Source organism: Staurois parvus, unplaced genomic scaffold (assembly GCF_062004578.1).
Source record: "Staurois parvus isolate SC_StPar_1 unplaced genomic scaffold, SC_StPar_1.0 ptg002465l, whole genome shotgun sequence".
In the NCBI taxonomy this organism is placed as follows: Eukaryota; Metazoa; Chordata; class Amphibia; order Anura; family Ranidae; genus Staurois; species Staurois parvus.
The window spans coordinates 1-51,573 of record NW_028320261.1 but is presented as its reverse complement, the minus strand read 5'-3'; the positions used below and the strand labels follow the sequence as shown (position 1 = coordinate 51,573).

Below are 51,573 nucleotides of genomic sequence, written 5' to 3'. Positions count from 1 at the left end.
GAATTTCCTTCACAACCCGCTAAATTTAGAACTTGAGGGGGAAAAAAAAAAAAAAAAAAAAAAAAGAAGAGGGGAACCAACTCTGCAGCTTCTGCACAACCATACTCTACACCCGCCATTCTCAGACAGGGTTCCTCCACCTGCGACTAATGACCTCACATCTGATCTGGGGCCTGCATAGTCCTGGGACCAACACCACTTTGCAAGCCAGCAGCCTGACATCAATAAACTTGGCAGCTGACTTTAAAGAATGTTCCCCCAACGTTTCATACTCCTGATCTGCTCCTGCTGTACCATGTACTTGTGTTAAAAAGTCAACTGTTCTCTTTGTATTACTTCCTAGGAGTTAAATACCTGGTGACCCTGCCAGTCCCTCCACTCTCCTATTTCAAACTGACCACACTAGGCATAGAAGCTCATCCATCCCAGCGTGGTCAGTTTTCTGGCTGTGCTGGGAGCTCAGCCTGCCTGTCCCGCAATGTCCAATGATCAGACTTGTGCCAAAATTTTAGATGTTCCTCTGGGATAACAAAGGCTAAACTACGCTAAATGGTCAAGAATTTTGCACTCCTGACCGCCACACTTCAAAACCTTTTGGACATCCATTTCAAGAAGGCCATTTGTGTAGCCTTGCCCCCCTTTCATGGCTATACCATCCTTCACTCTTATTGGAAGACTTTCTCTGAGATTTTGAAGGGTGTCTGTGGGAATCTGCACCCATTTGTGAGGGCAGGTACTGATGTTGGAAGCCTGAATCATGGGGCCTCACGTTGTGCGCCAAAAAACATCAACATTCCAATTCATCCCAAAGGTGTTCAGTAGGGTCGAGGTCGGGGCTCTGTGCAGGACGCTGGAGTTCCTCCACAACAAACTGGTCATCCATGTCTTTATAGAGCTGGCTCTATACACAGTGGACAGTCATGGGGGAACAGAAATGGGTCTTCACCAAACCAGGTCTTTGTGGACTTGGACATCTCATTCCAAAAACCATGACCATTATTATGGAGTACCCCCATGGCCATTATTAAGGAGTGCCCCCCCTCCTTGCAGCTATAACATCCTCCACTTTATACCTATAGCAGACTCTGCTCATCTGGGAAGTTTCCACAAGATTTTGGAGGGTGTCTTTGGGAATTTGTGCCCATTTGTGGGGTCAGGTACAGATGTTGGATGAGAAGACCTTGCTCACCTTTGGCATTCCATCCCAAAGGCATTCAGTAGGTTGAGGTCAGGGCTCTGTACAGGACACTGGAGTTCCTCCACCCCAAACTGGTCATCCATGTCTTTATGGAGCTGGCTCAGGGGACAGTCACGGGGGGACAGAAAAGGGTCTTCAAACTGTTACCACAAGGCTGGAAGAGCGCAATTGTCTCCAATGTCTTTGTATGACGAAGGATTACCAGAACCCTTCACTGGAGACCCCTGAACTAAATTAGAAGGGGGTCCTCATTTTTAGCCATTTAATATGTACGAGATATAAAACACGATTTAGGATTTGTATCTTTTCAGATGAATTCTATGAAGCAATAAATGATAATTCCATCACTACAGAAATCTTCAGATACACCGTTAAAGTCAATAACGGTAGAAGCCCATGTGGGACTTTTATCTACCCCCTCCCCATATTGTCTGACATGCTCCCCCCCCCCAATCACTCACACTGTCGCCAATGGATCGCAGCTTGTAAAATGGTTGGATGTAGAACCAGGAGCCTTCATTGCCGGCCTCGTCCAGTGTTACCCGCATTGCGTTCTTCTCCAGCAGAGCCGGGAGACGCTTGTTCACCGTGAGGTACTTGTTACTCTTCAAGTGTAGCAGCTGAAGAGAGAAACCGTTCAATAAAATAAAACGTTCCTTGTGGAAGCAAGAATTCCAAAGCTGCCTTCCAGGTCTAATTATCAGATTTTCAGCCTTCATCAGATCCACAATAGAAGGTAAAGTGTATTCTGTAAAAGAACAAAGTCTTCAAAATGAGGGGCAATCCACTGAAGTGGCCATTGAATGGGCGCCATTGAAAGGTTCTCCCTTACCTTTTTTTTTTTTAATGGTTGAACTGGATGGACTTTTGTCTTCTTTCAGCCAGACTAACTATGGAACCTGCTTCTCTGGGGCAGCTGAAAAGTTTGGAATCACCATCACATTTTGCCAGTGGTCACCAGGACCAACAGAATGGGAATTCCCCCAGTGGGGACACAGCAATAAAACCTGACAGGGGGCCCCTTTCTATTCAAAACATACACGTGTGTAGGCTTTAAAATATTACTGTAGTATCTTTATATATTATACTTTACATTATGTAAAAGAACCATTTTTGTGTTTCCATGATTTTCAGAAAATGAAGATTTACCTCTGAAGTCCCAGCAAATTCTGTGCCACTGCTCCACCCACTGTTCACTCATTGGATGACTAAATATTGCCACGCCGGTGAAGTCAATGCTAAAAGCCCAACTAGGACCACCCCATGTCTCCCATCCACCCGCCTAAAAGGGAAGAAGCACACTCATTTACCCTACAAGCAGGGGGGAATGGAAAATTAAGAGTTCCAAATGTCATGGGGCCCAATACAGCTTGAGAGGGCCGCCCTGGCCACCCCACTCCTTCCCCAGAATGGGTGGGTGCAGTTTTTGGCCCCCAACACAGCTCCAGCTGCATGAACAAAACTCTCATTCTCACAGCTGGTGTACCTATGCAAATGAGCCCTTAAAGAAAAACAAAAAGGAACAAAAAAAACCCTGAAAAAATTTAACAGGACTTTGGGGAGGGGGGGGGGGGGCTCTGGTCTAAACAGACCCCTGATGTCTCACTTTTTAGAAAGATTTGGAAGACAGATACCCAATATTTTCTTTGCAGGCCTCAGCAGCACTACAGTTAGTCAGCTGCACTGTGGGGGGAGGGGTTGTTTGAACTGCGATCAGCCATCTTTGGGACTGCCTGAATCTAAAAGCTGCCCTCCATCCCCATTGTCCTGATGGTGGCCCTGTGCAGGTGCATCAAGGACCTTATAGGTAGCTATAGTTGGCATGTACTGTATGAGCCAGAGAAGCACATGGAAGAGCCATGGAAGATGAGTGGCCAGACCTGCAGCAGTAACTGCGTATATTTTTCTATCCCCCGAGGAACATGCAGTACTTGGTCTCATTTTCCTACATGTGAAGGAAGTCAAGCTACATGGCCAGACTGGACACCCGCCTTCCCCAAAACCCATCTGACAATGCAGCTAGCAAGACGATGGCTACACAGGTAGTCAGCGACCATCTCCAGCTCCAAGCATTTGTCCGAGACAGGCGTTGCCAAGAAGAATGAAGGGTGGTGGTGGTGGTGGTGGTGGGGTGGGGTGGTGGTGGTGGAGGTGGTGGTGGAGGGGGAGTGGGTGGTGGTGGTGGAGGTGGAGGTGGTGGTGGTGGAGGTGGTGGTGGAGGGGGTGGAGGTGGTGGTGGAGGTGGTGGTGGAGGGGGTGGAGGTGGTGGTGGAGGGGGTGGAGGAGGTGGTGGTGGTGGTTTATGAGGGGAGGGGTAAAGGTTTCCCTGGCAAGCTTTCAGCACATGCCTCCAGTATAAGGCAGTGACCAATCTTTGTGACTCTGCCAGGACTGATGAACCCCAACATGACCGAACACCCACAAAGTCACCCCCAACCCCCGAGAGAATACTGCACCTGAATGACATTCCCGTACTGGATGACTGTTCCCAAGAGCTTGCGGTTCTCCGTCTCGTTTTGCTTTTTCTCTAAATCTGCTGCATGCTGCAAGACACAATACGATGGATGACTACACTGAGGTCACTTGCACAGAGGGTGGTTGTAGGTCAGTCCGAGGACTTACATGTAGTTTGTTGAGGAGGACGGTGTCAGTCGTGTTACTGGCTCCGGGTTTTGCTGCTTTCCAGAACTGTTTCTGAGCCGAATATCTGTTCATGGGGCACAGCCGGAACAGGCAGTCTGCAGATAGAGAGAGGGTGGTAAAGAAGGCCCATCTTACCCACATCCTGTTAGTAGGATCCAAATCCCCAGCACCGCTCCAGACCCACACCTGCCATCCACGGACAGTCACAATGCCGGCTCCTATAGCCCGTCTCCGGATATGAGACGGGCTAAAGGAAATGAAAAGCCAAGATTCATATTCCAAAATTTGTTCTTTTTTTGGCATTTTTTGTTCCACCATCAATGAAGCAATTTAATACATAGCATCTCCACCTAAACATCACATTCCCTCCACGCGATTCACCTTGTGAGCAAGTCTACAGTTATGAAACGCGTTAAGTTGGTGTTTAGGGGGGATACTATGTAGGCAGTTGCTTCACAGGCAGTGGAATTTGAAAAAAATGCCAGGAAAAGCGAATATTGGAGTGCAGGTCCTGAAGACACTCCATCCTCATATCAATCATCAGGGGTTCATCATGTGGGTACATCTGACGGAGCAGATCGGACCAGGATTTCAGGATGTGCCGAACTATGGAGGTTCTGGAGCATCTGTAAGCCTACTACAATCACCTCAACTTGATCCCGTCTTCGTTCCTCCTCTGGGCCAACTCTACACTAAAATAATGGACCTACTCCATGTGTTCTACAGGAGCCCTTCAGGGAGGTTTTCAGGAGTAACACCTGGAAGCTACCAGAACCTCAAAACAGGCGCAAACACAGATTACATATGACCTCTACCAAAGGGTCCATCTCTCGGGCCCCCCCCCTCTCCATCTCTCGGGCCCCCCTCTCCATCTCTCGGGCCCCCCCCCCCCTCTCCATCTCTCGGGCCCCCCCCCCCTCTCCATCTCTCGGGCCCCCCCCCCCTCTCCATCTCTCGGGCCCCCCCCCTCTCCATCTCTCGGGCCCCCCCCCCCTCTCCATCTCTCGGGCCCCCCCCCCCTCTCCATCTCTCGGGCCCCCCCCCTCTCCATCTCTCGGGCCCCCCCCCTCTCCATCTCTCGGGCCCCCCCCCTCTCCATCTCTCGGGCCCCCCCCCTCTCCATCTCTCGGGCCCCCCCCCCTCTCCATCTCTCGGGCCTCCAGCATCAACTTCCAACAAGACCGTAATAGAATTAACCCGCGTGTCCCCTTTGAAATGCCCCCATGGGGTGTTTAAGACGAAAATGCAAAGATTTCACTCTTGGAGTCGGAGGAACAAAGCCAACTGGTGATAAAACCTCCGGCTGTATAAACTGCAATTATCACATCTGTAATTACACACCGAGAGAACAAAGTAACATACGCAGGTGAGGCCCGAGCTTCCAATAAGTAACACATTTGCTGCTTTATTCTTTGATTTGGGGGTTCAGGCGACCTTTATGGAGGAACGTACCTACATGAAGCCTTTTGCTGGGAGTCCCAAGCGACTGCTTCAAGGGCTGGGACCGCCTTCCATAAAATGATTTGTATCAATAGTAGTATATTGGGAACTCTGCACCCAACTTTAATTCAAGCGGAACTTCATTCCATTTGTAAAAAATTCAAAGTCAGCAGCTCCATTTACTGTAGATGGAGTATCAAGAACCAGGTACTTACCAGTCCATGGAGCCCAGTGCAGTCACCAGTGCCATCATCTTAGATTTGGGGAGACATGAGGCACGGCAAAAATAGGATTGGGGGGGGGGGGTGCAGGTAGTAGAGTCTCCTGCTCTAGTTACATCATCCCATCCGTTGTGTCAAGAAGTCTGCATAGGTGTTAATTATTCAACTCACATGGCTGAAGGTGTGAATCGCTGGTAAGTTGCTGTGATAGAGATGTTAGCGTGGCATTATGTGTGGAACCACGGTTGTCTGAGGACTCAGAGGTGCACATTGTGGACAGAGGACAGCTGGTTGAAAAGAAGAATGAAAGAAGCCATCTACATCAACCATCTCAGAACAGGGGTAGGTGCCTTCAGCACCATCTGAAGCCCTCAGCTAATACTGGAATCCTCTACTCTTCCAACCACTCCATCCCCCACAGTTACTACCTCCTGTACCATTCAGCCCTCCCTCCTAGATTGTAAGATCCCAGGATCAGCCCCTCCCTCCTAGATTGTAAGCTCCCAGGATCAGGGCCCTCTAATCCCTCTTGTATTGAACTGTATTGTTGCTGTATTGTCTCCGTTATATTGTAAAGCGCTGAGCAAACTGTCGGCGCCATAAATCCTGTATAATAATAATAATCTGTCTTCCACACAGAATGCCGGTTTAACGAGATGTTAACAATTCGCATCTTCAGCCATTGGAAGGATTAGCACTAAGGAGGAGCTTGGATTTGACCCCAACTTGGGTTTGGACTGACCTTGGAAAGTAGCGGGTACTCCAGCCCACTCCACCGCAGCCAGGGAAACATAGGCGTGGGAATGCTTGTGACATCACTGACCCAATACGGCCACATGGCCATAGGAGATCATGGCCGCCATAGGAGATCATGGCCGCCATAGGAGATCATGGCCACCATAGGAGATCATGGCCACCATAGGAGATCATGGCCACCATAGGAGATCATGGCCACCATAAGAGATCATGGCCATAGGAGATCATGGCCATAGGAGATCATGGTCAGTGACTTCATAAGGCCACATGATCATATTCGGACAAAGTCAAAAGCCCTTTTATACACATGCAGCCACAGGGTTGGCAATACCTTGGCCATAGCTGATTGGGGGCAATGGGCCAAGGAACGGCTTCCTTCCAGGTTCAGTCTGAACCCAAAGTTTAATCCACACCGGAGATCATCCTTCATTTAACACCTATGCAGACTATGACAAGGATGAAATGATGCAACACGTTGGGGGGGGGGGGGGGGGGGGGTTCCACAACTTTCACACCTCCCATCCTGTTCTTGGACAATCACCACCTGTTTGGACACCATTCCATGGAGATTGGATGAAGGTGTTGGGGCTACTTGTGTAGATGTAAAATGTTGGGGTATCTTCCGGAGACTCCGTACTGAAGAAATGACTTGGAGAAACTACAACTTGTCTGCAATGTTACAGAACAAGTTCAGATGACTATGACCAACGACTACGAGATATACCATAACCTGGAGAAACAACTTTGAAGTGGAAGCATCTTCTCCCAATCCCCATAAACGGTGATCCTCACACTGCTAGTATTAGTAGATACATAGGATTAGATTTATTTTTATACCTTTTTTTTTTTTGCACATTTCTTCAGCGGTTTCCTGGTTTCTAGCCTAGGCAAAATGTCACACATCCCAGGAGTCTTCATGGGAGGAGGGGCTTTCACAGCCAAGCACATCTTCCTGGCTGAACAGGTGGACACCAGGAAGTAAATGCTACACAAATCATATGCCCTTAATCAAGATGGCCGAAGCAAGAAATGCAAGAGGGGTGATTTTTAAACAAAAAGCGTAGATGGGCGGAAGGGTGGAGACGTGGATGGGGGGGAGGAGGGAGGACGGAGACGTGGATGGGGGGGAGGAGGGAGGACGGAGACGTGGATGGCGGAGGACATAGACGTGGAGTTGGGGGGGGGGGGGCGGAGACGTGGACGGAGGGAAGGGCGGAGACGTGGACGGAGGGAAGGGCGGAGACGTGGACGGAGGGAAGGGCGGAGACGTGGACGGAGGGAAGGGCGGAGACGTGGATGGAGGGAAGGGCGGAGACGTGGATGGAGGGAAGGGCGGAGACGTGGATGGAGGGAAGGGCGGAGACGTGGACGGAGGGAAGGGCGGAGACGTGGACGGAGGGAAAACTTTGAATATTATGAATGTTTGTTATGCCGGATAGTTTGGTTCGGCTTTATGTTGCTGTCGGTTTTTGTTGCTCTTTATAGCGCCTCGTACACACTGGGGGTATTTTAAAAAACATGGATAGCATTTGCTGTACAAAGTCACATAAAAACTTGAGTTTTGCCACGTTTTTGCCTGCTTGTCACCTTTTACCGCGTTTGCCAGCGTTAGAGCTTTTGTACAGCTGAAAATCTCCTCTTGAAACCCACTAGGTTTTTTTTTTTTGCCAGCCAGAAAACACCCCCGCCAATAAATGCTGATTAAAGCCTGTGTGTGAATGGACACATAGGATAACATGCTAGGAAGATAACTGACTGCAGAAAAAAACCCGGCAGAAGCCAAGCACAGCCGCTGTAAATCCCCCGGGGGGCACGAGGCCTACAACGTTCTTGGGAAGGTTTCAGAATTTTAGCACAGAGGGTTCCGAGGAGACAACGCAGGTCACCTCTGCTGTGCGCTCCGTGTACTCGCATCCTCCAGATGGGGGCGGTAGAGGCCACGCTCGGCCCAGAGAAGGAAAGGTGGATGCAGCAGACGGGATTAGCGGGGAGATCATGTGGACAGCTGGAGCTCACGGCAGCTTACGGTCCAGAGAAAGGACAGATAAATGGCGGTGATTGGTGCAGATTAAGACATCTGCAGGATTGATGTTCACTGGGGGGCAATGAGGCGTGAATGTCTACGTTCCCACAGGTTCACGATTCACCGCAGTGGAGGGGGGCAAGGGGGGTCCGGGGGGGGGGGGGGACGAACATAAAACTAATCGCTGTGTATGAGCCGACTGAACAGTTCATGAGAAAAGTCGGATAAATAATGGATTTCCTCAGCCTGAGTCCTCTGCTGTTCAACAACCATCATATCCTGATCCAGGGTGGTGGGGGCAAGAAACTCCGCGTCTGCGCACACCCGAGCGGACGCCACGCGCCTGCGCACACCCCAGCGGACGCCACACGCCCTGACCAACAGTCAGCACGGCGCTCAGTCCACCCCAACCGCCCGCACCGCACGCAGTCCGCCCCAACCGCCCGCACCGCACTCAGTCCGCCCCAACCGCCCGCACCGCGCTCAGTCCGCCCCAACCGCCCGCACCGCGCTCAGTCCGCCCCAACCGCCCGCACCGCGCTCAGTCCGCCCCAACCGCCCGCACCGCGCTCAGTCCGCCCCAACCGCCCGCACCGCACTCAGACCGCCCAAACCGCCCGCACCGCACGCAGTCCGCCCCAACCGCGCGCACCGCACTCAGTCCGCCCCAACCGCCCGCACCGCGCTCAGTCCGCCCCAACCGCCCGCACCGCGCTCAGTCCGCCCCAACCGCCCGCACCGCACTCAGTCCACCCCAACCGCCCGCACCGCACTCAGTCCACCCCAACCGCCCGCACCGCACTCAGTCCACCCCAACCGCCCGCACCGCACTCAGTCCGCCCCAACCGCCCGCACCGCACGCAGTCCGCCCCAACCGCCCGCACCGCACTCAGTCCGCCCCAACCGCCCGCACCGCACGCAGTCCGCCCCAACCGCCCGCACCGCACGCAGTCCGCCCGCACCGCACGCAGTCCGCCCCAACCGCTCGCACCGCACGCAGTCCACCCAAACCGCTCGCACCGCACTCAGTCCACCCCAACCATCAGTACTAGCGCTTTAAGGAATTTCTATTAGGCCGGGGATGGAATACAGACGACACAATTTTATTTGAACAACCAGAAGCTCCAACCTCTTAATTAGGTTAATTAACAGGAATGTCGCATCAATTATCTGCTGCATGAAAATACCGGCATGTATATCCTTCCGTATATAGAACGGACAGCGAGATTTACGGAACACAAGTCAACCTCCAAATAAAATGGAGGTGAGAGAATGGAGGAAGGGCCATGGCGGGGACACAAGGCCCCCAATGTAAGGGACATTCTTCCCACCGACCTCCAATGTAAGGGACATTCTTCCCACCGACCACCAATGTAAGGGACATTCTTCCCACTGACCCCCCAATGTAAGGGACATTCTTCCCACTGACCCCCAATGTAAGGGACATTCTTCCCACTGACCCCCAATGTAAGGGACATTCTTCCCACTGATCCCCAATGTAAGGGACATTCTTCCCACTGACCCCCAATGTAAGGGACACTCTTCCCACTGACCACCAATGTAAGGGACATTCTTCCCACTGATCCCCAATGTAAGGGACATTCTTCCCACTGATCCCCAATGTAAGGGACATTCTTCCCACCGACCCCCAATGTAAGGGACATTCTTCCCACTGACCCCCCAATGTAAGGGACATTCTTCCCACTGATCCCCAATGTAAGGGACATTCTTCCCACTGATCCCCAATGTAAGGGACATTCTTCCCACTGACCCCCAATGTAGTGGGGCCCTTCACCACCATTTAGGGACCATTTCAGTAACTGCTGTTCTATGGGGACACTACAGATTTCATGGTCTGTTTTTCGGTCCTTGGGTGCCCAGTACTCAGGTCTCAGGAGCCCCAAAAGGGAAATGGAAGTATAAGAACAAAGGGGATGGAGTATTTTAGGGGGCCCCTCCATGTCCTAGAGGTTGGGATCGGTCTCTCTGTAGCGGTTTCTTCTCATCTCTCAGACTTTACAGAATGACGATGTTTTGTTGATTTGGAACATTAACAGGAAATGGAAGCTCTGGCGGGGGATGGGCTGCTCACTGGAGCTGACAATCCGACTCCGTGGTCCCCGTCCCCCCACCCCCCTCATCCGACTCCGTGGTCCCCGTCCCCCCCACCCCCCTCATCCGGGAGCCGCATTCTCTCATCTCAATCCATTCTAATTGTATTTACAAATCACAGCAATTCTGATGATTTTATGTTCCTCCAACCGACTCATCAGAAGTCCTCCGGAGAGTCGATTCCACTTCTACCTACAACTCCACGCAGAGTACATTGTAGCCGAACGTCTGGGGGGTCCGGGGCCCCCCCACTTCGAGATTTCGGGGATCAGAATCTGCATGTCTGATGTCCATCCCACATTCTGTTATATTCAAAGAAAAAATTAAAATTTTAAAGATATAGCGGTCCGGAATGGTCCAATCACCTTCACCGTGGACACCATTGTGCAGGGAGTCTCACTCCTCCCGCTGCAATCTCCATCCAGTCACCTTCACCGTGGACACCATTGTGCAGGGAGTCTCACTCCTCCCGCTGCATTCTCCATCCAGTCACCTTCACCGTGGACACCATTGTGCAGGGAGTCTCACTCCTCCCGCTGCAATCTCCATCCAGTCACCTTCACCGTGGACACCATTGTGCAGGGAGTCTCACTTCTCCCGCTGCATTCTCCATCCAGTCACCTTCACCTCGGACACCAACGCCAAGATCCTTCCCACAGCTGTCCCTGATCCAGGCCTGGCCGCCATTGTGAAGGGAGTCTCACCCCTCCCGCTGCATTCTCCATCCAGTCACCTTCACCTCGGACACCATTGTGAAGGCAGTCTCACTCCTCCCGCTGCATTCCCCATCCAGTCACCTTCACCTTGCTGTCCCTGATCCAGGCCTGGCTGCCATTGGAAAGGCAGTCTCACTCCTCCCACTGCATTCTCCTTTTTTTTTTTTTCATGCAAGCTTATTGAACCCGATGCAGAATATAAGCCGAGCCGAGGACAGAGGCAAAGATCTGGCTGCTGGAAGCTGGAGCAGAAAGGCGGGCTTCTCCCGGGCTGTAGACGGAGCGGTGCATGCGCAGTTCAGCTTGCAGTGCCGGGCCCTGAGTGCCGCACAGGAGTGATGTCAGCACAGCTAAATGGACAGCATTTCCGTCACGCAGTACGAGGGTTGTTGGTTCGAATCCCAACCACGGCACCACCTGCCTGGAGTTTGCATGTTCTCCTTGTGCCTGCGTGGGTTTCCTCCGGGTACTCCTGTTCCCTCCCACATTCTAAAGACATGCTGGGAGGTTCATTGGTTCCGAACTACATTGGCCCCAGTATGTGTATGTATGAATGTGAGTTAGAGACCTTAGATGGTATGCTCCTCGGGGGCGGGGACTAATGGGAATGTAAGTTAGGGACCTCCAATTGTACGCTCCTCAGGGGCGGGGACTAATGGGAATGTAAGTTAGGGACCTCAGATTGTACGCTCCTCGGGGGCGGGGACTGATGTGAATGTACAATAAATATGTAAATTGACGGCGCTATACAAGTACCTGAAATAAATAGGCAGCACAGTGGCTGAGCGGTTAGCACTTCCGCCTGGCAGTACTCGGGTCGTTGGTTCGAATCCCAACCACAGCACCACCTGCCTGGAGTTTGCATGTTCTCCCTGTGCCTGCGTGGGTTTCCTCCAGGTACTCCCGTTTCCTCCCACACTCCAATGACATGCTGGGAGGTTAATTGGTTCCTGTCTAAATTGGCCCTAGTATGGGTATACATGAATGTGAGTTAGGGACCTCAGATTGTACGCTCCTCGGGGGCGGAGACTGATGGGAATGTACGTTAGGGACCTCAGATTGTACGCTCCTCGGGGGTGGGGACTGATGTGAATGTAAGTTAGGGACCTCAGATTGTACGCTCCTCGGGGGCGGAGACTGATGGGAATGTACGTTAGGGACCTCAGATTGTACGCTCCTCGGGGGTGGGGACTGATGGGAATGTACAATATATATGTAAATTGACGGCGCTATACAAGTATCTGAAATAATAATGTCACTCCCCCATCGGCCAATGAAGAGGCCTGAAGACCGGCACCTGAAGAAGATGCCAGCGAGGGAATGTCTGACAGGCGAAATAAAATAAAGGGGCGGGGGAGGGAATCCTCGGCACTCCAACTGTTGTAGAACTACAAGTCTCATGAGGCACTGCAAGACCGACAGCCGAGGAGGCATGATGGGATTTGTAGTTTCACTGCAACCCGCCCCTACAGGTAGGCATGTTGGATGGAGCTGTTACTTAAATCCAAGCCCCCCCCCCCACCTGCCAAAGCAAAGGTGACCTACAAGTCTCAGCCAACTGGGGGTACAGGGCCCCCCTAAGCGTCTCCTGGAGGGGGGGGGGGTCCAGGCTGGACGGATCAGATACCAGAACATTCTGCAGGTTTAGTTTACTGCCAACCAAAAGATCCAGCGAGGGGCATGCTGAGACTTTTGGTTCCTCTGTCTTCTTTGATGGGAACAATGAGAAAGAAGAATGTCTGCCGGAAGAGCGTGACCCCCCCCTCCCCCGGGCAGACATGAAGGGGTTAAGCCACTGTCATGCAGGGTTCCTCCTGCATGGGAATCTGGAGAGAGGCTGCGTCTGGGAACAGAGAAGGCAGCTCCGGGGAACAGGCAGCTAACTTACCAAATAAGGGCAGCGCAGTGCGCTCCGGGATGGAGGAGGGGGAGCGCAGCGCTCCGGGATGGAGGAGGGGGAGCGCAGCGCTCCGGGATGGAGGAGGGGGAGCGCAGCGCACAGGAGAGGATGGAGGAGGGGGAGCGCAGCGCTCCGGGATGGAGGAGGGGGAGCGCAGCGCTCCGGGATGGAGGAGGGGGAGCGCAGCGCACAGGAGAGGATGGAGGAGGGGGAGCACAGCGCTCCGGGATGGAGGAGGGGGAGTGCAGCGCTCCGGGATGGAGGAGGGGGAGCGCAGCGCACAGGAGAGGATGGAGGAGGGGGAGCGCAGCGCTCCGGGATGGAGGAGGGGGAGCGCAGCGCGCTGGAGAGGATGCAGGAGGAGATGAAGGAAGATGCACACCGGGTTATACAGGCTGGGGGGGATGTGATGGACGGGGGGAGCACAGGAGGGACCACATACTGCGGCGATGGCGTGCAAATACTTCCCCCCCCCCCCTGACTGCCTCCACTGTGGTATTTCATTCATTCAGAAGACTCGATCTCCACAAATGTGATATAAAAAGTGGAATTCGACCCCAACGGAGCGTAAGGTGCCTTTCACAACACATTCCCTGCAGGTGAATCTTCCGTGCGTTTCAAGTGACCACACGTGATTCCCCAGCAGTGAAAGTCACATTCACCGCTTTATATTAATCCGATTCGTTTGCTGAAACGTCGCAATGAAAGTTACTTTGTAAAACATTTTCTCTGTTTCTCGAATCTTTGCGCGGCTCATCTCCCGCAGCACTTCCCGTCCGCACAGACCCCAGCGAGGGCAAGTCTCAGGTGGGGGGGTGGGGGGGTTCCTGATGGCGACAACGGCGGCAGACGTCCAATTGGGAGACTGTTGTCACTCCAAAAAACTGAAAGTGGCAGAACAAGGATCTTCATGGCAGGATCACCGAGGAGGAATTGTAATTAAAGATTAAAGATCGGCGACGACTTACCGCACATTACATGAGATGTTCCTCATCGGGTTTAAATCTGATAATTCACCGTCTTCCACCCCGCCATTCCCGCGCCGGGCCCCATTACCAACGAGTGACCTCTCCACCTAATGATGCCGGTGCCCCGGCTCCTCCCCCACCAGCCTTGGACGGGTGCCCCCGGCTCCTCCCCCCCCAGCCTTGCACGGGTGCCCCGGCTCCTCCCCCCCCCAGCCTTGCACGGGTGCCCCGGCTCCTCCCCCCCCCAGCCTTGCACGGGTGCCCCGGCTCCTCCCCCCCCCAGCCTTGCACGGGTGCCCCGGCTCCTCCCCCCCCCAGCCTTGCACGGGTGTCCCGGCTCCTCCCCTCCAGCCTTGCACGGGTGTCCCGGCTCCTCCCCTCCAGCCTTGCACGGGTGTCCCGGCTCCTCCCCTCCAGCCTTGCACAGGTGTCCCGGCTCCTCCCCTCCAGCCTTGCACAGGTGTCCCGGCTCCTCCCCTTCAGTCTTGCACAGGTGTCCCGGCTCCTCCCCTTCAGTCTTGCACAGGTGTCCCGGCTCCTCCCCTTCAGTCTTGCACAGGTGTACCGGCTCCTCCCCTTCAGTCTTGCACAGGTGTACCGGCTCCTCCCCTTCAGTCTTGCACAGGTGTACCGGCTCCTCCCCTTCAGTCTTGCACAGGTGTACCGGCTCCTCCCCTTCAGTCTTGCACAGGTGTACCGGCTCCTCCCCTTTAGTCTTGCACAGGTGTACCAGCTCCTCCCCTTCAGTTTTGCACAGGTGTACCGGCTCCTCCCCTTCAGTCTTGCACAGGTGTACTGGCTCCTCCCCTGGTTACTCTGATGTCACTGCACAGTGGGAGTTTCTCACAATGTGCATTAGAAGCTGCAGCCAGTCAGGTAGAGCTCCGCCCCATTTCCTGGCAGGAGGACGTCCAGCATCATCTAGCACTTTCCTCCCCAGTCTGACCGGCCCCTCCCCTTTTCTTAATTGGTTTTCAATTAGAGGCTTAGCATAACATGTGGGCGTTACTTATGCAAATACATCATGCCTAGGAACACCCACTCCTTCAGACTAACACCCACTCACCAAGGCAGTCTGTTATTTGCATAACTCCTCCCACTGCGTGCATCAGGACTGAGGGCTCCTGAGAGGAGTACTGAGGCAGGGGGCTGGGATGTTTTCAGGAAGCCATGAACAGCTGGCCCCTCCCACCAGCCATGATATGCCTGCATTGCATAGAGAAGCACAAAGACCCAAGCTGGGACCAGCACCGAGGCTTTCACTGCACAATGTCCGTACCAAGGGAGACCGCATCCCCTGCAAGGTGAGACTGGGGGGTCCGTCACTGCTCCCCCCTCCCCCACAATGAGGGTGTACACGGCTCTGTGCATTGCCTATACAGGAGCCCCCCGGGAATCGTTCTGCTGATCTGCGGGGGAGGAATTCACAGAACCATCTATCAGAAGGAAGACGTTTCCCGGCCACCAATCCTGGGAGTGTCATCTGATTGGTGGAAGAGCGAGCAGAGGGTTCAGGAGAGGGTCCTACCTCCCGACATCAGAGGAGGAGGAGCTCAGAGACCGACTACTACAGAGGGATCGATTCACCTGCCGGACCCATCGTCCCATACATGTATTCGTGGTAAGTGCAGCATGCTGAGTAACGTGTCCGTGTGACCCGGCCAGGACTCTTCATCTGATCTCCTCTCCAGAAGGACGGCACCATGCATGTTCAGGCAGCATCCCAGGTCACCATCTGCGTCCTGGGCTCAGAGATGACACAATCATGTATATCCTGATGTCTGTGTTCACAAATGTCTGACACAGATCAGCCCCTGCTAGAGCCACACACCTTGCTACAAAGTTACAATGTACAGTCTGATCACTGGGGGAGGAGACTGAGGAAATGCCTCCTCCTCCTTCCACAAAGTTACAATGTACAGTCTGATCACTGGGGGAGGGGAGACTGAGGAAATGCCTCCTCCTCCTTCTACAAAGTTACAATGTACAGTCTGATCACTGGGGGAGGGGAGACTGAGGAAATGCCTCCTCCTCCTTCTACAAAGTTACAATGTACAGTCCGATCACTGGGGGAGGGGAGACTGAGGAAATGCCTCCTCCTCCTTCTTCTACAAAGTTACAATGTACAGTCCGATCACTGGGGGAGGGGAGACTGAGGAAATGCCTCCTCCTCCTCCTTCTACAAAGTTACAATGTACAGTCTGATCACTGGGGGAGGGGAGACTGAGGAAATGCCTCCTCCTCCTTCTTCTACAAAGTTACAATGTACAGTCCGATCACTGGGGGAGGGGAGACTGAGGAAATGCCTCCTCCTCCTTCTACAAAGGAACAATGTACAGTCCGATCAGTGGGGGAGGGGAGACTGAGGAAATGCCTCCTCCTCCTTCAACAAAGGAACAATGTACAGTCTGATCAGTGGGGGAGGGGAGACTGAGGAAATGCCTCCTCCTGCCTGCAGCAGACTGATGACATCCCAGCCTAGACACAGTCCCTGGACTGCAGCTGAAGGATGACGTAATGATCTTTATCCGGCTCCTGTATGCTGAGACCTGTCAGGAATGTGATTGGTCCAATTTAAATGCCATAAAATGGGTCCCCAACCCGGTACAAGTGGCCCCGTTCTCTGGCCCCGAGCGTCACTTTAATGTTGGTGACAGAATTCCATAAACCTTGTCCAAGCCTGGAGGATGGGGCCCTCCAATAGGACGGCTCCATGTGGAGTGCGCAGATTTGGGGCCACAGACACGGCGGTACCCAGGAAAGGTGGATGAGGACTATGGAGGGGAATCCAGGTTGAGAAAATCGCTCACAAAAAAAACCACCCAAATGGTCCCTGCAGGCGGAGGAGGGGTATAATCTGTGAGCGCCGTTAACCCGTCACATGGCATCAGCCGGGGCCCGGAGCCCAGGACAGCGGATTACGGAGCAGCCAGGGAAGGGAGGAGGGGGGAAGGGAGGAGGGGGGAAGATCCCTTTTATCTGACAAAAATCATCTGATTGGATATGACGGAGCAACTCAACGGAAAATCGCCCGGAATTAACCCTTCTGGGGGGGCAGCCAAGGCCGTCCAGGAGACCCACAAATGTGTCAATTCATTGAAGTCAATTGGTTTCTACTGATAGAAGCAAAATCGTTCATTCTGTCAAATCCCATCCCCCACCCGGCCATCGATGGTTCCTACAGTACAGACGGGGCCCCGCCGAGGGCCGTCATCTCAGTCCAGGAAGGGGACCCGGATGATGCCTGAACAAAGATGGTGCTGTCCTTCTGGAGAGGACAAGCAGATGAAGGCACTGACGGGGAGTCCTGGGATCGGCGTGGTGGGGAGTCCTGGGATCGGCGTGGTGGGGAGTCCTGGGATCGGCGTGGTGGGGAGTCCTGGGATCGGCGTGGTGGGGAGTCCTGGGATCGGCGTGGTGGGGAGTCCTGGGATCGGCGTGGTGGGGAGTACGGGGGGGGGGGGTTACACGGACATCAAAGTCTATCTGCTGACAGATCCACAGACAACGTTCATCTGGGGGGGGTCTTCTCTGAAGGTCTGGGGGGGACAAAACCTCTCAGGAGGGACTTCAGGAACTTCTATCCAGTCTGGAGGAAAGGAGGGAAAGGATGGACAGGACTGACCCCTACAACTACACGAAGGGTGGAGGAAGGTGCAGGAGGAACACGGCCTCGGCCTGGCAGGAGGAAAGGTCACAGCAGACGTTCCGGCAACAGGAACTACATCTCCTCACTGGGACACATGGAGGCCTATAGACCAAAGGAGGCTCCAGCCCGATTCTCACTTCTCCCACCACCCAGGAGAACTAGAACCTCCGACCCGAAACAGGAAATGAGAGGAAACCCCCGCAAATGAAGGGAACGCCTTGGGGACCCCCCACCCCCAGGTCACCGGAGTGAGAGCCCCCATTGGAAGATTTAGCCGACTTTTCTGGGGTCAACCCAAAATTTGGGATTTTCTTTTACTTTAAGTGATAATGGTCACCAGGACAAATAGAGGGGGAATCTCCCTGACGGGGGGCACAGAGGGGGGAGGGGAATCTCCCTGACGGGGGGCACAGAGGGGGGAGGGGAATCTCCCTGACGGGGGGCACAGAGGGGGGAGGGGAATCTCCCTGACGGGGGGCACAGAGGGGGGAGGGGAATCTCCCTGACGGGGGGCACAGAGGGGGGAGGGGAATCTCCCTGACGGGGGGCACAGAGGGGGGAGGGGAATCTCCCTGACGGGGGGCACAGAGGGGGGAGGGGAATCTCCCTGACGGGGGGCACAGAGGGGGGGAATCTCCCTGATGGGGGGCACAGAGGGGGGGAATCTCCCTGACGGGGGGCACAGAGAGGGGGAATCTCCCTGACGGGGGGCACAATCTCCCTGACGGTGGGCACAGAGGGGGGGAATCTCCCTGACGGGGGGCACAATCTCCCTGACGGGGGGCACAGAGGGGGGGGAATCTCCCTGACGGGGGGCACAGAGGGGGGGGAATCTCCCTGACGGGGGGCACAGAGGGGGGGGAATCTCCCTGATGGGGGGCACAGAGGAGGGGGAATCTCCCTGACGGGGGGGCACAGACAGCAACAAAACCTGATAGGGGGGCTAACCCCTCCCCCTCCATCCAACAGAAAAAACAAACAAGAAAAACCCCTCTTCTCTACAAGAGAGGTCTCCAAACTGTGACCCATAGGCTAGATAATGGGGCACTATTCCTCCCACTGACACCAATGATGGGGCGCTATTCCTCCCACTGACACCAATGATGGGACGCTATTCCTCCCACTGACACCAATGATGGGGCGCTATTCCTCCCACTGACACCAATGATGGGGCGCTATTCCTCCCACTGACACCAATGATGGGGCGCTATTCCTCCCACTGACACCAATGATGGGGCGCTATTCCTCCCACTGACACCAATGATGGGGCACTATTCCTCCCACTGACACCAATGATGGGGCGCTATTCCTCCCACTGACACCAATGATGGGGCGCTATTCCTCCCACTGACACCAATGATGGGACGCTATTCCTCCCACTGACACCAATGATGGGACGCTATTCCTCCCACTGACACCAATGATGGGGCACTATTCCTCCCACTGACACCAATGATGGGGCGCTATTCCTCCCACTGACACCAATGATGGGGCGCTATTCCTCCCACTGACACCAATGATGGGGCGCTATTCCTCCCACTGACACCAATGATGGGGCACTATTCCTCCCACTGACACCAATGATGGGGCGCTATTCCTCCCACTGACACCAATGATGGGGCGCTATTCCTCCCACTGACACCAATGATGGGGCTCTATTCCTCCCACTGACACCAATGATGGGGCACTATTCCTCCCACTGACACCAATGATGGGGCACTATTCCTCCTACCAGCACCAATGATGGGGCACTAATCCTCCCACTGACACCAATGATGGGACACTATTCCCCCCACTGACACCAATGATGGGACACTATTCCTCCCACTGACACCAATGATGGGACACTATTCCTCCCACTGACACCAATGATGGGGCACTATTCCCCTCACTGACACCAATGATGGGGCACTATTCCTCCCACTGACACCAATGATGGGGCACTATTCCTCCCACTGACACCAGTGATGGGGCACTATTCCTCCCACTGACACCAACGATGGGGCACTATTCCTCCCACTGACACCAACGATGGGGCACTATTCCTCCCACTGACACCAACGATGGGGCACTATTCCTCCCACTGACACCAATGATGGGACACTATTCCTCCCACTGACACCGATGGGACACTATTCCTCCCACTGACACCGATGGGACACTATTCCTCCCACTGACACCGATGGGACACTATTCCTCCCACTGACACCAATGATGGGGCGCTATTCCCCTCACTGACACCAACGATGGGGCGCTATTCCTCCCACTGACACCAATGATGGGACACTATTCCTCCCACTGACACCAATGATGGGACACTATTCCCCCCACTGACACCAATGATGGGACACTATTCCTCCCACTGACACCAATGATGGGACACTATTCCTCCCACTGACACCAATGATGGGGCACTATTCCCCTCACTGACACCAATGATGGGGCACTATTCCTCCCACTGACACCAATGATGGGGCACTATTCCTCCCACTGACACCAGTGATGGGGCACTATTCCTCCCACTGACACCAACGATGGGGCACTATTCCTCCCACTGACACCAACGATGGGGCACTATTCCTCCCACTGACACCAACGATGGGGCACTATTCCTCCCACTGACACCAATGATGGGACACTATTCCTCCCACTGACACCGATGGGACACTATTCCTCCCACTGACACCGATGGGACACTATTCCTCCCACTGACACCGATGGGACACTATTCCTCCCACTGACACCAATGATGGGGCGCTATTCCCCTCACTGACACCAACGATGGGGCGCTATTCCTCCCACTGACACCAACGATGGAGCGCTATTCCCCCCACTGACACCAACGATGGGGCGCTATTCCCCCCACTGACACCAACGATGGGGCGCTATTCCCCCCACTGACACCAACGATGGGGCGCTATTCCCCCCACTGACACCAACGATGGGGCGCTATTCCTCCCACTGACACCAACGATGGGGCTCTATTCCTCCCACTGACACCAACGATGGGACGCTATTCCCCCCACTGACACCAACGATGGGGCGCTATTCCTCCCACTGACACCAACGATGGGGCGCTATTCCCCCCACTGACACCAACGATGGGGCGCTATTCCTCCCACTGACACCAACGATGGGGCCCTATTCCCCCCACTGACACCAACGATGGGGCACTATTCCTCCCACTGACACCAACGATGGGGCACTATTCCCCCCACTGACACCAACGATGGGGCACTATTCCTCCCACTGACACCAACGATGGGGCACTATTCCCCCCACTGACACCAACGATGGGGCACTATTCCCCCCACTGACACCAACGATGGAGCACTATTCCCCCCACTGACACCAATGATGGAGCACTATTCCTCCCACTGACACCAACGATGGGCACTATTCCTCCCACTGACACCAATGATGGGGCACTATTCCTCCCACTGACACCAATGATGGGGCACTATTCCTCCCACTGACACCAATGATGGGGCACTATTCCCCCCACTGACACCAATGATGGGACACTATTCCTCCCACTGACACCAATGATGGGGCACTATTCCCCCCACTGACACCAATGATGGGGCACTATTCCTCCCACTGATACCAATGATGGGGCACTATTCCTCCCACTGACACCAATGATGGGGCACTATTCCTCCCACTGACACCAATGATGGGGCACTATTCCCCCCACTGACACCAACGATGGGGCACTATTCCCCCCACTGACACCAACGATGGGGCACTATTCCCCCCACTGACACCAATGATGGGGCACTATTCCTCCCCGACACCAACGATGGGGCACTATTCCTCCCACTGACACCAATGATGGGGCACTATTCCCCCCACTGACACCAACGATGGAGCACTATTCCCCCCACTGACACCAATGATGGAGCACTATTCCTCCCACTGACACCAACGATGGGCACTATTCCTCCCACTGACACCAATGATGGGGCACTATTCCTCCCACTGACACCAATGATGGGGCACTATTCCTCCCACTGACACCAATGATGGGGCACTATTCCCCCCACTGACACCAATGATGGGACACTATTCCTCCCACTGACACCAATGATGGGGCACTATTCCCCCCACTGACACCAATGATGAGGCACTATTCCTCCCACTGATACCAATGATGGGCACTATTCCTCCCACTGACACCAATGATGGGGCACTATTCCTCCCACTGACACCAATGATGGGGCACTATTCCCCCCACTGACACCAACGATGGGGCACTATTCCCCCCACTGACACCAACGATGGGGCACTATTCCCCCCACTGACACCAATGATGGGGCACTATTCCTCCCCGACACCAACGATGGGGCACTATTCCTCCCACTGACACCAATGATGGGGCACTATTCCCCCCACTGACACCAATGATGGGGCACTATTCCTCCCACTGACACCAATGATGGGGCACTATTCCTCCCACTGACACCAATGATGGGGCACTATTCCCCCTCTAAAGTCTGAAGAGTAAGCTGGCCCCTGTTTAGGAGGTGTGGAGACCCCGGGTCCAGGGCGAACGCTTGTTATGTTTTTCCTCTCCTGTGACTGGAACACAAAAGCCTTTTATTGTAACTCTGGAAATCCCGTTATCCAGTTTATACAAATTCCCAGAATTCAGGTGGAATCCGTCTTCGGGTGACAACCTGTCGGCTCTGTCTGGAGTCCTGACTATTATACGTGACACGGATCCAGGGGGGGGGGGCCTCCGGGGACAGGCAGTGTACAGCTGAGCACCCCACTATGGAGAGCAGCCCGGCTCAGGGGGTCTCGGCTGTCCGTGCCGGCCCAGCACCTCCACCCGCCCTCAGCCCCCCGCCTCGTGTCACCGTTCCAGCGAGGAGAATGCCAGGCGGCCGTCCCACAGCATTGTGCTTACATTACTAGGAAACGGCTCCAGGGAACCCCGGAGCAACAGACACTGGCGGGGGCCCAGCAGAGAGGGCGGAGGAGGGGCCACAACCTGCAGGGGAGAGGAGGGAGCGCAACAAGGGACAGGAGTGCAGGGAGATGGAGAGAGAGTACAGGGGAAAGATACTCAGAGCAACAATGTATCACATAGGAGGAGTGCAGGGGAAAGAGCAACAATGTATCACATAGGAGGAGTGCAGGGGAAAGAGCAACAATGTATCACATAGGAGTGCAGGGAAAAGAGAAACAATGTATCACATAGGAGGAGTGCAGGGGAAAGAGCAACAATGTATCACATAGGAGGAGTGCAGGGGAAAGAGCAACAATGTATCACATAGGAGGAGTGCAGGGGAAAGAGAAACAATGTATCACATAGGAGTGCAGGGGAAAGAGCAACAATGTATCACATAGGAGGAGTGCAGGGAAAAGAGAAACAATGTATCACATAGGAGTGCAGGGGAAAGAGCAACAATGTATCACATAGGAGGAGTGCAGGGAAAAGAGAAACAATGTATCACATAGGAGTGCAGGGGAAAGAGCAACAATGTATCACATAGGAGGAGTGCAGGGGAAGATTTAAAAGGAGAACAAAAGACGACATGCAGTAGTTTAAAAAAACAAAAAAATCCTTTATCACAGAAATGATGAACTTTGAATGTTGAAGGAGAGAGAGCAGAACGAGGAACGGGGAGAGATACCCATCGGGGTAACAATGTATCACATAGGAAGATTGCAGGGGAGATGGAGGCAGAAGAAACAAGGAATAGGGAAAGGCATTTCTCGGGGTAACAATGTATAAGGGAAGGCTAGTCGTCGGGGTAACAATGTAGCACATATGAAGTGTGGGGGAGATGGAGGGAAGAGGAATTAGGTAAAAATACTTGTCGGGGGTAACAATGTATCACTACGATGGGGCCCCAATATGGAGGACATAGAATCGGCCGTTATCGCAGATCCGCTGACTGAGCGATGATGCCGGTAGCAGAAGTGACAGTTGACATCATTTCTCCAGTGTGCAGATGTTTGCAGCAGAACTATAGGCGGAGCTTAGCTGGAAGAGGCCGGACTTGATGATTCTGCCGCTCGAGCGACCCGTCTCCTGAGGCTGCTGTGTTGGTGCCGACATGAAGTTCATTGATGCGTGTGCCTGCAGCCGCCTCTCGCCCCGACAGCCCGGGTGACAAGACCCGGCACTTCCACGCTGACAGTGACAAGCCGGCTGCACAGCCAACACTGCCGGCAGCTGCCAGAGCCGACCTCCAGCGGCAGACGGGCGCCTCCAGTGTGATGGACGCCGATTCTGACAGGTTCCCTTCATGAACATGCCTGAGCCGGCTGTCACTTCTCTCTATGGGCCCCATCCTGAATCCTGCCTGAATGGTACCGCTGCCAAATCACCATCATCACTCACTTCCCAAGAGATGGACCTCCTGCTCAGTAACGGGATCCACCACCAGGGATCCGCCACCGGGGGACCTGCCATCAGGGATCCGCCACCGGGGGATCTGCCACCAGGGATCCGCCACCGGGGGACCGCCCCCGGGGGATCCGCCACCGGGGGACCGCCCCCGGGGGATCCGACACCGGGGGACCGCCCCCGGGGGATCCGACACCGGGGGACCGCCCCCGGGGGATCCGACACCGGGGGACCGCCCCCGGGGGATCCGACACCGGGGGACCGCCCCCGGGGGATCCGACACCGGGGGACCGCCCCCGGGGGATCCGACACCGGGGGACCGCCCCCGGGGGATCCCCAGCCAGTCTCCTAAAATGTGTTCATTACTTCAGGGTGCAGTTTTGGTTTCTAGATTTAGAGTCGAAAATGAAGTTTTTCATCCAAACCTATTGTGTGCTGCAGCCAAACACGATTCGGGGGGCTACACGTCACCCCCTTCACCAGAGCTTAGAGGGTTAGGTCACCTTTACAGAAAATCTCTAACACTGGACCCCCTCCCCATCCCCCTCCCTGACTACCTTTGCTGGAGTCTAGCGATCCTCCGTTGTCAGGCACCAGCATGCCACCTCACCAGTCCGGGGATATGAAATCCCTGCAGCTTTCTCTCCTCTCCTTGAAGCGCTGACAGGACGGGCTGGAGGGATTCTGATTGGTCCATGTGACAGTGCTGACCAATTAGAATCCTTCTAGTCCGTACTGGCTAAGCGGTACAAAGGAGATGGAGCCGACGGGATCTGAAATCCCCAGACTGGTGGAGCAATATGCCAGGATCATGGGACTCCAGCACAGCGGGACCCCGGGGGGGGGATGGGAATGGGGGCCAGTGTTAGGTCACATGACAGATTTTTAAGGAAATAAAGAGAATTAAAAAAAAAAAAAAAAATATCTACTTATGTGGACTCCGATTTATAATCTGGATAGGATGTGAAAATAAACACACAAGGGGCCGGCACACAGGGGGCCCGGGCCGCCACACAAGGGGGCCCGGGCCGCCACACAAGGGGGCCCGGGCCGCCACACAAGGGGGCCCGGGCCGCCACACAAGGGGGCCCGGGCCGCCACACAAGGGGGCCAGGCCGGTGCGTATCGAGTCGGCACAGAACCGGTTGGGCCGCAACCTTTCTGCCTTAGGCCCTCGATGACCCGGTTCCGGCACGGCTCCCAAGGGTTGCACTTTAACCCCGTGACAACTGTAGCCTTGGGCTCCCTGGGCTCCGAGAACGCAGTTGTGACCCTCCTGTCACGCAGCGCCTCTGCACACTCCTAGTTCTGGGACTTGTTACTGCAGCTCTCAGAACATGAGGCAGAAGCCAACCGGTCCTGGATCATGTGATCACTCGGACAGCCATGGAGATGCGGGAGGGGTCCCCCCCCCCCCCCAATATTCTCCGGATGGCGGTTTGCAGTCTCGGTGCGCAGAGGACGGGGGACAGTGTTGGTAACCATTGAGGCGTAAAACCGTAAAACAGCCAAAACATTTCTGACACGTTTGTCTCAATAACAGGATATGTAATGAAACAATGTAACAAATAAAATCCTTCTACATCTGACAACGACAGTCCAATAAAAGAAATCTCGTCACATTCTCACCGGCGAGGACTCCCTAAGATGCTGACAACTGCGCCGGACTCACCTCGAAACTTCTTGGGGGGGTTGTTCAGGTCCCCGGCCTCCGGCTGCACCACACAGCGGTCATCCACCAAACTGCAGAGAGAGAGAAGAGATCAGAGAAGGGAAGAACCTGAATGGTTGGTGTATCTCAGCCAGGCAGCACTAGGTGGCAGAGCGGAGCCAGGACAAATGACAGTCCCATCCGGACCATTCCGCAGTCTGGGTGTCCCCCATCATCCCCTCCCCCCCATGTCATCCTCACAGCTGAGAAGGGTGAAGGGGCAGCAGGTGTGGACAGGGAGCGTACTGTACCGCTCCTTTACCGCCCCAATCACAGGCTGCAGGCAGGAGGACAAGTGTGTGATGCTTAACCCTCTGTACTACCTGGCAGAGCTACATAAATCTCATGACTGGATGGACAGAGACAATCCTTAGGCAGGTAAAGTTCCTCCCATGCACATCGATCGGTTGTATTGATCTGAAGATTAAACTCAAAGAAAACCGATCAATAATTCCATCAAGAATGTCCTGTAATTGGCGGCTCACCCCAACGTGCTGATGAATCCATTGACTGAGCCCTCCGCGTACAGAGAGACGATGTCCCCCACATGGAGGAAACTGGAGATCTTCTCCGACATCCTCACCGATCCTGCGAGAAACGAGCAAAGCCGTCAGCAAGGGCGATGTCAGGGGGTGTAGTTGTCGTTGTCCCCCCACCACCACCACTGTCATCCCCCCCCCCCCCCCCCCCCACCACCATCGTCGTCATCCCCCCCACCACCACCACTGTCATCGTCCCCCCACCACCACCACTGTCATCGTCCCCCCCCCCACCACCATCGTCGTCATACCACCACCGTCGTCATCCCCCCCACCACCATCGTCGTCATCCCCCCCACCACCACCGTCGTCATTGTCCCCCCACCACCACCACTGTCATCGTCCCCCCACCACCACCACCGTCGTCGCCCCCCCCCCCCACCACCACCATCGTCGCCCCCCCCCCCCCACCACCACCATCGTCGCCCCCCCCCCCCCCACCACCGTCGTCATCCCCCCCCCCCCCACCACCGTCGTCATCCCCCCCACCACCACCACCGTCGTCATCCCCCCCACCACCACCACCACCGTCGTCATCCCCCCCACCACCACCACCACCGTCGTCATCCCCCCCACCACCACCACCACCGTCGTCGTCATCCCCCCCCACCACCACCACCGTCGTCGTCATCCCCCCCCACCACCACCACCGTCGTCATCCCCCCCACCACCACCGTCGTCGTCATCCCCCCCCACCACCACCACCGTCATCCCCCCCCACCACCACCACCGTCGTCGTCATCCCCCCCACCACCACCACCGTCGTCGTCATCCCCCCCCACCACCACCACCGTCGTCGTCATCCCCCCCCACCACCACCACCGTCGTCGTCGTCATCCCCCCCCACCACCACCACCGTCGTCGTCGTCATCCCCCCCCACCACCACCACCGTCGTCGTCGTCATCCCCCCCCACCACCACCACCGTCGTCGTCGTCATCCCCCCCCACCACCACCACCGTCGTCGTCGTCATCCCCCCCCACCACCACCACCGTCGTCGTCGTCATCCCCCCCCACCACCACCACCGTCGTCGTCGTCATCCCCCCCCACCACCACCACCGTCGTCGTCGTCATCCCCCCCCACCACCACCACCGTCGTCGTCGTCATCCCCCCCCACCACCACCACCGTCGTCGTCGTCATCCCCCCCCACCACCACCACCGTCGTCGTCATCCCCCCCCCCCCCACCCCCCACCACTGTCATCGTCCCCCCACCACCACCGTCATACCACCACCGTCCCCCCACCACCACCGTCATACCACCACCGTCGTCGCCCCCCCCCCCCACCACCACCGTCATACCACCACCGTCCCCCCCCCCACCACTGTCATCGTCCCCCCACCACCACCGTCATACCACCACCGTCGTCGCCCCCCCCCCCCACCACCCCCCCCCCCCCACCACCGTCATACCACCACCACCGTCCCCCCCCCCCCCCCCCACCACCACCGTCGTCGTCATACCACCACCATCGTCCCCCCCCCCCCCCAAAACCGTCGTCATCCCCCCCCACCACCATCGTCGCCAAACCACCATCGTCGTCGTCCACCACCGTCGTCACCCCCACCACCGTCGTCATCCCCCCACCATCGTCACCCCCCCCCCCACCACCGCTACCATCGTCGTACCCCCACCACCACACCGGGGACACCCCACAGATGCAGCCCATCCCCACACCGGGGACACCCCACAGATGCAGCCCATCCCCACACCGGGGACACCCCACAGATGCAGCCCATCCCCACACCGGGGACACCCCACAGATGCAGCCCATCCCCACACCGGGGACACCCCACAGATGCAGCCCATCCCCACACCGGGGACACCCCACAGATGCAGCCTATCCCCACACCGGGGACACCCCACAGATGCAGCCCATCCCTACACCGGGGACACCCCACAGATGCAGCAATCCCTACACCGGGGACACCCCACAGATGCAGCAATCCCTACACCGGGGACACCCCACAGATGCAGCCAATCCCTACACCGGGGACAGCAGAGTCTAGCCTCTCCTCTGTTGGGGACATGACCACAAACGCAGCATCTCCACCCACCACCATCACAATGGACAGGACTTACCTGACCCGGCGTTTCCGGAAATCTGTCCCAATCCTTCAGAATCCGATATTCTGTAAAGACAAAAAGTGAAAAGTCAGATTCTAACCATCACAATGGGATGCAGAATTCAGAAGAAGGAATCGGTCACATGAAATGGTTTATCTGACATGCCTCGACTTCCACTGTTTCCTGGGGCCACATGCGGAGCGTCAGCCGCACTCTGTCCATTGTACTCATTCACCTGAATGGCTGACTCACACGGGAAGACGCAGAGCGCACAGATGCTACAATCGGCTTTTATTGTGCTCAGCGGCATGAAAGAACCACAGCGAGCCTTTCATACCCCGAGCCCAGTCCATTCATACCAGATGGAAGGCCGCCGCGCATGCAAACATCGTGTCCTCGGGGAGGTGAGATCCACTCATGGAGGCAACCAAGGAACAATGTTACTATTAATGGAGACAAATGTATATAAAAGGAAACAACGTCACATTCTCAATCAACCAATCTTACATCCTATTAGATATTTATAGCGTGCCAACAATACACACATCACAGTCCCTGCCCCCAGGAGCTCGCAATCTAAGGTCCCCGACTCACATTCATCATACTGCGGCCAATAGAACAGAAGCCAACAAATCCACCAGCAGGTCTGGATATCTATTTGTAGGGGTGCTTCACAAAGCATTACAGGGGCGCTTCACAAAGCATTACAGGGGCGCTTCACAAAGCATTACAGGGGCGCTTCACAAAGCATTACAGGGGCGCTTCACAAAGCATTACAGGGGCGCTTCACAAAGCATTACAGGGGCGCATTATAGGGGCGCTTCACAAAACATTACAGGGGCGCTTCTACTCATACAAAGAATGCTGGACGTGCAGCCTCTACAGACGGTCTGTCAGGTCAGAACTTTTCTGGGATGGGGGGAGAAAAACGAGGAAAGAAGAAAAGAACAAAGGATGGGAAAAAGTGAGACGGGAGCACGAGGGGGAAAAGGGAAGGGAGCGAAGAGAAGGGAAGGGAGCGAAGAGAAGGGAAGGGAGCGAAGAGAAGGGAAGGGAGCGAAGAGAAGGGAAGGGAGCGAAGAGAAGGGAAGGGAGCGAGCAGGGAGAGAAGAAAGAAGGGAGCACGAGGGGGAGGGAGAAGGGAGAGAAGGGAGAAGGGAGAGAAGGGAGCACGAGGGGGAGGGAGAAGGGAGAGAAGAAAGAAGGGAGAGAAGGGAGAGAAGGGAGAAGGGAGCACGAGGGGGAGGGAGAAGGGAGAATGGTTCTGCTGATGAAGAATTCCCTCTGCCTTCTGTCACTAGTGACCATCCTCCATGCTGCTCTCCCCCTCCCCCTGGGGCCCTACACATATAGAACCCCATTTGAATGTTTGGGAATGTATACAAAGCCCTCCGGGCCCCGGGATGGAGCCTTCATGGAATCGACTAATTTACGACGACTTTGCCGTGTGCCGTGTCCAGGCCTCCATCTTCGGAGAGATCTGACCAGTCCATACACATACAATTATTTTTCTCAGCTGGGCACCGATTCAGCCACAAGAAATGTGATCGCCGTTTGTATTTCCATCCTCGTTCTTCAATGTTTTGAATTTTTCTGCTCGGAATCCTTGGAGGAATCGTCCCCTTTAAGACGATCAAACATTCTGCAAATGACGATTCTACAGGTTGGGAGATGTGAAGACGACAGTTCTGTATAAAGAGATTCGGGAGATTCGGGTTTCATTCGAAGGTTCACCAGTCGCCTTCATATATGAAGTCATTGCATGGAGGTCGGCTTTAATGTTTGGCTGAAAAAAAAGACAAACCTGCAGCAAGCGCCATTACCTGCCCCAGGTAAATAATTACCCCCCCCCATCTCCTCCCCCTCCCAACTATTGTCATTGGAGTCATAAATAGGGGAAAACTGTACAAATGGTTCACTGAATGGATCTTCACACCTCACTGGCTTTTATTGCCGCCTTCTAAACTCCACGGAGAACGATCTGCTCACAGGAGACCTTAAAGGAGACGTACGCTGCGAAACAAACCGATGCGTAAAAGGAGCTACAAAGAAACAATGTTCATGTGGTTTGTTCTTTGAAGTTATTGGTCAATGCATAAAAAATATTGCTCCCCACAACCTGCCAACAGGGACTTCTCTAGGCTGTCCATCCATCTGCCAACAGGGACTTCTCTAGGCTGTCCATCCATCTGCCAAACAGGGACTTCTCTAGGCTGTCCATCCTTCTGCCAACGGGGACTTCTCTAGGCTGTCCATCCTTCTGCCAACGGGGACTTCTCTAGGCTGTCCATCCTTCTGCCAACGGGGACTTCTCTAGGCTGTCCATCCTTCTGCCAACGGGGACTTCTCTAGGCTGTCCATCCATCTGCCAACGGGGACTTCTCTAGGCTGTCCATCCATCTGCCAACGGGGACTTCTCTAGGCTGTCCATCCTTCTGCCAACGGGGACTTCTCTAGGCTGTCCATCCATCTGCCAAACAGGGACTTCTCTAGGCTGTCCATCCATCTGCCAAACAGGGACTTCTCTAGGCTGTCCATCCATCTGCCAAACAGGGACTTCTCTAGGCTGTCCATCCTTCTGCCAACGGGGACTTCTCTAGGCTGTCCATCCTTCTGCCAACGGGGACTTCTCTAGGCTGTCCATCCTTCTGCCAACGGGGACTTCTCTAGGCTGTCCATCCATCTGCCAAACAGGGACTTCTCTAGGCTGTCCATCCATCTGCCAAACAGGGACTTCTCTAGGCTGTCCATCCTTCTGCCAACGGGGACTTCTCTAGGCTGTCCATCCATCTGCCAACGGGGACTTCTCTAGGCTGTCCATCCATCTGCCAACGGGGACTTCTCTAGGCTGTCCATCCTTCTGCCAACGGGGACTTCTCTAGGCTGTCCATCCTTCTGCCAACGGGGACTTCTCTAGGCTGTCCATCCTTCTGCCAACGGGGACTTCTCTAGGCTGTCCATCCATCTGCCAACGGGGACTTCTCTAGGCTGTCCATCCATCTGCCAACGGGGACTTCTCTAGGCTGTCCATCCATCTGCCAACAGGGACTTCTCTAGGCTGTCCATCCTTCTGCCAACGGGGACTTCTCTAGGCTGTCCATCCTTCTGCCAACGGGGACTTCTCTAGGCTGTCCATCCTTCTGCCAACGGGGACTTCTCTAGGCTGTCCATCCATCTGCCAACGGGGACTTCTCTAGGCTGTCCATCCATCTGCCAACGGGCTCTATAGCCTATTCATCTGTGCTACCCATTGGGCTCTCCAGCCTGTCCAGCAATGCAACCCACAGAGCTCTATAGCCTGTCCATCTGTGCCACCCATTAAACTCTATAGTTTCATACATCCCACCCATTGGGCTCCATAGCTGTCCATCTGTCTGCCTATGGGGCTCTATAGCCTGTCTGTGCTACCCATTGGACTCTATAGAGAACTATGCATTTATCCACCGGGACTCTCTTGCCATCCATCTGATCGTCCATAGGGTTCTCTAGACAGCCATTTTTCCATTTGTCCTTGGGGCTCTCTAGCCATTCAACTGTATATAGAGCCCACTAGCCATCCATCTGCCTCATCCATAGGGCTCTCTAGCCAGCCATCTCCATAGTGCTTCTTAGCCATCAGTTCATCCCCGGCGCCCTCCTCATCCCCGGCGCCCTCCTCATTCCCGGCGCCCTCCTCATCCCCGGCGCCCTCCTCATCCCCGGCGCCCTCCTCATCCCCGGCACTCTCCTCATCTCCGGCACTCTCCTCACCCCCGGCACTCTCTAGCATTGTTTCTCAACCGTTATTCAGTCAAGACACCCTTTAAACGTATGGACAGTCCCGAGGCTCCCAATGCTAAAATGTGAAAAACTATCCTAAACAGCAACATCCACACATGTAGGACCCCCAACATTAGAGGGGATTTATTTTTCCAAAGAAAACACACTTTTGCACCCTGGTACTGACTAGTATTCCCATGTTTCTCTTCTCCCTCAGTTTGTCTCCATCACTGAGCTAATGTGACCCCAACACTGATGGAGAGGGGCGGGGGAGGGTCAAACTAGGATGCTGTGCAGGCAGCTAACATCCTCCTGATCAATTGATGGATGTCATTGGTTGTCAGGATGCCAGCAGTTAGATCATAATGGCGCACAATGGAAACCTGTGGCTTTGTGTGACTAAAAGGCCGGCTTGTTCTACCTGCTGGCTTGTATACAAGTTTTGGGCAATTTTTAGACATTTTGCCAAGGCACCCCTAAAGAAACCTCAAGGCACCCCTGAAGAAGCCTCAGGGCATCCCTGAAGAAACCTCAAGGCACCCCTGAAGAAGCCTCAAGGCACCCCTGAAGAAGCCTCAAGGCCCCCCTGAAGAAGCCTCAAGGCCCCCCTGAAGAAGCCTCAAGGCACCCCTGAAGAAGCCTCAGGGCATCCCTGAAGAAGCCTCAGGGCACCCCTGAAGAAGCCTCAAGGCACCCCTGAAGAAGCCTCAAGGCACCCCTGAAGAAGCCTCAAGGCACCCCTGAAGAAGCCTCAAGGCACCCCTGTTGAGGAAGGCTGCTCTATAGCCATCCATCCATCACATACTTCAGCCATCTGCCCTTCCATAGTACATTTTAGCCATCCATCTATCCATAGGGTCTGTGCACATCCTCGGCTCCATTCCTAGAACATACAGAAGGGGGTAATGGCCACACCAATTCTAATGTTCCCCTCGGACGACGTGCGGCTGCACGAAACGCGTAAGCAGGAGCCAATAACGCCGTGACGTCACGCCGCTGGAGCAACGTGGAGCTCCGGCGGCCATCTTTGATCGTGGACTGTTAGTCCTATTGACATCTCTTACACAGTTGTCTCTGCATACCTGGATGTTGTGTTTTACTTGGATACTTTTAATGACCCGAATAAATCATTGATTACTACACTATGGGCATATTTTTGCTTTAATTAATTTTCCAGACAGCCCAGTATTCAGCCTCCAGCGAGGAGCTTCCTGTAGGTGAGCTGCACCCCTCCATCCCTCAAAGGGGACTCCGGCATTCCTTTGATCTACACCTAAAGCCCCAGGATCCATACATTCTGTGAAGGAGTCATCCCCATCCCCGCCCCATTTCAGGTGACCTTGATGACATCAGGATATATTCTACAAAGGCGCATTATATTTTGCGCTCTGGTGAGTGCGCATTTCTTCCATACTAGATCGCACAAGCACCCAATTATAGAGAACGCAGGATTCCTGGGAGCACTTTATGAACTTTTACTATTTCTTATCCACGATGCCTTTTATATTTATCTTTTTATTGTCATTTATCTGAGCGCTGCACATTTTATACATTTTAATGTTCTGTGTATGGCTGTCAGGGGCACCATGAAGCCCATCTCCTGGTAGGCTGGACGATACGTTGTTCACATGCCGCTCTCCGCTTGGTTCCTCCGGGACTCCCGGCTGCCAAGTGACTGAAGATTACTGAAACTTGCAAAAGACCTAAAACAACCCGGACAGAGCTCCTCCATTCCAAACCCGGACAGAGCTCCTCCATTCCAAACCCGGACAGAGCTCCTCCATTCCAAACCCGGACAGAGCTCCTCCATTCCAAACCCGGACAGAGCTCCTCCATTCCAAACACGGACAGAGCTCCTCCATTCCAAACCCGGACAGAGCTCCTCCATTCCAAACCCGGACAGAGCTCCTCCATTCCAAACCCGGACAGAGCTCCTCCATTCCAAACACGGACAGAGCTCCTCCATTCCAAACACGGACAGAGTTCCTCCATTCTAAACACGGACAGAGCTCCTCCATTCCAAACACGGACAGAGCTCCTCCATTCTAAACCCGGACAGAGTTCCTCCATTACAAACACGGACAGAGTTCCTCCATTCTAAACCCGGACAGAGTTCCTCCATTCCAAACACGGACAGAGCTCTTCCATTCCAAACACGGACAGAGCTCTTCCATTCCAAACACGGACAGAGTTCCTCCATTCCAAACACGGACAGAGTTCCTCCATTCCAAACACGGACAGAGTTCCTCCATTCCAAACACGGACAGAGCTCCTCCATTCTAAACCCGGACAGAGTTCCTCCATTCCAAACACGGACAGAGCTCTTCCATTCCAAACACGGACAGAGTTCCTCCATTCCAAACACGGACAGAGTTCCTCCATTCCAAACACGGACAGAGTTCCTCCATTCCAAACCCGGACAGAGTTCCTCCATTCCAAACACGGACAGAGCTCCTCCATTCCAAACACGGACAGAGCTCCTCCATTCTAAACCCGGACAGAGTTCCTCCATTCCAAACCCGGACAGAGCTCCTCCATTCCAAACCCGGACAGAGCTCCTCCATTCCAAACCCGGACAGAGCTCCTCCATTCCAAACACGGACAGAGTTCCTCCATTCCAAACACGGACAGAGTTCCTCCATTCCAAACACGGACAGATGGCTTTTTTGGCAACTCTCCCCCATCGTCATTTAACTCTTCCTTGCGATGTCCTGCGTTTGGCTCCAGTCAGCTCTGCCGTCCACATGGAAGAAATTGCATCGGAACATCAACAGACCAACATCTCCAGCTGGTCCCTCAAAGCTTGCCAAAGGAACAGCCTTCAGAGGAGTCCCGAGAAGCCCAGTGAAGGCCGTCCAATGATCAGGTTATTGAATGACATTCATACAGAATCAAAAACAGCAGAACTTCAAGTTGCCCCTAAAGCCAAAAAAACTTTATTTAAAAAGTGGACGGTCTCCAGGATTACATCGGTGGAAGACTTTCCAAAGCCACCAACTCCTGGATCCATGTCCTCTGTACCTGCCCTTTGCCTTGCTCTCTATGGTCACCATCCAACGTGTCCCACACAACCCTGAGCCCACCAACGTCCAGGCAGGGACCATGAGAGGGAAGCTGTCCAGGACTGATACACAAGAGCATACAGAGTACGGGAGAACCACGATCAGCTTGCCACCAATTTGTTATACTTTGTTGCATCTCATTGCAGCCACTTCCTGTCTACATGCACGCCACCAATCACTGCAGGCTGACGATGACAACAGCGGGCCACGCCTCTGGAATGTGATGAAAAGGCCACCTGTAGTCTCCACTGGAAGTCCACGTGGCAGGGTGACAACACGAGTGCACAAACGAGACAAGTTGTCACCCAACAAGAGTGGGTGGGCAAGGACCTTCGCAGCAGAGCTCATTCACATGCGATGGCAGTAAAATTAGGCGACTGAGTGGTGGTTTTACCACCCTGCAACTGCCTCCCTTAAGCTGCAATGGTGGCTGGACAGGACTGTACACAAGAATTCTACCCCATTGTGTATTTGGTGGGCAGAACTACCCACTAAAATAACTGAGGGGGTCAGGCTGCAGCCATCAGGCCACGTGGGCTTTTCGGGGTTAAAAACCAGCAGTAAGGAGGCAACATCACCCAGCCGCCCATCGACTGCCCTGTGAAAAGCCATCCACCTTGGATCGCTTTTCAGGGGACAGCAAGGACTTCCACAAGCCTTTAAATCAGAACTCCGGGAAATCCATTCATCAGATGTTCTTCTAGATTCTCATTCCGGATCTGTGCAGGAATCCAGTGCGAGACTTCCTGGAATAAAGACCGCCCACTGCCACCCTCTCTCCTTGTCTCCGCCCCCTTCTGTAGTTTTCCGTAAGGGGGTGGGGTTTGCCGGGCCCCTCCAACAGCTCTGTTCTCACTTTGTGCAGGGTGACCGGTCATGTCTCCGCCCCTTATGCAGTTTTTTGTAGCAGGTGGAGTTCACGAGGCCCCTCCCACAGTTCTGCTCTGTGCACAGGCTATGTAAAGCCCAGTGATGATGTCACGGCTACTTTTACAGGGTAATATCTGGCTTTGTAAAGAAATATGGAGCTTGCTCAGACAAAGTTTGAGATTTTAGTGACCGGGATTTCATTCAATTGACAGTTTTCCGTATTTGGCCAAATGATACAATTTCGGTAAGCAATTCCTATGAATTCAGGGAAATCACTCGACGCGCCCACAAGTGGAAATACAGAAAAGCGCAGGAATTTACGAGCGGTCTGGAGAATGTAGAGTTCTATGGCAGGACTGCAGCCATCTTTGAAGGATTTATCTCCTAAGCCGCGGCCTCCCAAGCAGCGCAGACTCCTCCGCTCAGGACAGAGACGAGGACAGAAATAAAAAGTGTCACTTCGCGAAAATTTCAACAAAACTTTATTTTAACGACCTTTGGAGACGAGGACCCGTCAGACTCCGGGAGAATCCTTCAATAAATAATTATTAAGGACTCGTAAAGCAGCGCAGAGGCTCCGATCGCTCCGTCCTACCCAAGTTTGGCGTTTCGTCCTCCTCTTTCCTGCACCGCCGCGCCCGCCAAGAAGGAAACGTGCAATCTAATCGCAGGAGCCGGCGCCGTGCCAGAATGAGGTCCCCTACGGGACGACCAGGAGGCTGAACATGTGAGGAACACAACAGACATGATACAAGACCGGGGTCTCTGCAAACCAGCGAGCCGCCAGCAGAGCGAACGCTTTGAGGCCTCATGCACACCAAGCGATTCTACAGCCGCGGTTTTTGACTTCGAGGTTTGTTTTTTTTTTACAAAATACTGCGCCTGCAACAAAATACCAACAACAGGATCGGCCATCAATACGATCAGCCAGCAGCAATACTGTCTGTCGGCCATCAGCCGGCCCCCGCACATCGGCCAGCAGCAATACATCGGCCGGCACCAATACATCGGCCGGCACCCGCACATCGGCCGGCACCAATACATCGGCCGGCACCCGCACATCGGCCGGCAACAATACATCGGCCGGCACCCGCACATCGGCCGGCAACAATTCATCGGCCGGCACCCGCACATCGGCCGGCAACAATACATCGGCCGGCAACAATACATCGGCCGGCACCCGCACATCGGCCGGCAACAATACATCGGCTGGCCCCCCCACAATCGGCCGGCACCCGCACATCGGCCGCCCCCCCCACAATCGGCCGGCAACAATACATCGGCCGGCCCCCCCACATCGGCCGGCAACAATGCATCGGCCAGCAGCAATACTGTCTGTCGGCCATCAGCCGGCACCCACACATCGGCCGGCAACAATACATCGGCCGGCAACAATACATCGGCCGGCAACAATACATCGGCCGGCACCCGCACATCAGCCAGAAACAATAGATCCCCCAGCAACACAAGACCCCCCAGCAACACAAGACCCCCCAGCAACACAAGACCCCCCAGCAACACAAGACCCCCCAGCAACTAGCATCATTAGACCCCTTCTGCAACGCTCGCCATTACATACGCATCACCCCAACCACAGAACCATCCCAACAGAACTCAGAGAGCCCTATGAAAAGTGAACCCCATTTATAGATGAGACCCACAAACTGCTAACGCATAATAAAGGCGTCACACCGCAGATAGCGATACAAAGTAAATACAATTCTAAACCCCAAATGTTCTACAGGAAACCCCATTGGGGGAGGGGGGGGGGTCCGGGTTCCTCAAAGCAGAACATTCCCCACAACAGACAAAAATGAATATTCTTCCAGAACACATTCCACAGATAATTCTGCCACCACAATCCGTGTATGCGGTTAATTTCCTCCGCTTCTTCCTGGAGGCCGCCATTTTGCTGAAGCCCAGAGCAGTCACTTCCTTCCTGGAAACCCTTCCCCTCTCCTTGGTCTCCAATACGTGTGATCACAATATGTGCATCTCCAGCCTGGATTGTACATCTTGGCTCGGCAAGAGAGGAAGGCTGACAGAAGCTTTACAGTGCTGGAGTTCACAGGATGCCAATGAGGGAGAAAGGAGACAATATGGCAGAGATGAGAAGACACCATCCTTGTAAGGCCTAGTTCACACAGGCACTGAAAGCAGGTGCTGGAGGGGCGCTTCTAATGCTCCACAAACGCCAAATGATACTATGGGCAGCACACAGCGCTGTTCACATGATCAACACACGAAGCGTTAGCGTCACTTCGCGACAAAATTAAAAATGCTCGTTGAATCAGGAGGCGTTTGAAGCTTTTCAGCGCCTCCTATTTAAGTGTATGGTGACGCCTCCCAGGCAGGCATTGGCGGTGACGTCGCGGCACGGTAACAGGAGTTTGTGGTGCGGTGCTATCGCCTGCAAAACGCTTATAAAATGCTTCAATACTGCACACGGGGCGTATGGGGAGCATTTCTAATGCTTGTAAAATGCCAGTCTAATGCCCACAGGAAAGCTATCAGAGCGCTTGGTAAGCATCAGTCCGTGTGATCAAGACCAAACATTCACTTATGTCTCCCTGGCAGCAGAGTTTGTCCCGTCACCTCTCCTGGTTCTCCCAGCACCTCCCCCCGGTCTGTCCCGGCACCTCCCCCAGCTGTCCCCTCACCTCTTCTGGTTCTCCCAGCACCTTTCCGGGTTGTCCCCGTCCCCTCTCCCGGGTTGTCCCCGTCACCTCTCCCGGGTTGTCCCCGTCACCTCTCCCGGGTTGTCCCGTCACCTCTCCCGGGTTGTCCCGTCCCCTCTCCCGGGTTGTCCCGTCCCCTCTCCCGGGTTGTCCCAGCACCTTCCCCGGTCTGTCCCGTCCCCTCTCCCGGGTTGTCCCGTCCCCTCTCCCGGGTTGTCCCGTCACCTCTCCCGGGTTGTCCCGTCACCTCTCCCGGGTTGTCCCGTCCCCTCTCCCGGGTTGTCCCAGCACCTTCCCCGGTCTGTCCCGTCCCCTCTCCCGGGTTGTCCCGTCCCCTCTCCCGGGTTGTCCCGTCCCCTCTCCCGGGTTGTCCCGTCCCCTCTCCCGGGTTGTCCCGTCCCCTCTCCCGGGTTGTCCCGTCACCTCTCCCGGGTTGTCCCGTCACCTCTCCCGGGTTGTCCCGTCACCTCTCCCGGGTTGTCCCGTCCCCTCTCCCGGGTTGTCCCGTCCCCTCTCCCGGGTTGTCCCGTCCCCTCTCCCGGGTTGTCCCGTCACCTCTCCCGGGTTGTCCCGTCACCTCTCCCGGGTTGTCCCGTCACCTCTCCCGGGTTGTCCCGTCCCCTCTCCCGGGTTGTCCCGTCCCCTCTCCCGGGTTGTCCCGTCACCTCTCCCGGGTTGTCCCGTCACCTCTCCCGGGTTGTCCCGTCACCTCTCCCGGGTTGTCCCGTCACCTCTCCCGGGTTGTCCCGTCACCTCTCCCGGGTTGTCCCGTCACCTCTCCCGGGTTGTCCCGTCACCTCTCCCGGGTTGTCCCGTCACCTCTCCCGGGTTGTCCCGTCCCCTCTCCCGGGTTCTCCCGTCCCCTCTCCCGGGTCTGTCCCGTCCCCTCTCCCGGGTTGCCCCTCCCCTCTCCCGGGTTGTCCCGTCCCCTCTCCCGGGTTGTCCCGTCACCTCTCCCGGGTTGTCCCGTCACCTCTCCCGGGTTGTCCCGTCACCTCTCCCGGGTTGTCCCGTCACCTCTCCCGGGTTCTCCCGTCACCTCTCCCGGGTTCTCCCGTCACCTCTCCCGGGTTCTCCCGTCACCTCTCCCGGGTTCTCCCGTCACCTCTCCCGGGTTCTCCCGTCCCCTCTCCCGGGTTCTCCCGTCCCCTCTCCCGGGTTCTCCCAGCACCTTCCCCGGTCTGTCCCGTCCCCTCTCCCGGGTTGCCCCTCCCCTCTCCTGGGTTGTCCCGTCACCTCTCCCGGGTTGCCCCTCCCCTCTCCCGGGTTGCCCCTCCCCTCTCCCGGGTTGCCCCTCCCTAATCCGAGTTCCCTCCACACACAACTCCTAAAAGCAGATTTTATGCTCAGTTTGTACAAATTTCTAATGCAGATATTTTGGCTGATAATTGTCATCATTCCCTCGAGATACTTTATAATCTACACATTGAATTGGAATCTCCTGGGATCAGCAGTTTGTATTTTGGCTTTAAAAAGGAGAAAACCAGACGAAGCTCTTCTGGCTGCAGCAGCGCGGGAGAACAGATCGTTCTGCACTCCTGGGACCTGTTTACAGCTGGCTGAAGCCCCCCCCCCCCCGTGTCTGCTGGCGTCACTCAGCCGGTCCAGCCTTGTGTAGGTCTACCATCTTGTCCCTGACATCCTTGGACAGCTCTTTGGTCTTTGCCATGGTGGAGAGTTTGGAATCTGATGGTTTGATGGCTCCTGTGGACAGGTGTCTTTTATACAGGTAACTCAATGAGATTAGCAGCACTCCCTTTAAGAGACTGCTTCTAATCTCAGCTTGTTACCTGTATGAGAGACACCTGGGAGCCAGAAATCCTGCTGAATGATAGGGGATCAAATCCTTCTTTCCCTCATGAACATGCAGATCCGTCATCATTTGTTAGACGCATTTCTGCTGAATTTGTTGTTGTATTCTGTCTCTCAGTGTTACACCGAACATTCCATTGTTAGACCGATCGTTTCTGTGTGAGGGGCGAACATTCCATTGTTAGACCGATCATTTCTGTGTGAGGGGCGAACATTCCATTGTTAGACCGATCGTTTCTGTGTGAGGGGAGAACATTCCATTGTTAGACCGATCGTTTCTGTGTGAGGGGCGAACATTCCATTGTTAGACTGATCGTTTCTGTGTGAGGGGCGAACATTCCATTGTTAGACCGATCGTTTGTGTGAGGGGCGAACATTCCATTGTTAGACCGATCGTTTGTGTGAGGGGAGAACATTCCATTGTTAGACCGATCATTTCTGTGTGAGGGGCGAACATTCCATTGTTAGACCGATCGTTTCTGTGTGAGAGGCGAACATTCCATTGTTAGACCGATCGTTTCTGTGTGAGGGGCGAACATTCCATTGTTAGACCGATCATTTCTGTGTGAGGGGCGAACATTCCATTGTTAGACCGATCGTTTCTGTGTGAGGGGCGATCATTCCATTGTTAGACCGATCGTTTGTGTGAGGGGCGATCATTCCATTGTTAGACCGATCGTTTGTGTGAGGGGCGAACATTCCATTGTTAGACCGATCATTTCTGTGTGAGGGGCGATCATTCCATTGTTAGACCGATTGTTTCTGTGTGAGGGGCGATCATTCCATTGTTAGACCGATCATTTCTGTGTGAGGGGCGAACATTCCATTGTTAGACCGATCGTTTCTGTGTGAGGGGCGAACATTCCATTGTTAGACCGATCATTTCTGTGTGAGGGGCGAACATTCCATTGTTAGACCGATCATTTCTGTGTGAGGGGCGAACATTCCATTGTTAGACCGATCGTTTCTGTGTGAGGGGCGAACATTCAGCATCAGCCGGGGAGCAAATACACATTTCCTGCACTGTATTCTCTTTTTTCCTATCTCCGTTTTCTGTATATTTTTCACAACCCTGAAGGGGGGAGTCCTCTCCGGAAACGTGTTGGATGTACTTGACGCTCCGTGAACACCTCTTATAATCTACCAAACTGTCATTATGTTCATCATCGGGCGCTCCTCCCCCACCCATTATTCCAAGTCTGTGTGTGGAACCGACCTTCGGACCGTACCAGGAAGCCAGCAGCCCGAACCCACCAGAATCCACCATTGGGCACAACCGACGGGAGGGACATCTCCAGACCCACCGACCCAACCATCCACCTACGACCAGCCAATGATCCAGTCAGTCCAGTGCGGCCTTCAGAACAAATGAGACCCACAAAGTGTCAGTCCTGCTCCTTTCTTCCCTCTTGTAGGAGGAGGCATTTCCTCAGTCTCCCCTCCCCCAGTGATCAGACTGTACATTGTAACTTTGTAGAAGGAGGAGGAGACATTTCCTCAGTCTCCTCCCCCAGTGATCAGGTTGTGCATTGTAACTTTGTAGAAGGAGGAGGAGACATTTCCTCAGTCCCCTCCCCCAGTGATCAGACTGTACATTGTAACTTTGTAGAAGGAGGAGGAGACATTTCCTCAGTCTCCCCTCCCCCAGTGATCAGGTTGTACATTGTAACTTTGTAGAAGGAGGAGGAGACATTTCCTCAGTCTCCCCTCCCCCAGTGATCAGACCGTACTTTGTAGAAGGAGGAGGAGGCATTTTCTCAGTGTCCCCTCCCCCAGTGATCAGACTGTACATTGTAACTTTGTAGAAGGCGGAGGAGGCATTTCCTCAGTCTCCTCCCCCAGTGATCAGACTGTACATTGTACCTTTGTAGCAAGTCACAAGGCGAGAGGCTGCAGAAGGGGCTGATCTGCGTCAGACATTTGTGAACACAAAGAACTGCACAGGCACCAGGATTTACATGACTGTCATCTGAGTGGACATCTCAGTCCAGGAAGTAGATGGTGACCCTGGATGATGCCTGAACACAGATGGTGCCGTCCTCCTGGAGAGGAGTAGCAGCCCCACACTGGCACATGTATTGGTCTGTCGCTGACTCATCTACAATTCGTGTCGGAATTTCTTTTTTTGTATCAGAAAAATGAGCAAATTTTGGAGTTAAAAATCGGGTTTCCGTCTATCAGATGCAAATGTCGCTTCGCAGAGAACTTTATAATCAGGAATCTATTTTTACTCCATGAAAGCGCAGCTGCCTGGAGTCACGTCAAAAACGGGAGAAGATCGGCTCCTAAATGGAGGAAACGAGGCAGAAAAGGATTAATGACTAGAAAGAGGCCGAGCCGCTCATTAGAGGAACGGATGGAAATGGGAGACTAAGCTGGCGTGACGAGGACTGAGGGGTGACCGCAGGACAGCAACCCACACTGACCGCATGATTCTGGACCAGGAGCTGCTCCTCCATACAGATCCCATCACTAGGGGGGTCCCCGGCAGGAGGTCCTGATTCCTCTATATAGATCCCATCACTAGGGGGGTCCCCAGCAGGAGGTCCTGATTCCTCTATATAGATCCCATCACTAGGGGGGTCCCCAGCAGGAGGTCCTGATTCCTCTATATAGATCCCATCACTAGGGGGGTCCCCGGCAGGAGGAAGGAGGTCCTGATTCCTCTATATAGATCCTAATCACTAGAGGGGTCACCGGCAGGAGGAAGGAGGTCCTGATTCCTCTATATAGATCCCATCACTAGGGGGGTCACCGGCAGGAGGAAGGAGGTCCTGATTCCTCTATATAGATCCTATCACTAGAAGGGTCACCGGGGGGAGGAAGGAGGTCCTGATTCCTCTATATAGATCCTATCACTAGAGGGGTCCCCAGCAGGAGGTCCTGATTCCTCTATATAGATCCTATCACTAGGGGGGTCCCCGGCAGGAGGAAGGAGGTCCTGATTCCTCCATACAGATCCTATCACTAGAGGGGTCACCGGCAGGAGGAAGGAGATCCTGATTCCTCTATATAGATCCTATCACTAGGGGGGTCCCCGGCAGGAGGAAGGAGGTCCCGATTCCTCTATATAGATCCTATCACTAGAGGGGTCACCGGCAGGAGGAAGGAGGTCCTGATTCCTCCATACAGATCCCATCACTAGGGGGGTCCCCGGCAGGAGGAAGGAGGTCCCGATTCCTCTATATAGATCTATCACTAGAGGGGTCACCGGCAGGAGGAAGGAGGTCCTGATTCCTCTATATAGATCCCATCACTAGAGGGGTCACCGGCAGGAGGAAGGAGGTCCTGATTCCTCTATATAGATCTATCACTAGGGGGGTCCCCGGCAGGAGGAAGGAGGTCCCGATTCCTCTATATAGATCTATCACTAGAGGGGTCACCGGCAGGAGGAAGGAGGTCCCGATTCCTCTATATAGATCCCATCACTAGAGGGGTCACCGGCAGGAGGAAGGAGGTCCTGATTCCTCTATATAGATCTATCACTAGAGGGGTCCCCGGCAGGAGGAAGGAGGTCCTGATTCCTCTATATAGATCCTATCACTAGAGGGGTCCCCGGCAGGAGGAAGGAGGTCCTGATTCCTCTATATAGATCTATCACTAGAGGGGTCCCCGGCAGGAGGAAGGAGGTCCTGATTCCTCTATATAGATCCTATCACTAGAGGGGTCCCCGGCAGGAGGAAGGAGGTCCCGATTCCTCCAGATCCCGGAGCTCAGTGTAGCATGCACATATATTAGTACGGATAGACGGCACAAAGTGTAGAACTAATGAGAATGTAAATGGGTTCAGTAATAGAGTTCATAAAGGCCAAATGTGGTCTCCTGGGAAACTCTCGCTGGCCTCAGGACTCTCGGAGCAACACCTCTGGGAGACGGAAATCTCTCTGGGAATGACCGACGAGGGACAAGAGGGGGCACATCTGAGTGTAGCAAGACTACATATGTATTGTGGTGAAGAGCCAACTCACAGGAGGCAGTTACTTGCCCATCAGTACAGTCGTTCCTCTGAAGGTCTCAGCACAACATGGAACTCAAAATCCAGTCCAAGACTTGCACCCGCCTGCAAGCCAGACATTCCCGTGGAACCGAGGAGACACCAGAGGAACAAAACTAAGTGCCACAAAAACAGTAACAGACGTGTCTACAAGATTGGCCACTCATAGGTGAAGACAAAACGGTGCTTAGAATGAAGGTTTGGGCCACGTGGTGGACGTGGCATCTCCATCAATACTCAGCAGCCTGAGGGGTCAAGGTGTGGAAACCAGAGTGCTGGACATGGCACAGGAAGTAGAAGATGGAGGACTCCATGGAGCTCAGAGTGGGTTGGAGGTGCCCTCACATACTGGCGCATGGCTATGCGTTTCAAGGCTGCCCAGGCTCTGTCAAGTCCAACTCCAGCTTGGCAAAGGCTGTGTAGCAGCAAAATGAGTAGCCATGTCCCCCGACGGGAGGGATTTGTGTCTCCAGATCTCAATCCAATCGAGAATCTGTGGAAAAACAAGTCCAATCCATGGAGGTCCCACCTCCAACTTACAGGACTTAAAGGATCTGCTACAGACGGCTTGGTGCCAGATACCACAGATACCTTCAGAGGTCTAGTGGAGTCCATGCCTCGGATCAGGAAAGGGGGACCTACCCAATATTAGGTGGGTGGTCAAAATGTTATGTCTGATTGGTGTAGAAAACATTTTCCAACCTTCTGATGAAGTGTCTAGAAGGAAGAGATGGACCCCGCCCCCGACCATGTGTACATGATACAATGCTGCACTCTGATGTCCCATCTCCACCCAGCCAATCAGAAGTGAGCAGAGTCCCCATACACAGTGAGTATTCCGGCTCCATGTTCACGGTAAAGCAGGTGGACTATTCCAGTCTGACCTCTGGAGGATAAAACCTCCTTCCAGTGGCGCTCATTGATGGACACGATTTATCCTCTACAAGTCACGCCAAACCGGGCGACTTCCAGACAGATTCCCGAGAGGCCGCAGATAATTAAAAGCAAATTAAACCTGAAGCCGTTCAGCTGTAACCCGTTGTAGGTACAGAGTCCTGCCTGAGAACAATCTTCTGACAGCCGCCAACCAGCGGAACCAACACAGCGCCGCAGCTGTCGTACTAAGAAAGTCACAGAATTAGGAGAAGGCCCTCGCCAGCCCCACCGAGGGCCCTCGCCAGCCCCACCGAGGGCCCTCGCCAGCCCCACCGAGGGCCCTCGCCAGCCCCACCGAGGGCCCTCGCCAGCCCCACCGAGGGCCCTCGCCAGCCCCACCGAGGGCCCTCGCCAGCCCCACCGAGGGCCCTCTCCAGCCCCACCGAGGGCCCTCTCCAGCCCCACCGAGGGCCCTCTCCAGCCCCACCGAGGGCCCTCTGACCTATGGGAGCCGACCTGGGAAGGCTAACAGCTTTGATTGCTGACCACACTTCACAGGTCATTAGAAACCCAGAACGGAGAAATGATCTGTGCCTGTTATGAGGAACAGCCAACATTAACCCAGGACAGACCTACCCCAAGTGCCCAGAACTGGAGGAGGTTTAAAGTGGACCTGTAATACATATTTAAAGGGGAAATGCAGAAAGTACAACGCCAGTGACCCCCTTCCAGGTATCTATTACCTCTAGGAGATCACAAAAATCCCCCCTGACAATGTCTTCATCTGACCTTCCCCAACAGGCGCCATCTTTGTTCAGGCATCATCCTAGGTTCTCATCTACTTCCTGGACTTAGGTGGTGGTGGATCTTCTCAGTGGAGGTCTTTACCTACTTTTGGCCATCCTGGGGTTGAGATGCCAAAGTTCAGTTATCAAGCTTAAAGAAAAAATATCTTTCCTTCGTTCCAATGGTCCGTCTCCCACCAAGGTCCCTCGCCGGCATCTTCTCCCCACCTAACAGAAGGAGGTCTTCAGCTGCCTTGATTGGCTGGCATGGAAAGACATCACGTGTGTGTATGTGCAAGAGTGTAGTCATCACGTGTGTATGTGCAAGAGTGTAGTCATCACGTGTGTATGTGCAAGAGTGTAGTCATCCCAGCCCACAGGCAGAGTGCCGGAATATAACTGGAGCTGCACATGTGCCAGTCGGAGTACAGAACCTTCTACAGGGGATGGTGGACGGGCAGGGAGGAGGATCTGATTATCGCACACACACTGCATGGGACATCTGCAAAAATATCCGGAACGTTTGTCATCTTCCAGCTTAGTTCCCCTTTACCCAACGCTCCCTGAGACAGAAAAGTTCCAAGGCCATTGTAGCACTGACTTCCAGGAATCCATCTGCCATTACCTCAGGCATGCAGGGAGGATGTGCTAAGCTGAGAAAGACCCTCCTCCCATTAGGACTCCTGGGATTGGCTAGGCCAGAAACCAGGAAGACACTAAAGAAATGTAAAAAGGACAAAAAAAAAAAAATGTACTGGTGCCGGCAGCATAAGGATCCTGATCCAATACAAGAAGGTAGAATGGTCCTGAGTTCTGATCCAATACAAGAAGGTAGGAGGGCCCTGAGTTCTGATCCAATACAAGAAGGTAGGAGAGCCCTGGTCCTGATCCAATACAAGAAGGTAGGATGGTCCTGAGTTCTGATCCAATACAAGAAGGTAGGAGGGCCCTGATCCTGAGCTCTGATCCAATACAAGAAGGTAGGAGGGCCCTGGTCCTGATCCAATACAAGAAGGTTGGAGGGCCCTGGTCCTGATCCAATACAAGAAGGTTGGAGGGCCCTGGTCCTGATCCAATACAAGAAGGTTGGAGGGCCCTGGTCCTGATCCAATACAAGAAGGTTGGAGGGCCCTGGTCCTGATCCAATACAAGAAGGTTGGAGGGCCCTGGTCCTGATCCAATACAAGAAGGTAGGAGGGCCCTGGTCCTGATCCAATACAAGAAGGTTGGAGGGCCCTGGTGCTGATCCAATACAAGAAGGTAGGAGGGCCCTGATCCAATACAAGAAAGTAGAAGGGCCCTGATCCTGAGTTCTGATCCAATACAAGAAGGTAGGAGGGCCCTGGTCCTGATCCAATACAAGAAGGTAGGAGGGCCCTGGTCCTGATCCAATACAAGAAGGTAGGAGGGCCCTGATCCTGATCCAATACAAGAAGGTTGGAGGGCCCTGGTCCTGATCCAATACAAGAAGGTTGGAGGGCCCTGGTCCTGATCCAATACAAGAAGGTAGGAGGGCCCTGGTCCTGATCCAATACAAGAAGGTTGGAGGGCCCTGGTCCTGATCCAATACAAGAAGGTAGGAGGGCCCTGATCCAATACAAGAAGGTAGGAGGGCCCTGATCCAATACAAGAAGGTTGGAGGGCCCTGGTCCTGATCCAATACAAGAAAGTAGGAGGGCCCTGATCCTGAGTTCTGATCCAATACAAGAAGGTAGGAGGGCCCTGGTCCTGATCCAATACAAGAAGGTAGGAGGGCCCTGGTCCTGAGAGCTAACAATCTAAATAAATGATACCAAAAAATAAAATAATGGGGGGGAGCCGATGGAGAAAGTAACGCTCAGTTATTGGTGGAGGTGGGACAGACCACCGTGGAGGAGGATCTATACAGAGAGGACATTTGGGGGGGAAGAGGCACAAGGCTCTGATTTTCAGCCATTTGGGATCGGGGGGGGGTGGAAGGGGTTCTGCATCTCCATGAATCTCAGGAGCAGATGGGAGCCGAGATCTCTCCTTCCAGGTAAGAGCGCGGCGGTCTGTTACCGAGCCGCTATGTACAATCTGTCACAATGACAGCAGCATGGAGGACGTCACCGGTGAACTCTGCCAGGGGGGGGCAATATGCTTTGGTGGGTGTCAGGCTGAAGGAGTGGGCGGGCAGTATTTACATCAGTAACGCCCACATGTAAATCTGAGCCTCCATGAAAGAACTGAAATTGAATGAAAGGGGCGGGGCCGGGAACAGTCAGGCTGGGAAGAAAGGTCTAGATGATGCTGGACGGCCTGCAGCCAGGAAATGGGGCGGAGCTCTGACTGGTTGCAGCTTCTAATGCACATTGTGAGAACCTCCCAGTGTGCAGTGACATCAGAGGAACCGGGGGAGGAGCCCGGACACCCGCGCAAGACTGGAGGGGGAGGAGCCCGGACACCCGCGCAAGACTGGAGGGGGAGGAGCCCGGACACCCGCGCAAGACTGGAGGGGGAGGAGCCCGGACACCCGCGCAAGACTGGAGGGGGAGGAGCCCGGACACCCGCGCAAGACTGGAGGGGGAGGAGTCAGCACACCCGCGCAAGACTGAAGGGGAGGAGCCGCTACACCCGTGGAAGACTGAAGGGGAGGAGCCGCTACACCCGTGGAAGACTGAAGGGGAGGAGCCGCTACACCCGTGGAAGACTGAAGGGGAGGAGCCGCTACACCCGTGGAAGACTGAAGGGGAGGAGCCGCTACACCCGTGGAAGACTGAAGGGGAGGAGCCGCTACACCTGCGGAAGACTGAAGGGGAGGAGCCGCTACACCTGCGGAAGACTGAAGGGGAGGAGCCGCTACACCTGCGGAAGACTGAAGGGGAGGAGCCGCTACACCTGCGGAAGACTGAAGGGGAGGAGCCGCTACACCTGCGGAAGACTGAAGGGGAGGAGCCGCTACACCTGCGGAAGACTGAAGGGGAGGAGCCGCTACACCCGCGGAAGACTGAAGGGGAGGAGCCGCTACACCCGCGGAAGACTGAAGGGGAGGAGCCGCTACACCCGTGGAAGACTGAAGGGGAGGAGCCGCTACACCCGTGGAAGACTGAAGGGGAGGAGCCGCTACACCCGTGGAAGACTGAAGGGGAGGAGCCGCTACACCTGTGGAAGACTGAAGGGGAGGAGCCGCTACACCTGCGGAAGACTGAAGGGGAGGAGCCGCTACACCTGCGGAAGACTGAAGGGGAGGAGCCGCTACACCTGCGGAAGACTGAAGGGGAGGAGCCGCTACACCTGCGGAAGACTGAAGGGGAGGAGCCGCTACACCTGCGGAAGACTGAAGGGGAGGAGCCGCTACACCTGCGGAAGACTGAAGGGGAGGAGCCGCTACACCTGTGGAAGACTGGAGGGGAGGAGCCGCTACACCTCTGCAAGACTGGAGGGGAGGAGCCAGGAAGAGTCAGGCAAAGTACGGCGTGGTCAGCCCACGGGGACGGACTCTCTCTGTACTTTTTGCCCTTCTAAATAAGCCAGAAAATCATATCAATAAAGTGTGTTTGAAATTCCGGTTAATGAAATGTTCTGGGAGGGATTATCTGTACCGGATCAGCGCCCCGCCGGATTAGCCGCTCGCCCTACTTTCCCAGCCGCGGCGTTTTGCTCTATTTTCAGGAAACGATGACTGCGATGGCGGGATATTAATATCGGCCCGGATAGGAGGCCCAGACAGGTTTTCGCTCCTCACCGCCGTCCTCGGAGTGCAGATCAGCGCGCCGCGGTTCTGGCAGCGGGAATTCGTGTAAACACAGGAAGGAGACGATCTGCTATCAGCACTGGAATGCGGCTGAATTATTCATGAGATGTGCAGTGCGATTCCTTCCCAGGGTCTGAGCGCAGAATCCTCGCATCGCAGTGTTCCAGCAGTGCCGGGTTTTCTGAGGTCCCTGTGTCGGCAACGGCCAACATACATGGACAGCAATAAAGGACAGTTGGAGCGATTTGTATTGGATGGAGCAGGGAAAGGTGACAACACAACACGGAATATTACACAGGATAGGGCTGGGATTACACTTCAGACAGATTTGTTTTTTCTGTGTTCTATTGGGGAGATTTCTCTTCATTTCCTCGAAACAGGAAATCAGAGATAAAATAATGTGGAGATCAAAACTGATTTCATCACACTTCCTGTTCCAGTGGCAACAAATTTGGGATGTGTCACCCCTTCCTCTTCCAGTGGCATCCAATTTGGGAAATCCCGCCCCTTCCTGTTCCAGTGGCATCCAATTTGGGACGTCCTGCCCCTTCCTGTTCCAGTGGCAACGAATTTGGGACGTGCCACCCCTTCCTGTTCCAGTGGCAACGAATTTGGGATGTGTCACCCCTTCCTCTTCCAGTGGCATCCAATTTGGGAAATCCCGCCCCTTCCTGTTCCGGTGGCATCCAATTTGGGACGTGCTGCCCCTTCCTGTTCCGGTGGCATCAAATTTGGGAAATCCAGCCCCTTCCTGTTCCGGTGGCATCCAATTTGGGACGTGCCGCCCCTTCCTGTGGCATCCAATTTGGGACATCCCACAACTTCCTGTTTTGTTGACATCCATAGTTGTGGATGTCCCACCACTTCCTATCTTGGAGACATTGGTCACCAGGAAAAAAAAAAAAAAAGAGAACCTCCTCAGAGGGGTCAAAGAGCAATGACCCCCCGAAGCAGCAAAGGCAGCTGTATGACGTATAGACAATCCGCCACCAAACAACATACTGAAGTGAATTGGGATGTGCCGCAACCCAGGGCCAAATACTAGGCCTGTGGCTGCACACAGTATTCCCACTTAAAAAGCTCAATTGGTCATCAAAGAAAAGGCAACTAGAAGGCAATAGATTTGCTTCTGGAATCTGTGGTCTGCCCCCCCCCCTTCTATGAAAAGCAACCCACTGTAGATCTCCTTTCACAGTCAAACACAAGGGTGAAGGCAGTCTAATAGTGCAGATCCAAGGACACGGCCTGTAAAGTGTTAGCATCACATCATATCCTGAGCCGTGTCCCTCATGAGAAGAAGTCTTCTATACATTACTGAAGACTACATTTTTGGTTCTCCCAGTTGCTACAATTCAATACTTTTCATACAGCAGAAGTTCATTGTTGGAGTGTCGAGACCACCACAGAGGAACCCTTGAAAAAATGTTTCGGTCTCAGGGACCCCTGAGTGGTGGGAAGTGGGAAGAATGTCCCTTACATTGGGGTCAGTGGGAAGAATGTCCCTTACATTAGGGGTCAGTGGGAAGAATGTCCCCTTACATTGGGGGTCAGTGGGAAGAATGTCCCTTACATTGGGGGGGTCAGTGGGAAGAATGTCCCTTACATTGGGGGGGTCAGTGGGAAGAATGTCCCTTACATTGGGGGTCAGTGGGAAGAATGTCCCTTACATTGGGGGTCAGTGGGAAGAATGTCCCTTACATTGGGGGTCAGTGAGAA

General features: G+C 54.4%; 1 protein-coding gene across 1 annotated transcript; it reads right to left on the bottom strand.

Annotated features, from left to right (window-relative positions):
* Positions 1 to 1,659: 1,659 nt before the first annotated feature.
* LOC149430763 (inositol 1,4,5-trisphosphate-gated calcium channel ITPR1-like) lies at positions 1,660 to 29,774 on the bottom strand (the record flags this gene model as incomplete). The annotated part of the gene is made up of 7 exons (XM_089666007.1): positions 29,740 to 29,774; positions 28,322 to 28,371; positions 26,184 to 26,286; positions 25,660 to 25,730; positions 3,821 to 3,936; positions 3,655 to 3,741; positions 1,660 to 1,818 (listed from the first exon to the last, which is right to left on the bottom strand). Coding segments are annotated over exons 1-7 (621 nt in total), but the record flags the coding sequence as incomplete, so codon positions are not given.
* Between the last annotated feature and the right edge of the window lie 21,799 nt (positions 29,775 to 51,573).